This window comes from Psammomys obesus, unplaced genomic scaffold (genome assembly GCF_907164565.1).
Source record: "Psammomys obesus unplaced genomic scaffold, mPsaObe1.curated_primary_1811, whole genome shotgun sequence".
Lineage (NCBI taxonomy): Eukaryota > Metazoa > Chordata > Mammalia > Rodentia > Muridae > Psammomys > Psammomys obesus.
This window is the reverse complement of record NW_026591872.1, coordinates 12,997,649-13,065,929: the sequence shown is the minus strand read 5'-3', so window position 1 is coordinate 13,065,929 and position 68,281 is coordinate 12,997,649. Positions and strand designations below refer to the sequence as shown.

Genomic DNA, 68,281 nt, shown 5'->3' with positions numbered 1-68,281 from the left:
ACACACACACACACACACACACACACACACACACACACACACACACAGTGATAGATAATTAACCAGTAAGCCCCCACAGGGAACATGATGTCATTCTGACAGCAGGCAGCTTGGAAGGAACACTGAGCTCAGCCTCCTTGTACTTAGTAATGTAACACAGGAAGGTGTTTTCCCCAGTGATCAGCAGAGAGGGAGAACCCTGCAGTCTGGGCTATGCCTGCCTATAGACATGGCTGACCCACTGTGGGGTTGCTCAGCCTGTGGGAGTACCCAAACTAGACAGACGGTCTGCTTTCTTGAAATATTACCAAGAATAGTTCAACAATGCCTACCCATCCCCACTCTATTCATTTAGTTTCTGGTGTTTTTACCCAAGAAGTACACAATATGGTTAAGCTAAACCTGTAGGTGAAACATGCATAATGGTTAATAAGAGAAGTTCTACCCTTCCTTTGGGAGTTAGTCTCTATCTTTCCTAGATTGATCAAGAAAAGCTGTTAGCTTTCCTGTGAGGTGTCCCTCCATGTTGCTAGCACAGAGAACCTTTTGAGTTAAATGAACTTAGAACTTATGTACTCTTCTAAAGCCTGGCAGTTTGAAACCCAGAAAGAGCACCGGAAAAGGGACTAGTAGGTCCACATTGTTGGCTTGATCTTGTTTGATCTTAGGTTAGTCACTTTCTCTGAGCTCCAGTTCCCTACCTCTAAAATGATGACTTTGGATTAGAGTCCTCTCCCCTCAGGGTCTTTTCTATCTCTGGACACCTGTAATTTCATGCCCAAAGTGAGGTAGCCAAGGCATAAAAAGCAAGCTCCAAGTGTTCTGTTATTGTTCTGAGTATAAGCAAAACAGATATCTTATTTAAATTCTTTTTTATTTATTTAGTGGTATTGAGGATATAACCCAAGGCCTCACATATGCTAAACACATACTGTACCACTGAACTACACCCCCAAATCTGAAGGAGACAATTTGAAGGCCCCTGGATCCTTGGGCCATAGCCTTGAGTTCCTTGCCTTGACACAATAAGACTGGCTGCTTGCTAGTCTATCATTCCCAATCTAGGGGGCTAGATATAACCTTCTAAAGTAGAGCTCAATGTAAAGAACATGGACTCTGGATCTCAATTGAAGCCCTAAGAATCACAAAAGATCCGTGTGCCCATGGACAAGCTATCTGTCTCGAACTCAGTCTACTTGTCTATAAAAGGGGAATGATAAAAATTCTAATTGTACCCTGGCAAGGTGGTTCAGCACTTGGCACCCAGCCTAATGACATGACTTTGATTCCTGAAACTCAGAGGGTGGAAAGAGAGAATGAGTCCCAGAAGTTGTCCTCTGACCTTCACATGTATGCACGCACACATACACACACACACAAAGTAGATTGTTTTAAAAATTAAAAATAATCTGCAATATTAATTCCTAGTGTTTGCTGTATTAAGAAAGACATAAAATGTCTAGCTTGGGCTTTCTTTAGTCAACAAACAGGATTTTTGTTTAGTTTAGATTGATTGTTATTACTTTTAATCATATGTAGGTATGTGCACCTATATGAATGTATCTTCAGAGGCCAGAGGCATCAGATACAGCTAGAGCTGGAATTACAGAGACCTTTGAATAAGCAATATTAGGCACTACCCAGCAGAGGATGTCATGTGTGACACCCCTGGGACACAAGGGAGCAAGCCTAGGAGAGGTCATACACTATTCTAGAACCGAGAAAAGCTAGTTGAGGTGCTGGAGAGATGGCGCAGAGGTTAAGAGCACTGGCTGCTTTTCCAGAGGACCTGGGTTCAATTTCTAGCATCCACATGGCAGCTCACAACTGTCTCTAACTACAAGATCAGACACTCCCACAAAGATGTGCATACCTGCAAACACCCATGCACATAAAATAAAAATAAATTTTAAAAAAGAAAAAAGTCAGTTGAGGAATCTCTACCACTCACCTGCCAGGGCTTCTATTTTATAATCTGACAGCCTGAACTGCTGAACTGCTGAATCTGAATTGTTGCCTGAATCCTAAGGTACCTCAGCCTTTCACACTGTACCTTTCTCTCCCCCAAAGGCGACTAGCTTTGGCAGTCTTCTTCAAACCAGGTGTTGGCACTTGTTTGTTGCAAGCAAAGCATGGGGCACAATTTACTTCCTCCCTCATCTCCTGCCAGCTGCCTTGCTCTGCCATCTTCCCATGGACACTCTGGTCTATCACTGGCCAGCTTTGGGCAGGTTCATCATCTCCCAGATCCCACACTCCACTGAGGTTTCTTGTTGAGGTTGTCCTCAGAGGTTCTTCCTTGGACTGTTACAAAGCTTTGTCCTCTTGAAAATATCATCTTCCTCCAAAAGCCCATATTAAGCACTTATGTGCACGTGGTGTTGTGCTGATCTCTATTTCTAGTGAGTCACACTGTCACAGGCTCTGCCCTCTGGGAAGAAAGTCTGGGATATTTGGCAGAGACTTTGAGACCCAATTTAGTTAAATACAGGGGTGACAGGAGGGGGCAAATGGTTTAAAACCTTCCCCAAGGCCATTGAATGATGACTCCCACCCCTCATTTCTCCTCCTCCCTTTCTCCCCCTTAATCTCTCTTTCCTCCTAGATTCCCACACATTTTCCCCAGCAATCAAATTTCAGATGAATTTAACATCCTTCCCCACCCCCAGGAAAATCTTTAGCTCACTGTAACACTTGATTTTAAATAAATGATAACATTAAACATGAATGATGTTGAAGATGTCTCTGAATACAACCATTGATTTATTTATTTCTACTTTTTTCATGTCTTAGATTTTTCCACTATCTTATAGCAAGGTATTCAAGAAACTAGACACCACAGAGGGAGAAGTCCTGACTTGTGTAAACATTCAACATGAAGGTCCTTGAAAAAGATAAGGACAGAGACCCGCATTGACTTTAAAAGGGCATGAAGCAATTCCCCTCCCCTCAGGAGTGAAAGAAACTGAACAAGACCACAAAATCAAAAGAATGTACTATCTCCCCAGTGCAGAGAGGCTCATTATTATCTTCCTGAAGTGCAGTGTTTGGTTTGTTTTCTGAAGCCATTTTAAAATGCAATCATTTTAATCACCAAGAAATCTTACACAGTTTGAGGTGTTTCATCAATCACTCCAGTCCCCCAGTTCTCCTTTCCATTTCACTTAGAAGACAAGACAGCACATGTGGCCACCTTAGCTATTTGACCAGCAAGAAGTTTACCTTTACCTTTGGCCCTCCCTGGGGTCCAACTACAGGCTCAAGCAAAGCCCTGCTATGTATGAGTCTAGAGTACTTGGACTTTCATATCCCTGGTGTCTTCTCAGAAGCTTTCTATGACACACAAAGCTGTCCTTGCCATGCCCTGTTTCCTGCCACCCCATCCACACAGACGGACATAGTCCTGTCTTCCGGAGTTTCTACTTTCACTGCACTAAATGAACATACAAACATATTTGCACTTGGCCTATTTAGTAAACTATAGGGAGGGAGTCAAGGCACTTCCCCTGGCCCTCAGGTAGTTTGTTCTACATTTTCCCAATAGGCCTTCTGAAGACAATGCCAGTAGAATGAGTAATGGGCACTTCGTTCATTAGGTTCCCCAAGGCAAGTAAAGAAGCAAGCCTCTGGGAGGGACTGCCCCTAAAGAACAAGTTGTGGTAATTATGAACAGCCAGCAGTGACTGTCTCAATCTTTAAAGGGGCTCATGGCTTTGTGACATAACCATCCTCCACTCCACCTCCATCCCAACTCAGCTCTAATCTTAATCTTAAGTGTAAACTATAATTTAAAATAAAGCAGTGTTCATGCTCCATGAATTCTCAACCTTTCTAATGCCACAGGGCTTTGCCAGGATGATTTTTTTTTCTTTTTTGCAGCCTACTGGCACCCAATAAGTAAAAAAGGACCTCAAGATGTGTCCAAAAGTGCTTTGATATCCATCCCACAAGACTAGAACCAGAAATATCTTAAGCCTTCCTGTGTTCCGGGGGCAGGGGGTATCTCTCACACTTAGGGTCAAGGACAATTTCAAACCTGCTTATCCAGGCGGAAATTGTCTGGCAGGGGCAAAGGGTGATAGGGCAAGCCACTTTGGCTTGCCAGAAAAAAATTGGGTTAGATGGGGATGGGGCTCCTGAAAGAAGCTAAAAGGGTTGAGGATGTGCCCAGGGTCTTGAGCTCGGCAGGTGGCGACACAGCCAAAGCTAGACTTTTATTATCACTAGAGCTATTCCTCCGGTGAAACCCACACCCAGGTCCCTCCCTTCCCGGACCTGACCAGCTGGATCACCTTGATCTTCTCTCCCTCGATTTCCACGGTCTTCTCCCTGAAGTCCACACCGATGGTGGCCTCAGTCTTCTCTGGGAAAGTACCCCCACAGAAACGGAAGGTCAAGCAGGTCTTGCCCACGTTGGAATCCCCAATCACGATGATTTTGAAGATGCGAATCTGCACGTACTGGTCCATTGATGAGTCGAGCTCCAGAGATGGCAAGCCAGCAGTTGAGGAGGGCTGCAGGCTCCCATGGCCCAGAATGGGCTGCGCCATCTCCCTGGGACAGGACCGGGGTCCCAACCCCACTCGAGGGCTCCACACAAAGAAAGCGGCCACGTTAGTGCGCTCAAAGCGAGAAAGCTTTGTGCGTGCGCGCGCGTGCGCGTGAGCGCGCGTGTGTGTGTGCACACGCAAGCTTGAGAGTGCGAGTATGGAAGTATGTGTCCGCCTGTGAGTGCATGCGCTAGCAACGTGTGCGCGCGCTTGTGAAGGGGGTGCTTTCACCCCAGGCACCCTCCTTCTTCCCCAGTGCACCGTCCTTGCAGCTGCAAGGCAAAGACACAAAAGCTTAAGAGAGAAGAAATAGAGAACGGTCCAGAGTTGAGCAGTCTCCTGCCTGTGTGTGAGCCCCAGGACCCCAGGCTCAGGCTGTACCGCGCCTTTGCATAGACCCTTCTCTTCTGGACCCCAGGGACACACAAGGGGAGAAAGCATTCTTTCCTAAACAGGGAAGGGATGAGGAGAGTGGCGCACACCACGCCAGGATAGCTTTCCCTTCTTGTCCCTAGTTCTGTGATGGGATTCAGGCTTCACGCCCCCACTTAACTTAGAAGGCATAGGGTCAGTGGGCAGTAAGCACAGCTGGGGAGGACAAAGAGAGCTGTACCCTAAGGCATCATTGGAGAGCTTCTGGTCCTGTGCAGCACTAGCGGGTGGAGGATCTGAGATATCCCTTTCATCTTCACAGCAGCTGAGAGCTGTGCCTCTGTGGTTCCCTGCCTCCCAAGTCTTAGGTGTTCAGCCTTACTGAGTAAGCAGGTGCGCTCTCTGGGCCCCAAGAAATTGGGGAGGGGCACTGCCAGGACACCAGGACACTCCGTGGCTTGTGGAGGGCCCCTATGCAAATGAAAGGAGGCAGACACCCGGCACCAGTTTGAGTGTGTAGGGGTGTTACTGTTTCTGTCAAAGACTTGCCAGATGTAGGGGGGCGCGTACCAGGCGCCAACCTCCCCTCATCACACCACGAGCACCCACCCTCTGAATGTTCAGGAGGGCGGCTCCCATTGGCGGCTACAGTCGGTTGTGTTTGGCTGGCCAATGGGGAAGACCAGCCGCAGGAGAGGACCATACAGAGGATAGGAGAGGGGGGAAAACTTAGTGAAGGACAGTTACAGGGAAGGAGGACTTTGTTTCTGTAGCTAACCATTACAGGCTTAGGTGGGCGAATTTAGGGCATGGCATAAACCTCATAATTCCTAGCACTCTGAGTCCTCCATAGAGCCATAAATTGTTCCAGGACTGCGGAGTTTCAAGGGGAACTGGAATCCCATAAAAGGTTCACCCACCCTCTGCAAATGAATGTAGAACAAAGTGGTTGGGTCTAATTTGCCAGAAGCCTAGATTATGCTTGGAAGATGATAAATGAATACAACTTTATCACGATGTTAGAGGGCAGCTCCCCAAAGCTTACTAACCATCCCACAACTAATCATCCCAAAAGTGATTTTCATGTTCAGATTTTGTATAAAATCAACTTAGGCACAATTTACATACAATAAAGAGCATCTATTTTTGTTTGCTTTAAGACTTTTCTTCTCTCCCTTATATTTCATAGGCTAAGGAAGTACTAATATATGCCATTAGTATCAACATATGTAAATGTCATCAAAGTCAAGGGATCCAGCAGCACACATGAACTACCATTTTGCATGTGAGGCTGATCTATAGGAAGAAACAATGTGATGAAATGCATTTCCACTAAGGAAAAAAAGAACAATGCAGTATCTGAGGTATGTGTGTGTAAGCATTTTGGAATGTGAGTGCTCAGCCAAGTTCAAGTTATTTAAAATACAGCCTTTTACATAATCTTATTCTTGAGTTAGGAGATGTATTTATAGCCCTTTATCATACATGTGGGTCACTTATTTCTAAAACCCATGATTATACCAGTTAACATTAAAACCATCCATATATGGAATTAACTAATCCAATACCATCATTATGTATACCAGCAACCATCACGGTACAGTACTTCTGTTTTTCAATTGACTGTTTTCTATATAACAGAAATTGCTTGATCATTTCTTTTAAAAACAACAAAAAGAAAAACCTGATGCTTCTAGTGATCTATACCCACAGAAGAGTACTGTAATAATAAGCTAGGAGGGATATATATATATATATATATATATATATATATTTCAGTTGCCTCTGGCAAAAATAATTATCACTGGGTCTACCTTTCTAAGTTTGAAGTTTTCATTTCTAGAAATATATTTCACAGTGTTTTTTTTTTTAATCCTAATGAAATGCTTTTGGAATTAGTTTAATGAGTATATTACTAGAATAAAATACAAGTTTTTTTAGGGGGTGGGAATTTTGTTGTTGTGTTTGTTTTTTGGTTTTTTGAGACAGGGTTTCTCTGTGTAGCCTTGGCTGTCCTGGGCTTGCTTTGTTTACCATCTCAAACAGAGATACACCTGCCTCTGCCTTCCCAAGTGTTGGGATTACAATCATATGTTACCACACCCGGCTGCAAAATACAGTTTTTAATTAAAAGGACAAGAGAATTGTCTCAATGTACCTATCACAAAAAATTATATGCATTTTTGCACTGGCTTTTAAAATTATGCATTATTAAATTATTTTAGCATATTCAGTTGTTTCATAATTGCACCTGGCTATTATAATTTTGATAGCATTTTCCAAAGCTTTCTTTATTAACAGATATGACTGACTTTGTATTAAACCAATTCATGTTTGTTATTAACCTTTATTATTAACTTGCTGCCATTGTTAAAAGATTGGATCTCACCGTGTTACTCCAAGTTGACCCTAAACTGCTGGGCTCAAGTATTCTCAGTTCCTGAGTGCATTGTGGGTTTCTAGAAATAACAAAGAGCAATATCTAGAATGTCTTTAAAATTAAAAAAAAAAGTATTTATTTTATTCTGGAATTGATACTTTCAATATTTATCCCCCAAAGCAGATTTATATAATAATAAAAACGTCATTTAAAACTCGATGGTGGTGGCACAGGCCTTTAGTCCCAGTACTCAGAAGGCAAATGCAGATGTATTTCTGTGAGTTTGAGGCCAGCCTGGTCTACAGAGTGAATTGCAGGACAGCCAGGGCTGTACAGAGAAATCCTGTCTCAAATACAAACAAACAAACAGTCACTCATGAGGGCTGGAGAGGTGGCTCAGTGGTTAAGAGCACTTGTTCTTGCAGATGCCTAGGGTTCAAATAGCAGCACTTAAATAGCCAATTGTGCATAACTTCAGTTCAAAGGGATCTGATGTTATGTACCACAAGGTATGCATGTAGTGCAGGCACACTTGCAAGCAAAACAGTCATACATATAAAATATATCTTTAAAATGGTATTCATTGGGCTTTAGAGATGGCTCATAGGTAAGAGCATTGTTCTTCCAAAGGTTTGAGTTCAATTCCTAGCAATTACATGGCGGCTCATAACCATCTATAAATGAGATCTGATGCCCTCTTCTGGCATGTACGTATACATGCAGGCAGAATATGGTATAAATAAACAGATAGATAGATAGATAGATAGATAGATAGATAGATAGATAGATAGATACAGCTTTTAAATTTCTTTTAAATGTTACTCATTGACTCATGCCTTTATTCTGAGCAGTTCTAGGAGGCAGAGGCAGGTAGATTTCTGTGAGTTAAAGGCCAGCTTGAGTTCTAGGACAGCCAGGGCTCTACATAGAGAAAACTTGTTTTGAAAAAAACAAAACAAAACAAACAAACCCAAATGTTACTCATTAGTTGTATTTTGGGGCTTTGGGAGCAGCTATCTTTTTGCCATGTGTTTTTGAGACAGGGTCTTTCTATGTACTCCTGGCTGGCTTCCAACTCATAGAAATCCCACTGTATCTGTCCCCCTAGTGCTGGGATTAAAAGCATATGCCACCACACCCAGCGTGGGTGTTTTTGTTTATTTTGTTTTGGTTTTGGTTGACTTGTTGTTTTGTTTTGTTTTGTTTTGTTTTGAGGCAAAGTCTTTTGAAGCCCAGGCTTTTCCAAAATTCACTAAATAGCTGCGGATGACTTCGAACTCCTGATCTTTCTACCTCCCATGTGCTGTCATTCCAGGTATGTGACACCATTTGTCTTCATTTCTTGCTACTTTAAACAGTGATCCATGGGAGTGGATGAAAGAGGGGGCTACAGCTGGGATACAAAGTGAATAAACTGTAATTAATAAAAATAAAATTTAAATTTAAAAAACACTGATCTAAGCTGCTGAATAGCTAATAAAACTTTAGATTTTTCATGCAATAAGTCTTGCTTCCTAGGTTAAATTTTCCTAAAATATGTCTTTGTAATTGCATCCCTTATCCCCTTTCACCAAGAAAAAAAAGGGGGGAGGGAATTTCATCACTTTCAAAGATTAGGGCCAAATTCATTTGACCATTTAAATTTGGCCCCATCACACTTACTGTCCGTACCATTACTTCCTATTACAGTATGTCTTCTGTCATTGTCTCCTGAAAATGTACTGAACTTTATTTTTGGGTTTTTTTATTATTTAAAACTTTGGAGCGGTGTTGTGTGTGGTGCTTCAAAGTAAATGGAGGATGGTGTAGTGTTTGGCAAACATTCTGCCTCTGAGCTATACTCCCAGCCTTAGGGTGTTCAGTTTTGAAAGTCTTTGTTGCTCAGGTTGGTCTCTAATTCCTGATTAGGTTCCATGTGCTGAGAAATTATAAGTTTCCATCCTTAATCCAACAGTCTCCAGGCCAGCTGAAGGAATTGGGTGACATGTCCAAGTAGCAGAGACATGCTTCAACCTAGGTCCCCATGGAGTCCATGTCAACATGCTTAAACCCTAAAAACATTATTTTTGGTCTCACTGCATTCACCTTCTGAAATACTGTTCTTTCTTTTCCACTATTTAAAAACTACTGCTCATCTTTCAAGACAGATCAAGTAACCCTCTCATATTAAGTTCTCCTCTAGCGATTCCATCCCAAACTCCTCTCTTACAGTGGATCTGTGGTAGATACCATTTAAATTACCAATAGATCCCATTTCCTCAGCTAAACATTGATCATTTTTCCATACTTTTCATGTCCACAAAAGCCTCTTATACAGTACTGTTCAAAAGCAATGGTGTTGGTATAATGTTCAACTAAAAGATAAATTTATAATAAATATTGATAATTAGCAACAAATGGTACCCAACATGGAGCAGAATTTACAGTAATCTAGCAAAATTTACAGTCATCTAGCAAGAACTTACATAGAAAGTAATACTATAGAACAGTTTCTTAGTTCTGTGCTTAAAAACAGAACAACCTCAGTTTCTAAAGAAGGAGCTCACAGATTCCTGACCAGACAGACCCTCCCACCCCCGCCACAAAGCATCAAGGCCTGCAGCAAGCTGCAGAAAAACAAAATTTTATATATACAAACCCCGGAGAGGCAGTTTCTTTAAGTGGAGGGAAAAAAAGTGTCTCTTTAACAAGGAAGCTTCTGAAAGCCAGACTTTGCTAGCCAATGCAGGAAGCAAAATCCCTTTGATAAGGGGTTCTTTGAGGTCTGAGGATCAAACATTTGTGGACCTATCAACTTGCCAGAGTGAGAAAGGGGTCAGGATCCAGTAAGGGAGGCAGAAAAAAATACCTCTTCCCTGGAAGAAGGAACCAGAGATAGACTGAGAAGCCTCAAGCATCTGAACTGGTAAGGTCTACAAAAGAAGCTGGGCCTAAGAAAGTAAAGTCCTTTGGGAAGGGTTTTGAGATTAAAAAAGATATTTTTTCATGTTGAGAATGGAAGACACAATAACACAGTGCTTCTAGGTACCATTTGAGTTTGTTTCTCTTAGCATACAAATAATATTTTCACTACTGATTTCAGTTTTATATATCCTTGTTGGGATGAGAGACTAAAGAATTAAAAACTGGGTTTTGGGGTACTGAGCTAAAAAGTTTAAAACATATCAGGCCAGTTGACCTTGCTGCTTCTAGGCAGATCCAGCCAACTGCAGGGAAGAGCTGACCTTGCTGCTTATTAGAGATATCGTTGCCAGGAAACCAGCCTGGATGGCCCCCAACTCGTTCCAACTTTTACTTTTGCTCCTGAAAATAGCACAGACTATCCAAGGCAGTGTCCTACCCCAACCCCTCCAACAACTGAGAGAATAAAGAAAGCTGTAACTGTTCATGATTCTGGCACTTTTCCATTGCAAAAAGTTTTGAAATGTAGCATCCCCTTTTCTGTATTAACCAATAGAAGCTTGCCAGGCTGAATCTCCTGCTTTGGGTGCCCTGGGAGGGACTGCTACCTATAAATCACCCTCAATACCGAGCTGGGGAGGGGGTTGTCTCTCAGCTGGATAACAATGCCTCGGTATCTGTCCCAGCCAGGGCTGTGAATAAAGATTCTCCTGTGTTTTGAAAAGGACCCAACTCCTGGTGGTCTTTTGGGGATCTTGTGAATCGGGCACAACATCTTGGGGGCTTATCTGGGATCCCCAAGACACCCCACCCCAGGGACTACCAAGCCAGAGGAAGTGTTTTTGTCTTGGCCAAGTTTTGTGTCTTGGTTCTGCTACACTGTTTCTCTGTTCTGTTATTCTGTGTCTGAGATCTCAAGGCAGTAGGCAGTGAATGGCAAAGAGGCAGTTGTGTAGGTAAGCTGCAGTCACAGGGATCTGGGAGAGGTCCCAGATCCTGGCGAGGAAAGAGTGCCTCAAATCACTGCAAGGGACACTGGGTACCAGGTTTGTTTAACAGATGTGTCAAGGGACACTCTTTTTAACAGGTGAGGCCAGGGATGCTGGGTCCAAGGTCTCTTTAAAAGGTGAGGATAGAGGGCCTAACAGGGACACTGGGTCCCCCGTCTGTTTGCTAGGCCTCTTGCCTGGTGGAATCTGTTGTATGGCTCTGTGTTTGTCTGGCTGGCTGTCTATAGTGACTATTCTCATTTCTTTGGACTAGACTGGGACTGACTGATAACATGGGACAGACTGCTTCTAACTCCCTTGACTTAATTCTTGTCCACTTCCGGAGCTCTGCCACTGCTCTGGTCTCTAGTCTGGCAGAGCTTGGTCCCTGCCCTGGTTGCTGGTGGGAACATGCCTTGTGGAGAGATGGATGGAGAGCTAGCTGGCCCAGGCTGATGGGCTCATTTCCACCTGGATGGCTAGGGGAGGGACGATGTTCGGTGTCACCCATGGGGAGCCCATCCCAGGGTTGCTGCCCCTGGGCAGCAATGCTAATTGAAATCCTGGGGCAAAGGGAAAGAAGCACCATGCCTCCAAGGCCAGCTGCAACTGGGAGCACACAGGAGCTTGTGTAGCCTCACCCCCCACCCCCCGCAGGCCAGCTGAGGTGGGGGACTGGATGGGAGTTCTCACAACTGGTACCCAAGGGGCCAGTGGCAGCAGGGAAAAGATATAGGGCTGCTGGCCATGGCACCCAGGGGCCTTTGGACTCCGCCTTGAGTGTCCACAAGTTGTGCCCTCCCCCCATCCCCCAACCTGCCCAGTAGAGGGAAGTTTCTTAGAGCTTCTTTTCCTGCTGACAAGGTGATTGTGTGCTGGCGCATTGCTCTTAAAGGAGCAGCAGCAGTTTTTCAGCTCCTCTGGTAAGAAAGCACTCCTCTCTTGAAATTACAGCTAAAAGAACTAAGAAAAGTTTTCTCTGTCTTTTTCAAAAGTACAAGTTTACTCTGTGCTGTATGTCTTGGTTATAGATCATTGGTTATTAAGTACGTTACAAATCTATAACGTGTAACAAAAAGTTGACTTAAACTTATAACTTAGGGTCGGAGCCATTTTGAACAACAAATGGCATGAGCCCACTAAAAAAACAAGTCTCCAAAGGTAATATAATTTGGGATAAGATTTTACATAATTTCGATCCTGTCTTAAAAACCAGATTTATAAAAAATTAAGTTTGAAACTGTTTATATGAGATATTAGAGCTGCACCAACATATGTTTGTATACCAGAACTTTTATTGCTGCAGCCAAAGTTTATAACATCAAAATAATACACTTGGTATTGATTTTATAGACACCGAATTGTTTACACTGATAAAATTTGGTTTTGACTTCTAAAAGCTATGGTTATGCTCTGTGACTTCACTCTTAAAAAGGTACTTTATTTTAATATTGCAAAAACAGGTTTTAAAAATGTTTGAATGTTTAAGGCTATAAAACTTTTAAAAGTTTATCAGATATTTTAAACTAATGACCTTGGACAGTGTAACAAAGAACTTGGAACAGTTTTTTAACCCTTTGGGGGAGGTCAAAAGACCTTGGTATTTATTTTACCAAATGAAACCAAGCCATAGTGTTTGAGCCAATTGAGAAAATTGCAGTTTTCTTTTTCTTTTACAATATATCATGCCAGGATGGTAAAAACCCATAAAATAACTTAATAAAAAATAATAAAAAAGATTCTGATGGAAGTTTTTTTTTTTTGAGAAATAAGAGAGAAGATAGGAAACTAGGATAATAAAGAGAAGAAAAAGGAAAAAAGTAACTTGTCTAAAATGTCTGATTAAACCAGAGAAATGGAGCTAGGAAAAGCCTAACCTGAAGGTATATAGAATATTATGAAAAGTCAGAATATATACGAAATTATAAAAGGCCAAAATATATAAAAAGTTATAAAAAGCCAGAGGGCATATGAGCAAATACCTGCAAATAATGATTTACAAATGATTTTCTTTGTAAAATAAAAATTACTGGCTCATAAGGTCTATTGAGGCTAACAAAGACAGATTTAAAGATTATATATATATATATATATATATATATATATATATATATATATAAAAAACTTTCTTGTTTTTACTAACAGTATTAAGAGATAACTTTTTTTCTTTATAAACTGGGTCATACAGGGGACTATTATGTTCTATGGTGATGTGCCATATGGAAATCAAGGAAGTTCCCAGCCTCTATATTTAGAGATCTTAATGATCAAAAACTTCAGTTCAATGGTTATCATTTTGTTATGAACTGTTAAATATTATTCAAACATGCAGATTGTCAATTGCTTCATGGATGGTTGTATTAAATTATTACAGATTATTGAAGATAACTGGGAGATGCAAATTGATGGTCAGCAATATCAGGCAATCAGATGCCTAATGATTAATAAAGAGGATGGAGCTAAGGTTTTACCGACATCTTTATTGAAGGCTGCCAGCTATGTTCAATTTCCTGTTTAGCGCTAAGTGAAACTTTTGCCCTTTAAACTTTTGCTGTTCAGTCTTAATAATGTGATATGGTAGAATCAGCAAGATTTGCCAGCCCCTCTATGAACTGTATGATTAAAAGTTTTGCTTTGATTTTAGTTCAGAAATATATTTAAAGTTATGCTAATAACTGCAATTGTTACAAGATTAAGCTTTATCTAGTCTCTTGTTTACATTTTCAAGGTTAAGCCTAGGATGGGTAACTACAAAGTTTGCCTATATAAATCTATTTGAAATTGATATGGCTCTAAAACACTTATCTAAGGAATATGCCAGAATTAAGATTATAACATTCTGTTTTACAGGATGCAATTTAGAGCAGATAACTAAAGACAGACAAAGACTAACTCAGATATGCTGGCTCTCAAGCTTGTCAGAGATCTGGTGAATATGGCATCTAATATATGGAAGTTTTAGTATTACAGAGGATCCCCAAATCCTGGCAATAGCTCCCCAATGTCTCTGAGAAGATTTGGGCACAACGACAGATGACTTCAACTCTGGATTATGGTATGCTAACCACTGAGCAAGACTGCTCCAACTGGCCCACTACCAGGGCCCAGCCCTATGGACACCTGGAGACTCATTGTTTCACATTGCTTAAGGTGAGGTGAGGCCAATCTCTCATGTTCTGCTTTTCTACAGTAACAGTCTCTCATCTTCTGTTCCTGATGGCCAGACTGCCTCTGCTCATGATGCCATGAGACCACAGGAGCCAGGGATAACTGCCTAAATGATGGACTGACTAGTCATCTCTGTCATTTTGATTGATACATAGATTCATTTAGCTTATAATTTATCCTTCTCAGATCTCTGATCACATTGATGGCTAAGCTAAGCTAACGGTAACTTTGTAGCTAAAGAGCAGACAATTAGATCCACTGTTAGTTCACTGGTCAATTCATTAGTTAGTTAGAACTACTAGGTGCTACATCTCTTATTTAGAAAGGCAAGCAAGTTTGCCTTGCTCACAGGCTTCATGTTAATTGCCTATGTCTTAGGTAAATAACCAGATAAAAAGATATAAAATTTATATAAAATCTGAGGATATAAAAATTTAAGTTTTAAAGAACTAAAAAATTGGGGGACTAAGAATATATTTCAAAATTAATAAATACAAATTATAATGATACAAAAATTAATTTAAAACATATTAAAATGGGAGACACTTCAGATTTCCTCCCCATGATATTGTTATGCTTATGTTGTTATAAGATTTCAGAAGTTCAGAGTTACAACATTAATCGGTAAAGTGACTGCTTATTATCCAGTCACAAGCTCAAGATTTTAATTTCTTAGGTTGTCTTCTGGAGACAGATTTAAAGGTGCTTCTAATCAGGTGCTAAAAATATCTCTTCAAATATGTATAACTTTGACCCAAAAGCCATAACTTTTACTAGGTCTTAATGGCATGAGTCTACTCCTGCTGTCTTTTAGACAGCTGTTACCTGCTTTTTCTAAAGTATAGATCTCAATACAATGGTAATACTAATATACTTTCTTTTGTAAACTAAAATTTATATGAGTTTCAGGAAATTAAAAAAAAGTCAGAATCTGAATCTGGCATAGCTCAAACGGATATGTTTTTCCCTTGGTCTTGGGGTTCCTCACTTTCCCTATTTACTAGACAAATTTTAACTTCTGTCCCTAGTCTAAATTTGTCTCAACAGATTCTCACCTGGCTGACAGACTCCATTCAGGGATCAGCTATGGACTGCAAGCTGAAATCTGGACTTACTGAAAACTGAAGTAAACCAGTCCAGTTAATGTGATGGCTCCCTGTCTCTTCAACTGCATCACTAATTAGATGGTGTCCTGTTGCCTAGTGTTTTACTAGCCTTTCAGAATTCCTGGGTCCCCAATATGTCAGCTTGAAGAAGTTACATAAGAAGAGAAACTCATCAGCCTTTATCCTACCTAACAGGCTGAAATGCTAAGTCAAAAGGGGATCCCTGACATTAGCTATTATCTTGGGGATCTGCTTAGCTGGAGCAGAAACCGGTATTGTAGCACTGGCTATACAAAGCTAGAATTATAACAGCTTAAATTCAATGCCTTGAGAACTCAATAACCCAATTAGAAAAAATATTGATTACCTGGCAAAAATAGTATTACAAAACAGAAGGGGCTTGGATCTGATGTTTTTACAGCATGGCAGGCTATGTGCAGCCCCCAAAGAAGAATGTTCTTTTTACACTGACCACTCCAGAATAATCAGAGTCTATGTTTCAGGAAGCCCTATAATTGGGCCTTCAAGGAGCTTGTCAGAGAGAGGAATAAGAGACCAAAGAATTAAAAATTGGGTTTTGGGGTACTGAGCTAAAAAGTTTAAAACATATCAGGCCAGTTGACCTTGATGCTTCTAGGCAGATCCAGCCAACTGCAGGGAAGAGTTGACCCTGCTGCTCATTAGAGATAGCGTTGCCAGGAAACCAGTCTGGATGGCCCCCAACTCGTTCCAACTCTTTCCCCTTAAAAATAGCACAGACTACCCAAGGCCAGACGTTTCCCCCAACAAGCAAGAGAACAAAGAAATCCAGAACCGTTTCTGAAATGTAGCCTCCCCTTTTCTGTTTTTTTTTTTTTTAATATTAGTTACAGTTTATTAACTTTGTATCACAGCTGTATCCCGCTGCCTCATTCCCTCCCAATCCCATCCTCCCTCCCTTCCCCTTTCCAAGTCCACTGACAGGGAAGGACCTCCTTCCCTTTCATCTAACCCTGGTTTATCAGGTATCTTCAGGACTGGCTGCAAAGTCCTCCTCTGTGGCCTAGTAGGGCTGCTCCTCCCTCCTTGGGGAGGGGAGGTCAAAGAGCCCGGCCATTGAGCTCATGTCAGAAATAGTCCCTGTTTCCCTTACTAGGGTACACTTGAATACTGAGCTACCACAGACTACATCTGAGCAGAGGTTCTAGGTTTTATCCATACATGGTCCTTGTTTGGAGAAACAGTCTCATAAAAGACTCCTGTGCCCAGAGATATTTGGTCCTTGTGGAGCGCCTGTCCTCTCCAGGTCATATTAACTCCCCTTTCTTTCTTATGATTTCCTGCACTCTGCCGAAGGTTTGGTAAGATGCTCAAATACACAACAAGAACATTTGTTCAACCGTGTTTAAGCAGCTTTATTTGTAATAGCCAGAACCTGGAAACAACCCAGTGTCCCTCAGTTGAGGAATGGATACAGAAATTGTGGTACTTTTACACAATGGAATACTACTCAGCAATTAAAAAGAAGGAAATCATGAAATTTGCAGGCAAATGGTGGGACCTTGAAAAGATCATCCTGAGTGAGGTATCCCAAAAGCAGAAAGACACACATGGTATATATTCACTTATGTAGAACTATAAGATAGGATAAACATACTGAAATCTATACACCTAAAGAAGATTAACAAGAAAGAGGACCTGGGGTAAGATGATCAATCCTCACTTAGAAAGACAAGTGTGATGGACATTGGATGTAGGAGAAAACAAGCAATAGGACAGGAGCCTACCACAGAGGGCCTCTGAAATACTCTACCTAGCAGTGTATCAAAGCAGATACTAAGAGTCATAACCAAACCTCTTTTCTGTTTTAACCACTAGAAGCTTGCCAGGCTGGAATCCCCCTGCTTTGGGTGCTCTGGGAGGGACTGAGACCTATAAATAACCCACATTCCAGAGCTTGGAGCTCTCTGATGGATACAAGTGCCTTGGTGTCTGTGAGAGTCTGCTGCTTGAGCTGCTTGCAGTTCTATTTGCAAATAAAGATCTTCTTGTGTTTTGCAATGGACTTGACTCGGTGGTCTTTTGGGGGTCTCACGAATTGGGCATAACAATGACTGTAAAATATACTGAGCCAGAATGTTGAAGATGATGCTCCAACATTATAGAGAGTTTTGAGTGATTGTTCAGGCAGCAAAATGTCTCTGTCAATTTTTTTTTTTTTGGAAGCTGCTAACATGCACTTCCTACTTATTCCAGTAACTAATTTTATTCCTTCTCAAGTCTCTGGTGGGGTTGACGACCAAATGGTTATAGTTCAACAATTAAGCTTCAGTTGTTTAGAATTTAAGAAAATGTTTTTGTATAGGTAATATTAGTACAGATAAAAGTTAATTTAGGTATAGAACTCTAAACTTGTCAAAACAGGATCAATTACTTTCTCCTAAATTGCCAAATGCACATGGACTGGACATTGCATATGTAAATCTTACCTAATAGTTTTCATAACTGTTTTATAATTGTTATTGAAAGAAAAGGAACTTTTTATTGGACTTAAAGGGAGAAATGTCGGTATAATGTTCTTTTGGAATATATACAATTTACCCTTGTTTATTCAAATACTGATTCCTTACCACACTATCTGGTTTCACTCTGGATATTGCATTGTGATGTTTATTCTAAGCTTCACCTGTCTCAAGTTTGTGTAAACATGCTACCATTTGTTCTCTGCATTGCCAATAAAAACAACCGGCCAGTGCTGAGCAATGGAGAGAATAGGGTGGGACATCCTGGTTCAGAGGGGAGGAGAAAGAATCCAGTGGGAAGAGGGTTCAGCGAACAGAGATCTGAGAGAGGAGGACCTGAAAACATCAGGAGAGATGAACCAGACCTAAGATATGACTAAAAGCAAGGATAATGAGAGAAATCAGACTGGGAGGAAGCTATGCGGCAGGCTTGGAGGTTTAGGATGGAATAACTATTACCCAGCATTGTGTTCTAGGTTAATTAAATAAATCCTAGTCTCTGTGTGGTGATTTGGGTATACAGCTGGTTTAGGAATAACCAGTATTTAACTAAAAGATAAATCAATAATAAATATTAATAATCAGCAACACAATGGACAGGGTCTCCTCCCCACAAAGCCTTGACTGACTTGATGTAAGTCAGGCCAGCTTCAAATTTACTTGCTGTCCATCTGTCTCTGCCTCTGCCTCCCCAGAGCTGGGAGTACCACCACACACAGCTTCAGTAAATACTTAATACGCAATTCAAATCTTTGAAAAAGGTACATGTGTTCTGCCCAGTTTCTTTCAATTTTCACCCTGTATCTCCCACAACTTTCACAGCCCTGCTTAGGATTTCTTTTACAGAAAATCTGTCAGGCACAAATGTTTTTGTCAGTCTTCTCTCAAGCACGAAAGCCATAATAGCGCGAGACTATCCAACGCACTCGGTACAGCGTGTGAAACTGATATGGAACAAGAATACGGGAAGTACACGCCTCACTCGCTCCACCCCCTCCCCCCAAACTGAGCTACACAAGAAAGTGCCAGTTACTTGTAAAAAATGGAAGTTTATTCAGGATTCGGAATGTCAGGTGCGGTGACCCTGACTTAGGGGAAAGACTAGAATTGGATCACAAGAAGAGATTCTGAAAGGCTTAAATGCCGGATAACTAGTTGCCTAAAGCACACAAAAACAGAACGTAAGGTTCTGGAGTCAGGTTTTGTGATGTGCTATCAGTTCCCATTACCAACGCAGCGGTAGCACCACCCATAGCCGCCAGGCACAGTCTCTCCTAGGATAGATTGCCTAAGCAGCTCAACCTAATACAGCTCCACTAACTCGCGGAAACTTGCAAATTCGGAGGCGGGGCCCGAGTCTGTGCAGAACACGTGGGCAGCTGAACGCAAGCGGAAACCTCCTCTAAGTGGGACCAATTGAGGGGCTGTGCTGAGTATTGCGCCGGCGCAGTAGATATCCAGCTTCAATGCCTTTTTTTTCCAGGCTCTAGCAGGCCTGTTTCTTTATCCAACGTCCACTCAGGGCTAGGAGGAGGAGCCTGCGTAGTGTGCGTGTGACGGGAGGGGGAGCTGGCTCCAGCCAGTGGTGTTTGACCCTTTCGACGGTGTGTGAGAAGAAAAGAAGGACCCGGAGGTTCCCCTGAATAGCGGTTGCCGAAATGTTCCAGTGCGGAAGCCTGGCGGGTGCTTTTAAGCAGAAACTGGTGCCCTTGGTGCGAACAGTGTGCGTCCAGAGGCCAAAACAGAGGAACCGGCTTCCAGGTGACTAACTGACCAGTCCCGAGCTACCCCTTACCCTACTTCAAAGTCCAACGGCCTAGGTGCCATAGACTTACCGTCCCTCGCAGAGCTAGCTCCCTGTTCTTCAGAACAAAACAAAACAGGATAAAACTTCCCCTCACAGTTGCAAAAATTTCAAATTGGCGGGATAGGAAGCCAGAGTTTGCAAGAGGAAAAGAGAAAGCGGCACAGTTTCGCCAACCTGACCTTCAAGAGATTTGAACCCCAGAAATCAGCGTGGGGCCTTCTTTTGGGAGGCTTTGTGATTTGTAGATAACAGAATGCTTGGCCAAGCATATAGCTCATTGCTGCCACCTTGCCTTTTTAAAGCATTGAGGTCAGATGGACATTGTCATTTACTGGTTGTGACACAGTCCATTACCCAAGTTTCTCCTGTAAGTCAGATTATCTGCTCTACCTTCCAAAACTCCACGAGTGCGGTAGATTTGAATGCCCTGTGATATGGAATCAACTGTACACCAGACATCCAGAGAATTGGCTCAAAATATATTTGAGATGACCAGACAGTGCAGTTCCTGGTGGTCTTGAATGCTTCAATGAAACTTTGTAGAACACATTGTTTCTTCTCTGTGAAGTTCTTTCATCAAACTTTAGAGCTGGAAGGAATGTTGTAAACATTAACCCACTCATTTTATGGATAATAAACTGAGGAACAGAGAGGTGAAATTACTTGCAGAAGGTCACATAATTAGTAGGTAGAGCTAAAGCTACTCTGCCGGTCTCTAGGCTCCTCATCCTATTGCTATACCCCAACCCTGCTTTCTAAAGTTTGACCTGAAACACTTCAGAATAAGTTAGGTCTCTTAATGATACCCCATCCAAGGACAATTCATGGAGAGGACCTAAAACCCCAGCTCAGATGTAGCCTATAGACTCAGTCTCCAAGTGGGGTCCCTAGTAAGGGGAGCATGGACTTTCTGTGGCATGAACTCGGTGGCAGGCTCTCTGATCACCATCCCCCTGGAGAGTGCAGCCTTGCTAGTCCACAGAGGAAGACAATGCAACCTGTCCTGATGAGACCTGATAGACTAGGATCAGATTGAAGGGGAGGAGGACCTCCCCTATCAGTGGACTAGGGGAGGGGCATGGGGGGGAGAAAGGGGAGGGAGGGTGGGATTGGGAGGAAATGAGGGATGGGAACCCAGCTGGGATACAAATTGAATAAATTGTAATAAATAATGATAATAATAAATAAATTAGGTTCTCTTTCCACTAATCAGCCCATTGTGCATCCGATCTCCCTGGGTTGATCTGAGCATGGTTTGAATCAGATTATTTTCAACCTATACAGATTTGTGCAAATGAATAGCCCCCTTGCACAAGGTGTATTTTAAAAAATCAGTGTGGCAGCTCAATATCCAAGTGTGTTCCATAGTAAGGGGAACAGGAACTGTCTCTGACATGAACTCAGTGGCTGGCTCTTTGGCCTCCCCACCCCCCTTGGGAAGAACAGCCTAGCTAGGCCACAGAGGAGGGCATTGCAGCCAGTCCTGAAGATACCTGATAAGCTAGGGCCAGACAGAAGGGAAGAGGACCCCCCATCAGTGGACTTAGAGAGGGGCAGGGAGGAGATGAGGGAGCGAGGGTGGGGTAAGGAGGGAATAAAGAGGGGCCTACAGCTGGGATACAAAGTAAATAAACTGTAATTAAAGAAAACCAAAAATTTAATTAAAAATTTAGTGATTTTTTAAAAAAAAACATCATTCTAGAGTAATTAAATTTATAATGCTATCCTTGACGGTTTTGTGATGTACAGATGCCATCTTGGTAGTTTAGAAATAAGTGAAAAATACTTTTTGATTGTTAGGATCTTTGTGAATTCATTTTGAAAGTTTGTTTACTTGGTGCAGGACAAAAAAAAATGTTTAGTAGGTGTTATCTGCTGGGTGTGGTGACCTAAGACTTTAATTCCAGCACTCTGGAGGCGGAGGCAGAGGCAGGCAGATCTCTGAGTTCAAGGCCAGCCTGGTCTATCTAGCAAGTTCTAAGGCAATCATGGCTACACAACTGAGACCCTCTCCTAAAAAATAAGTGTTTTGAGTTATGTCCTATGAAGTACTTCTCTTGGAATTTAAGAACAAACAAAAGCCTGTTCCACCTCAGGCTTTCCTAAAAACCCAGTGAATATAATTTGTGTGAGTTCTGTTCATCGAAATGGTGGTGCTGTAGATAGACTGTGGAAAATATTTTTCAAATTTAGGTAACCTGAAGATACTAACTATAGTATTTTTTACCAGAATTCTGGTGGCTAACCAAATGTTTTCATCAATTAAATAGTCATTTGGTTATAGTATTAGAACTATGGAAAAATACAGACTTAAATGCTTTTTTCCACTGCAAGGCTGTGTTTGAAGGCAGTCTCCTGAAGAAAGTACTATGACTTCCTGACATACCCATCCATCATTTTGCACACATTTCGTTGTCCTTTGGCCATACACCAAAGTATGATATCACCTGCTTTAGAAATGAGGGGTGGGTGCCAGGGTTACAGTTTCAAATATAAATTATGGTACCTTTATTATAGGAATTATGCGTTAAAAATTTATTTATTTATTTATTACAACTTACTCACTTTGTATCCCACTGTATTACCTTCTCTCATCTCCTCCTAATCCTACTCACCCAGACTCTTCTCCTGCTATGCCCTTTCCCTAGTCCCTTGATAGTGGAAGACCTCCTCCTCTTCTATCTGAAGCTAGCCTATCAGGTCTCATTAAGGCTAGCAGAGACTGATACTCCAACTGAAGACCATTCATGGATATAACCTAGACCCCCTGTTCAGAGGAAGCCCATAGGCTGCTCATTTTCCAAGTGAGTTCTCTAGTTAGGGAAACTGTCTCTGGCATGAACTCAGTGGCCAGCTCTTTGACCGCCTCCCCCTGGGAGGAATTATCTGTTTTATGGCTCAATTGCCAATTGCCTTTAATTTGACTTCTTTTTAACATAGCAGCATCTGTCATATATTTTGAGAGGTGGGCAAGAGACAAGGTTTATATACTACTTCTCCCTTTTTATTTTAATTCTCCCTCCCCCAATACTTGGTCAGGTTTTTACCAAACTTTCTTCTTTGCTTTTTGTTATTTGTTTGTTTTAGTAAACCTTGAATCTGCCTTGAAACTATATCATCTACACCTGTCACCATTGTTAGGTTCATTTCCATTATACTTTGTTTTTTTTTTTTTTTTTTGTCTTGAAACCCCAGTAGCTACTAATGTTCTGCTTTATTTGGATTTTCTGCCTTTTTCCAGAATGATTAAAGGTAAGTAAGTCACAAATCTGTCTTCATCTGTTACTGAGCAGCAGAAGGTGTTGGTAATAGATATTTTGTGTTCTGTGATAGTTTATTTATTAACCAAGCATTATGCTGCCCATTGTGATAAAACTGATCACTTAACTCCCTGACCTAAGGTTCAAATATTTGACTATTTTTCTTTATTTGGAATCATAGCATCTTTCTTTTTTTTTTTTTTTTTTTTTGAGAGGGTCTAGTATGCAGCTCTCGTTGTGCTGGAACTCAGTGTTTAGACCAGGCTGGCCTCATAGAAGTCTGCCTGAATCTGCCTCCTGAGTGCTAAGATTCAAGGTGTTCACCACTAGCGTGTCTTGCATCTTTGTATCTTTAAAGAAGAAACTGAACTCCTTGTGTCTAGAACTTAGATTGTGGATATCCACTGCCAAATGACACACTGATTTTTGATATTTTGAGACATGATCTTGGTATATATTTCAGTTATCACATCCCACCCCAACTCACTATGTGGCTAATTCTGGTCTAGATCGCATGGTCCTTCTGTCTTAGACTCTAGAGTTCTTAAATTATAGCTCTGTACCACTGTGCTTGGTGCCATCTTTTTAAAGCCTTGATGAATCTTCTCTACTCATCCTACCTATTCAAGGCTTTCTAGAAGAAAATCTTTGACAGGACAGCCTTTTCTCTATGCACTTAATAAGTTAGATTGTTCTTTAATGTTTTGAGGGAGTTGCTGCATGTGTTAACATTCTTTTTTTAGTCTTCATTAATTAATTTATTTAATCACATTATAGCCTGATCTCAGCCCCTTCCTTCTCTCCATCCAGTTCCACATTTATACCCCTTTCCCTCACTCCCCCTCCTCTCCTCAGAGAAGGGTACCAACCTGCCCCAGTACATCAAGTCACAGCAGGACTAAGTGCATCCTCTCCCACTGAGGCCAGATATAGAAAAAGGATCCAAAAGCAGGCAACAGAATAAAAGACAGCCTCCTTCCCCCTGACCCCAGCTCCAATCATTAAGGAACCCACATGAAGACGAAGCTGCACATCTGCTACATATGTTTAGGGGACCTAGGTCCAGCCCATATATGCTCTTTGGTTATTGGTTCAGTCTCTGCACACCCCTATTAACATTCTTCTAGATCATGCTTCCCAAAGTTGCCTAGTTATATGAATTGAGTAAAGAATAAAACCCAGATATACTCCAGGATATACAAACTCTTATATAGAATTCATATGATCAGGTAAACTGTTTCAGATACATAGTGACTCTTTCTCTTTCACTTAAGAATTAAGAAAAGCAAACTCAAAAATCTTGGTTCTCTCGTGATTTGCATATTTTCTCATTTTCCAAATAACAATAGTTACTCCCACCTCCTAAATCCAAGGACTGGGAGTTTGTGCTATCTGTTCTTGTGTTCCAAGCATCCTGTATAGTTTCTGCCACATACTGAGTTCTTAGTGAAGGGTTTCTTCTTTTGTTATCTAAAGCATTTTTTCTTTTGTGCCTTTTGTAAGAAGGGTTCTTACTGTACTGTAGTTATCATTCTTCTTAAATTCCAGCAAGGATTGATAATTTTTTTAAAGGCTGATAAAGCAACATAATTGTCACATTCTTTATAAAAACGCATCTAGCTACAGCAGGTACCTTAAATAGGCTGTGTATGAATATGTTTCTGGAAAGGGTGGGAAGGATGGAAAATAGTAAAATTTGAGGCTTTCAAAAATGAGCTCGCTGGCTAAAGTATTACACTAGTAATTCTCTCTGGTACTTAAAGTTACCATTTTTTTAATTAAGCAACATGAAATTAATGGGATCTGGTTAGAAATCATTTCCAAGAATTCTTTAATGTTCAGTCAATGCCAGAGCTGTGGTGCATACCTGTAATCTCAACAGGAGGATTGCCAAGATTTTGAAGCCTGCCTAGACTACATAGTAGGTACTAACCCTGCTCAGTCTTCAGTGTGAAGCCATGTCTCAAACAAATAAAACAAATAGCAATAAATGTCCAATGTACTGGAGAGGCTGAGGTAGGTGTATCATGAGTTCAAAGCAAGTCAGGACTATATAGCAAATTGTTGTTCCAGAAAGAAAGCAACCAGGCATGGTGGTGAATGCCTTTAATCACACACACACACACACACATGCATTTATAAACGCACACAGTAAATAAGATAATTTAAAAAACACAACCTGGTAATAGCATAAAAAATGCAAATTGTCAGGCCTTATCCAGAACGACCAAGTCAGAAATCCTTGGGGTAGGGCCTTATCAGTGACCACCTAACAAATTCAACAAGGCATTCTGACATTTTGGAGTTTTAGGAACCACCACTGTAGATCAGCAAAACATGATCAGCTAGCTCCTGCTTTTGTGTACTACACAAGCAAAGTAGCTTTTATTTTTTGTTGTTGATGTTTTGTTTTTTTTAAATAGAGTCTCAAAAAAAGAAAAAGCTTGAGTTGGCCTAGAACCATTGTGTAGTCTGGCCTGTCTTTCACTTTAAGATCATGCAGCCTCACCCTCTCAAGTACTAGAATTAAAATTACAGGCATGATCCCACATACACACAAGGCTTTATTTATTCATTTATTTTTACAGTTTTTAGGTATTTTGAGACATTCTGACGGTATAACCTAGGGTGGCCTCAAATTTGCAGCAATCCTCCTACATCAGCTTCCCTAGTTCTAAGATTATAGGTGTGAACACCATACTCAGCAGTGTTTATTTATTTCAAATGGCCAAGAAGACCTTATAAAAGACAATATTATAATACTTAAGAATTATATTCAACTTAGATTTTAGTGGCTATAAATAAAATTTTTTATTTTATATACATACACTTGTGTATTTGAGGGGCTGCTTTCATACCCTAGCAGAATTGATTGTTACAGAGATCACACTGCCCATAAGGCTGAAAATATTCACTATTCTAAATCAGTATTGAACACCCATGAGGAATAATCTGAGGCACTGAGGCTGAGCCTCATCTGAAAATGTCAGCATCCATTGGGAAAAAAGATAACTGAATGTCTCACATTTTCATGTTCATTGGATGTTGTGATCATATGATTATTATAAAGCGTTAAGTAATTGTATATAAAAAATACTATTATCTTGAAAGAGAAACCATAAGACATTGGCTGACACTTTAAATTTGGTTGTTCTGGAATATGCCTGAATAAATTCTTCAGTTATTTGTGAGAGGTTAAGTTCATTATGAAATTTTTGTTCTGGCTTCCTTCTGATATTTAATGTTTCTTTCTTCTGGGACACATTATTTTTCACACAAGAAAGAATTGTGTGTTCCAGGGTTGTAATTAAGCAAGGTTTGAGCCATGTATATTATTCCTGAAATGGGTATCCTAATGTCCCAGGTAGCCTGTGGTCAATTTTGTATATATTTAGCCTTTTGTATCTTTTGGTTCCATATCCATGGATTCAGCCAACTACTAATCAAAAATATTTTTAAGCCAGCACTTGGGAGGCAGATACAGGCTACTTAGCAAGCTCCAGGCTAGCCAGGCTACACCGTGAGGCCCTGCTTCAAAAAATCTAAACTAGCAAACAAACAAATTTAAAATCATATCTGTAGTAAACATGGACACACTTTCCCTTTTTTAGTTATTTCCTCCAAGCAATATAGTAGAGCAACTATTTGCATTATATTAATCATAAATAATTTAGACATGGTTTGAAATATATGTGATGATAAGCATAGGTTGTATGCAAATTCCACACCATAGTCTATAAGGGACTTGAGCATATATGAATTTTAGTTCCTTCTGGGGATCTGGAATCAAATCATCACAGATATTAAGGGATGGCTATCTTCTAAATAGTTTATCTTGGTGTTTACTTCATTTGGGGTGAAGTTGTAAAGATAATTTGATAAACTGTTCATATTTTTTTAACCAACTTTATGGAAGCTGTGACTGTCCTCGTTGGATAACATTTAAATTGTACTATTGAGAACTACAACAGCCAAGCTGGGTATAATGGTGTAGGCTTAGAATGATCACAAGTTTGATACCAGCTTGGGCTATGAAGTACAACCCTGTCTCAAAATACAAGTCTTATAGCCAAAGGTTGTACACTAAATATTAAGTATTTATGTGTACAGTTTTGATTATATTTTTCTTGGTCATAGAACTGTAAACATCATGCAGCCCAAAGTAAATTTCTTTATTTCTACATTACATTGTTTTTTTAATCATAAACATGTTAACTATTCTGTTTGTGTGTTAATACATTGTTTTCCTTTAGGCAACTTGTTCCAGCGATGGTGTGTTCCTCCAGAACTCCAGATGGCAAGACAAATGGCTAGCTCTGGTTCATCAGGGGGCAAAATCGATAATTCTGTGTTAGTCCTTATTGTGGGCTTATCAACAATAGGAGCTGGTGCATATGTAAGTAAAAAAGCAGCTTGTATAGAGAAGCTGCCATACAGCTCCCATCGACAGACACGGTGCTACTCTGCTTTTAAACTTTTGCAACTAATCCTGCTTTCTCCTATAGGAAAAGTTCCAAAAGGCCTTCTTTAAGGTGTCTATGGGAGCCCATTTGGGAATGACTGATATTTACTCTCATGTTGATTGGTTTCTGTTCATTTTACTTTGTCGTTTTATTCTTTGCTTGAAAACTGCTGTGTTTTCTTAGGCTTGACTAACCCACAAAATTATGCTTGTTCTCTTGATTGTGATGAAGTAACCTGTAGACAAAGTCAAAGTTCATTGTAGCTCCTAAGCACAATATTTGATTTCAATGTATTTTTCAATTTTTTAAAGATTTTTTTTTTCTTAGCTTGAGGTTGACAGTTTCAAAAAAATCAGCTTTCCATTAAAAAAAAATGAAGTATCCCTAAAAGGTAAACTAAATCCCTATCTCTCAGTCAAAGACTAAATTATATAAATGGGCCTAGTATCTCCACTTGTAGAATGGAGTTTTGGGGAGTTAAGAACTAGTACATAGTCGTTTTGTACTGTTAGCACAATTATATCTCCATAAATTGAACTGATCATCTAAGCAGGTCACAGAGTATTTATTCTGTGGGTGTTTTTGTTTTTTTTCTTTTAACTTGGCAGAGTGTACTGTAAGGCTGAGTAAACTGACTTTGATGACACCTACCAACATCTTGATCAAAGAAGGCTGTTTGCTTTACATACTAAGAGCAAGTGGCTGGATACCATTACAATCTTAGTTCTTTTTCTGCTGATAGTTTTATAAAACTATTTTTGTTCCTCTGTCAGTAGGGTGAGGGGGCATGAAAATTATTTGAAGTGAACCATATCCTAATACCTTAAGCTGACTACAAAGTGCACAAGAAGAGTATCCAGCTCCTGAAGCTGTTAAATCAGAGCAAGAAGTTGAAAAATCTGCCTGATACCATACTTTGACAAAAGAAGCATTCTCTGATCCTGGAGCAGCTTTAAATTTTTTTCTTTTTCATTTTTTTAGCAAAATAACTGAATTTCTTCTCTGCATTTGCATTAGTTGTTTATTCATTAATACTTAGTGCCTTTTCTATTTCCTTTTGTCTCCTTCTTGGCCTTAGTTGTGCAGTGTCATCTCCTAGGATCCCCTTCTAGATCACTAGCGTCTACAGGTGCTTCTGGGAAAGATGGCAGCAGACTAGTATACTTCTTAATTGTAGGAGCAACAGTGACTGGGGCAGGAGTTTATTATGTAAGATGCTTATACTAAAATATGTTTTAGTATGGCACTAATAACTTAGTTCATAGAATAAAGTAAAATATTCACAGCATGTGCTTTTCTATAGACATTTGTTAAAGGGGTATTGTCTATCACTAGAGAGTCCTCAAATCTTATTTTTCAAACCATTAAATTGTACTAGATCAATCTAAACCCCAAAATTTAGAGCCAAATCCTTATAGTGACTTTTTTGAAACTTATGTCAAATTTGTGCTTATTTTTATGCTGCTGAATTGTATTGTGCTTGAATGCTGCATGTCTAACCAGACAGTCTCAAGTAAATGTTGAATAAGCAAATAAAGGCAACTTGAGCACTACTTTGAATCATTTTAGGTAAAATGTAATTTTTCTGTTTTGTGGGAAGCAATCAACTCAGCTTTTACTGTGAAAAGGCATTTTATTGAATGCTTATAAGGAGGCCTCCAAAGCTGTAGAGACTGGAGTCTTTTTCCCAAACCACCCACAGTCTACATCAAACTAAATTCATTTGGCAAGTGTCCCTTTTGTTATCTCTAATTTGGTCAAATGAGTGGCTGAAGCATTCATGTATGGTGCTTTCTTGAACACCTCTCATTGATGATTCAGTTATTACCCCCTGAGCCTTTTCCATTTCATGTTTTTCAGTTTTTCTCATCACTTCTATCCCATTTATTTAAAAATAACTTTAAAAGTGTTTGCATTAGATATGTTAATAATGATTGAAATCTGTTGAACCTCTGGTTTGTGTTGCTGACCAGAGTTGGATGGCCCTGCATAGTTAGGCATGCAGATACTCTTGACGCCAGGCCACAGGATGGGCTGGCCACTGTTGCTTTCTCCCCGTGTTAGACATAACTACGAAGCTCAAATTTCTCCCAAGTCTTTCAGTTAAATGCTTTGTCTCTGTGTTTATCCAACACTGGTTGCAATAAACCTATTATAAAGGTTCCAGGTTAAATGATAAGCTTTTGTCTACATTTATCAAGCTAATCTCTATACTTGTGTTTCATGTTTTTAAATATTGGAAACTTGCTATCAAGTTATATATTTTTTTTTCTCTGAAATTGATATTAGTCATAAGAGAAACTTAAAGTCAGTGTCTAGATTTGGTGAGATTTCTATTACTGAAGGTTCAGGGCTGATGACATAGCTCAGTGGATAAGGGTGTTTATTACCAAACCTGACACCTGAGTTCGATCCCCAGAGTCTACACAATGGGCAGTAAGTTGTCCTCTGGCCTCCAAGTATACACTGTAGCACTCACATGTGAGCACACACATGTAAACACACAAGCAAATGCAATAAAATACTCTAGTGCTTGTATTTGTTTCTCAGACTGTTGTAACCAAATACGACGAAATGGTGTTAACTATAGACATTAATTTTCTCAGTTCTGAATCCTGGAAAGTTAAGAGAAGCTCAAGTTTCTGGTGAAGGTTTTCTTCATGGCATGCATATGGCTAACAGTCCACATGACTATGTCCTCACATGGGAGTAGAGCAGTGTTGAAAGTAAATTAAGTAGTGCTAGTACCCCCCCCCCCCTTTTTTTTTTTTTCTAAAAACTATCCAACTTGTCACGAATCGTGTCTCTGGATATGGTCATTTTGTCAGTTAGGGCTTCAACATAAGAATTAAGGAATTCAGTCTTTAACAGTATCCCTTCCACAACTTCTTTCATATGTTTCTAATTTGACTGCAGTCACTCCTTCAGTAATTCCTATATTAATGGTTCTTTGTCTACCTAGCCCTCTTTGCCCCATTGGCTTTAAAAAAAACACTTTTTCAAATTGTACAGTAAGAAATGCAGGTTAGGGGGCTAAAGAGCTCACTCAATGGTTAAGATCACTAGCTGCTCTTTTAGAGGACCTGGGTTCAATTCTCAGCACCCATATGGCAGCTCAAAATTATCTTTATCTCACACCCTTATGCAGGCAAAACACTAATGCACATGAAATAAAAACAAATTATTTTTAAAAAATGCAGCCAGGCGCAGTGGCACACACCTGTAATCCCAGCACTCAGAGAGACAGAGGCAAGTGGATCTCTGTGAGTTCAAGGCCAGAATGGTCTACAAAGTGAATCCAGCACAGCCAAGGCTACACAGAGAAACCCTGTCTCAAAAAACAAAACAAAACAAAAATGCAATTTACCTTGCAACCTATAAGGCTACAGATACATAAAATGTAGTAAGTTTTAACCAGTGATGATAGTCTTACTTGGTAGGACATAAGCTATTGATCTCCCATGTTTTCCCTGTACTAATTACTAATGATGATCCTAACCTACAGTTAGATCTCATAGCCTACTAATGGGTTACAACTAGTTTAATAAACATTGACCTTAATAGTAGCATCTGTTGCTTGATATAAACATGAACTTCTGATTAGCACCCCGATGAGGTTTTTTTTGCCAGTGACTTCCTCTACTACCTCAGGTAGGTCCTTTATTCTCGTCTTTAACTAGTTTTCAGTGAACCAGCTCAAAGTAGTCTTTAGAGTAATTAATGATGGAGGCTGGAGAGATGGCTCAGAGATTAAGAGTACTGCTCTTCCAGAGGTCCTGAGTTCAATTCCCAGCAACCACATGGTGGCTCACAATCATCTATAATGAGATCTGGTGCCCTCTTCTGGCGTTCAGGTGTACATGCAGGCAGAACATTGTATACATAATAGAATAAATACATCTTAAAAAGAATAATTAATGATGTTGAATATTTGGGCCCTTCACCACTATTCAAGAGATAGAATCATTTGCCTCAGAAAATGACCTGTTTTCAAATTCTTTTTAAGTTGAAGAAACACTACCATATTTGTTTAGAAAGGTTGTCTCCACTAATATTTTTCATAAATTTGTAGTATTTTTTAACCTAACATGTATTTGCCCCCCCAATTGGAAATCTGTGTAAACTACGAATACAGAAACTCTGAGGAATATAATTTGTTACTTAGTGTGTATATAAATTAATTTCATTTTAGAACACTGAACTTAAAAGCTCATCTGGATCCACATTTAACCTTAATTTATCTCTTTCCCCATTAAACCTTTTCTGCTGCACTCTTTCCATGTGTGAAAACATCAGGGTATATAGGACATCTTAGATCATTTCTGGATGACCCTTTCAATATGAGCATAGCTCCAGTTTATTTCTTGTTCACTCCTATTAATGAGATTAAACATCTGAAGCCAGGCAGGGTGGTGCACGCCTTTAATCTTAGCACTTGGGAGGCAGAGCCAGGAGGGTCTCTGAGTTCTAGGCCAGCCTGGTATACAAAGCAAGTCCAGTACAGCCAAAGCTTGATACACAGAGAAACCCTGTATCAAAAAAAAAAAAATTAAACTTCTGTGTTGTTCACCTCTCAGGGTTTAGGTATTTGTAGCATGTCACCTAATGGGCTTCTCTGCAAAGTGGTCATAGAAAGCCTTTTTCCTTTATTTTTTGTGTTATATGAGGGATCAAAACCAGGGTCTTGGGCCAAACATTCTACTACTGAGCCACATCCCCAATCTAATAGGAATATTCTTAGAATATATTTTACGATACCTATTCTAATTGTGTTTATTTCTACACTTACTCTGATATTTCATTTGAGATATGATCACTTGAATTGTTATTTTGTTGACCACTTGAGATACAAAAGAACAAAAAGTTGTGATTAGAAGACATCCTTGGGCTCAGTAGAGTGCTTGCCTATCACATAGGAAGTCCTAGGTTTGGTTTCCAAAAGTACATCAGTCAGACAGACATAGTGATGCATGCCTGTATCCCAGGATGTGAGGGGTGTAGACAGGTGAATCAGAAGTTCATGAGAGGCTAAAAAAACTATCTAAAAGAAGAAAAAATAGTTATTCTTGCCTACCACTTCTTATTTTTAATCAATTATTTAATCTTGCTTGGCTGTGGTGGCACACACCTTTATTGGGAGGTAGAGGCAGAAGAATCTCTGAGTCCCAGGACAGTCGGGACTGCATAGAGAAACCCTGTCTCAAAAAAAAAAAAAAGTCATCATCATCTCTGGCTGGCCTCAAACTCATAGAGACCAGCCTGTCTTTCCTTGCCAAATGTTGGGGTTTAAAGGGCATGTGCTGCCACGTACAACCCATTACCTGTCTGTCTGTCTGTCTATCTATTGGTGTTTTGCAAAGGGGTTTGTATAGCCTTGGCTGTCCTGGAACTCGCTATGTAGACCAGGCTACCCTCAAAACTCAGATCTGCTTGCCTCTGCTTCCCAAGTTGGGATTATAAGTGTGTGCTACCACCACCTGGCCCTATTTTAAAATTAATTATTATTTTTTTTTTTGAGATCAAGATATCACTATATAGCCTCACTGGCCTAGAACTCATTATATAGACCAGGGTGACCTCAACCTCACAAAATTCTGCATGCCTCTGCCACCCATGAGCTGGGATTAAATATGGTACCACAACTGTTAACTTTTATGAAAGTTATTAATTAGGACTAGGAAATATAGCTCAGTGGCTTGATATGCATAAAACCATAGGTCATCTCCAACATCTCAATTAAAATCTACAGACCTAAAGAAGCTAAATGCTAAGGAGGACCCTAGGGAGAATGCTTAAATCTCATTCAGAATAGCAAAAAGGATAGACACCAGAAATGGTGGAAGAGAGGAAACAGAATGGGAGTCTACTATAGAGGGTCCGCTGAAAGTCCACCCAACAAGGGATGGAAGCAGATGCTGAGACTTATGTCAAACTTTGGGCAGAGCTCAGGGAGTCTTATGGAAGAAGAGGGGTTTGGGGATAGAAGGACATGGAGGAGACAGGAGCCCCACAAGGAGACCAACAAAGCTAAAAAATCTGAGCCCAGGAGGTCCTGCAGAGATGGATGCACCAACCAAGGACCGTGAAGTCTAAGCAAGACTTAGAACCTCTTGCTCAGATGTGGCTGATTGGCAGCTCAGTCTCCATGTGGGTCTCCAAGTAAGAGGAGCAGGTGCTGCCTCTGTCATCAACTCTATTGCCTGCTTTTTGATCACTTGCCCCTGGCAATGCAGTCTTGCCAGGCCACTGAGGAAGAGGATCCAGGCAGTCCTGATGAGCCTTGATAAGCTGTGGGCAGATGGCAGAGGAAGAGATCTCCCCCTTTCAGCAGACAAGGGGATGCGGGGGGTGGGGGGAGAGAAAGAGGATGGGACTGGGAGTTGAGGGAGAGGGCTTTAGTCAGGATATATAATGAATAAATTATGAAATAAAAATAAAAAATTGAATAAAAAAGAAACTAAAATAAGTTTAATAAAAAAGAAACTAAAATAAGTTACAAGCCACTTTTATAAAGATAAACAACAGAAACTAGTCATTGTACTAAGATATCGATATCTTCCTCGATTTGAAAATGTAGAGGAAAGAGTATATTTGAAATAAAACAGCTGTTTAGTGAACATGGCATTTGACTCTTAATTATTTGTAGTGTTTCTAAGTGAGAATCCTACTCCCTTAGTTTAGGAAAAGTAAAAACTGTTACTGAAAAAAGATGAGTTACATTTTTAATAGGACACATCTAAACATATATCTCAATATCTGGAAAACTCTGAAACATCTACCAGGAAGATGTGTTTCCCAGTTTCTACCTAGGCTCATGTAGATTGATTTTACAATTAACACCCAGCATAGTCCAAAACCTCTTTCTGTACTTAAGCCATTTCTATACTTACTAGAATTGTTTCCTTGTCTTTACTTCTACTTTCTGAGTTCAATATCAAGAGAGTTTCTTATTGAGAGTCTCAGAAAATCTACTTCAAGTAGATTTTGATCTACTTCAAGTATTCTTTCCTCACCATATGTGCATGCTGAATAGTTTTATTTCATGAGAAAAGACATTTGGGCTGGGGATACAGCTCAGTGGTAGAGTGCTTGATTAGCATGTATGAAGCTCTGGGTTCCATCCCTAGTACTGGCAAAGTAAAATTTACCCTAAATAGTTTTGGCATAGAGAAACTAACCTCAATGTAGACAAAATCTTTTCATTTAATTGAAATACTAACTTATGAAATACTAACTTATGGTATGAAATACTAAACTCCATGTTTGGGCCTACAGGCCTACAAGACTATAAAAGAAGACCAAAAAAGATATAATGAAAGAATGTTGAGCTTAGGACTGACAGCAGAAGAGAAACAGAGAAGGACTATTGCCTCTGGTAAGCATTCCCCTATGTCTCATCTGTATTATTTGATATTAAATAAGGAAAAGTGATTAAGGTTGAGGTGCTATGATTTGCTACTATCCTGTTCAAATGTAACAGTGTGAGATTTTAAGCTTCAAGACTGGATGGTTTTACCCCACAAAAGGAGCAATTTGCTAAAGTATTTGGTTGGCCTTTTAGGCTTGAGAGTAAAAATAATTATTGTGGATGCCTGCCTTTCTTTATATAGGATTTTTAAAAGGTAAGCTTGGTGAGAAAAACTACTATAAAAGATAGGAAAGCCATTTTTCCAATGACTGACTAAACCTTTTCAGCCACATTCATCCCCTTGACTCTGGAGTTTTGCATTGTTATAGATATGTTTGTTTTCCTGTAGCACAAAGCTCTAACCTTTACTCCCATTTGATTCACTTGGATTTTCAAAAAGAAAAAATTTAATCTTTTAATAAGCCCTGTAACTTTAGGTAGGCAGTCTGTATCACTTTTCTCATTAATGCCTCCTTCATGAACATTGTATAATAATCCCCAGTTGTCCTCCTAAGTGTTCCCCCTTTATTGCTAACAAAAGGTGCAACAGAACTTCATATTTTCCTGGTAGTCAGTAAAAAAATAATAATAATGGCAGAGGCCTTTAAATATATGTTTTCTAATATATTTTAGAAATAACTAGCCAGGTGTGGTGTTGTAATCTGTAATCCCAACATATGGGAAGCTGAGGCCAGCCTGGGCTACAGAATCAGACCCTATCTTAAAAAAGGGCGGGGGGGGAATACAGAAAATACTAATATTTAAGGTAGGCCCTATGAAAAACATTGATCAGCTCATTCATCTCCTTAAATTTTTTCCCACTGATAAAATGAAAGGAATACTTGCTTTTTGCCTTCCCACCAGAATGTGATGAAGATTGTGTTTGTTTGTTTTTTCCTCCTCCCTTCTGTCTTTTTGTTGTTTTTGTTCTGGCTATCAAACCCACGAATCTTGGACATGATAGGCAAACTTCCTACCAGTAAGTTATATCTTAATCTCAGTAAGTTTTAGATTAGTGTAAGTGTGCTAGTCTTATTTTATGTAAAGGATTGAAACAAATGCAAGGTAACTTTTTGAAATAGTGACCAGGAGTAATCCCAAGCCGTTAAGAAGACTTACCCTGTCTTTTCTGTTGCTTGCAGCTACAGAGGGAGAGTCAGCTCCTCAAATCAGGGTACCAAGTCATGTCCCTTTCCTGCTGATTGGTGGAGGTACTGCTGCTTTTGCTGCAGCCAGATCCATCCGGGCTCGAGATCCTGGGGCCAGGGTAAGGTGCATGTTATTTTGTTTGATGTAGAGGGTATAGTGTGCAAGCACTTATCCAGAGTGAATACTTTGACATTTGCCACTTTAATTACTCTCTGATAAGTATCATTTATGTGTCTAAAGGTCCTGATTGTATCCGAAGACCCTGAGCTGCCCTACATGCGGCCTCCTCTTTCAAAAGAATTGTGGTTTTCAGATGATCCAAATGTCACAAAGACACTGCAATTCAGACAGTGGAATGGAAAAGAGAGAAGGTGTGTTCACTTATTTAAAATGGGCCTGACTGGCATTTTCAGCTGAGCATGGGGAGCTGGCTATGATTTTGTTACTGACCATGGATGATGAATAGGAAGGCTGTATGTGAGAGTCTGCTATTGTGCATTCTTGGTCTGGCAACAGACTACAAAGGGCATTCTAGCTTCTGTTCTCCAAATTACCAATAGTCAGCAGTTTAATGCTAGACTGTGAAGTATTAGGGCTCCTATTTCAAGGTTTAATTTCTCTGCTAGAGATTAGCTTATTCGGTGTTGTCATTTCTCTGTAAATACCTCAGCATGTCACATAAAAGCAAGGGAAGCTGATTTTGGCCACATTTACTTATTTTGGGGTGTGTATGTGTTCACATGCATACATGATCTCTCCTGCTCTTTCTCTCTTTCTCTATGTCTCTCTCTCTCTCTGTGTGTAAGCCAGAAGTCACCCTTTAGCATCATTCATCAGCTGCCACCTACCCTTTTATTTATTTTGAGATAGGGTCTCTCACTGGTCTGGGACTCAACTAAATACTCTATGCTGGCTAGCAAGTGAGCCCCAAGGATTTTCCTGTCCTTGCTTCTGCACTCTTAGGATTACAGGTGTGCCACCATGCCTGGCTTTTTTATGTGGGTTCTGGGGCAAAAACTTCATGCTTATGCCTCTATAGCCAGGACTTAACTGAGCTGTCTCCCTAGGTCATTAATGGCATTTTGTTTGACATGCTAACCAGCAGTCACAATTGTAGAGGTAGACTGGGAAGATTATAATGAAGAGCCTCATTATCAGAAAGTTTGCACAAAAGACACTTGGAGCTAGCTGGGCATGATGGTGCATGCCTGAACCCTAGCATTTGAGAGGATGAGGCAAGACAATCAGGAGTTCAAAACTAGCCTGACTAAGTAAAAAACAAGCAAGCAAAAAAGTGAACTATAGGTCCAGGAGCTTTTTTTCTTCTGAAGGACTTTAGGTCTCTCAATTCCAGTGCTGTTTGGGGGGTTCCAATGTTTTTATCATTAATGATTCTTTGATTTGAACTACATTTTACAAACCTAGGCCAGAGAGATGGCTCAGAATTTTAGAGCACTTTTTCCGTTTGCAGAAGACCCATGGTCAGTTTTCAGCAGTCTGCCATTGGTTTTGCAACCATCTGTAACTCCATTTCTAGAGGATTGGACACATTTTTCTGATCTTTGTAAGCACAGTCTTAGATGTAGGCAAAATATCACACACATAAAATAAATCTTAAAAAAAAATTAAATGCCAAAATGTGCTTGCCTCCCTCATCTTTACTATCATGTTCCATTTTCAAGCAGAATACTTACTTTCAATTAATTTATCTCTGTATAATGTATTGTAATTATTTATTTAGTTTTTCTTTTTTTGTTTTCTTTTTTTTTTCACTTTGAGTTCTCACTTGGTTGCCCTGGCTGGCGCCAAACTGGTGGGTTCAAGCAATATTCCTGGTTCTTTTTTTTCTGAGTAGTTGAGACTCTAGCTACATGCCAACACACCAGCTTAATGTTTCAGGCAGAAGCATCTAGGAGCAAGATATTGCTCCATTGACCAGCAGCACCATTCTGAAAAATTAATGTGGATTGCTATGTGAATACCAACTCCTTGAAATGTCTTTGTTCTTATTTTGAAATGGTTCTATATCTGAAGTTTAGTTTCTGTCTTCTACAGCACTAATTGATATCCGAGGCAACATAATTCTTGTTGGAAGTAAGAGCTGTCCTGTATTGCATACATCCTTTCTAGCTACCAGATACAATAATATCTTCTTTTAAGTAGTCCTAACTCAAAAATTGCAGTTCCAGATACTTATGATATTCTTCTCTTTCCCATGCAGCATATATTTCCAGCCACCTTCTTTCTATGTCTCTGCTCAGGACCTGCCTCATGTTGAGAATGGTGGTGTAGCTGTTCTCACTGGTAAAAAGGTGAGCTCTCATATATAGAGGAATTTAAATTCAGTACATGGTTGCTCTGGCAAGAGATCACATCCAAAGACCTTCTAAATCTTTGTGATCAGGCTGGTATATGCCTTTAATCCAGGAGAAAGAGGCAAGAAGGTATCTGAGTTCAAGGCCAGCCTGGTATAGATCAAGTTTCAGGTAAAGAAATGCTTAGGTTCAAGGTGTGGTGGTACATATCTTTAATCCCAAACAATGAAGGTAAAGTTAGTTTGTAGAAGGAAGCACATATGTTTGAATGTGATGTCTAGCTGGGTGAGGTGGAGCACACCTGTGATTCCAGCTCTCAGGGAGGCAGAGGCAGGCAGATTGCTGTGAGTTCAAGGCCAGCCTGGTCTAGAAAGTGAGTCCAGGAAAGCCAAGGCTACACAGAGAAACCCTGTCTCAAGAAAAAATTAAGAAAGAAAAAAGAAAGTGATGTCTAATTGAGTGGCAGAAAAGAATAGGATATGCCCAACTCTCACAAGAACAGAGAGGAAAGCTAATTAAGGGAGCAACAAAGAGAATGAGAGAGAGGGAGGAGGCAGTCTTACTGGGACAGTAATAGAGAGACAGGTTGCAGAGAGATAGAAAGAACTCAGGTGAAAAGAGGAGTCAAAGAATGAGAAGGAGCCAGGAGTTAGAGCAGATTACTGGAGTTGGTTTGAGGCCAAGCAGAGCAATTCAGAGAAAAAAGCCAGATTGAACAAGTCAGCTGGGAGAGGCGTTTGAGCCAGAATAGCTGCATTGAACCAGCCAGCAAGAGTTCAGAAAGAACAAGAAAGTTTATTAAGTTTATTAAGCAGTAAGTTTCAGGCTGAAAACATTATAGGCCTAGGTTTGATTGTGTGGAGGCTAGAAGCTTCCAGGACTAGGCCTAGCTTAGAAGGAGGCAATAAGCCTCCCAGACAACAATTGAACCAGGCAAATAAAAGTTACTTTTATACTCATAGGCTGCTTTCTTTTTTGGGCTCTATGTAGTTACCAACCAGCAAGTATAGTGCTGTGCTTTTTCCATTACAATCCATGTTTCCTCTCCCATCAAAGAGTTCATCAAAGAGCCAAAGCATTTTAAGATTCATATGTTTTAGTGTGTCTGCCTAGGGAAAGCCCACAGCAAAGCCTAGAGTATGAAGCCAGCTAAGGTTTGCCAGGGAAGTCCCATTGTCAGATACTAGAATCCTAAAAGCTATTACCACTTTTGTTTATGCTTCTACATTTTTCCTCTTTCCTATTGTTTTGTTTTACCTTTCTCTGCAATTTCTTACTTTTGTTTTTGTTTTTGTTGTTTTTTTTTTTCAACACAGGGTTTCTTTGTGTAGCCTTGGCTGTCCTAGACTTGCTTTGTCTTTCTCTGCAATGATTAATGAAAAGAGATTAGGCCAATTTTTGAGCATAATACAACACTTCAGTCATGGCACAGTATGGAAATACTGTCAAACTTTATCAAGGTGGTTGCCTGAGTAAGGAGAACAGTTATTGGAGTATGCATGTGGGGTCTTAGGAGGGTTTGTGGTGTTGTGCTTTATTTTTATTAATGAGAAAGAGTAGACTATATTTGTAAACTAATGGCAGTGTATCAATAGAGGGCATGGTGTTCTCTGAAGAAGTAAGGCTGAAAATAAAGAGGATGAAGAGCACAAATGGAAGGATTGGCTTTTGAGCCATAGAATTTGGCTAAGCTGATAGTTAGGCATTATTATGTTAAATGTCCCCAATGTGGAGCACAGGAGCCCTAAGGGAAAACAAAACCAAACAGGAGCACAAACAGATAATCATAGCTTAGAAATGTTGGAAGTTACTAGGGGAAAGAGTGTGCAGTGTACTAATTAATGTAAGGAAAGCTTCCTGGAGGAAGAAGAAATCTTACAGACCTAAAATCTTATTAAAATATTCTTTTTAGATTTATTTGTTTTTCTTTTATGTCTATGAGTGTTCACATGTATATATGTTTGTGCACCATGTATGTGCCTGATGCCCTCAAAAGTCAGAAAAGGGATGTTGGATCCCTTGGAACTAGACTTACAAATGGTTATGGGCCATCATATGGATTCTGGGAACTGAACCCAGGATCTTTGCAAGAGCAAAATTGTTTATTGCTTGGTCTGAGTATGGTATATGTGGATGTAGTGTAAGGAGGGTGTCAGGTGTCACGCTGTAGTGTTCTACCTAATATATTCCTTTTGAACAAGGTCTCTTACTGAACCTGAAAGCTAGGCTGGTAGCCAGTAAGCTATAGTTATTCTTCTTTCATTGCCTAACCTCAGTATACTGGGTTTACAGATAGACATGCTGCTATGTCTGGCTTTTTTTTTTTTTAACGTGAATGCAAGGATTGTAGCTCATATCCTCATGTTCATGCAGCAAGTGCTCTTACCTGCTGAGACATCTCCCTAACTCTACTGCATAAAATATTAAAGAATGAAGACGTGTAGACTACATAAGAGCAGAGAACATTCAGGAGAATGACATGTGAGGGAGAACTAACAGCATAAACAAGTGCCCAGCCGTACAGAAAAGCACAGTTAGTACGAGGAAAACAAGCAGTTCTTTTGTCCTTATAGTAATCTTATGAAGTTGTATAAATTCCATTTCATAGATGAATTTTTAATAAAGAAATTAAAAAAAAACTTTCCTAAACTTATGCAACTAATAAATGAGAGACAGATTACGAACCCTAGCTTATCTGACTACAGAGTTGGAACTCAAAAATTCTGACCAGAGCCCAAGTTCCTAATAATGGATTATTTGTTGTGTAGTACTTGCTTGAGGAATGCTTAGGAGGCAAACATCCCTAAAGCTTAAAGATTGTTTAAGGATGGTAGCTAAAGGAGAGAGTGAAGAGAAATTTCTGGATTGTGTGTCAAAGTAGATACGAGTAACCCCTGCCTTGAGAAAAACATTTTAAGAGAAAGATCTGGTTTAAAGGGAAAGATAAAAATCTGTTTTGGACACCAGGCATGATGGTGCATGCTTTTAATTGCAGCACCTAGGAGGCAGATGTCTGCAAGTTTAAGACCAGCCTGGTTTGCCTGGAGAGTTCCAGGCCAGCTAAGGCTATGTAATAAGACCCTGTCTCAAACAACAACAAAAACACCAGAAAAGAACTTACAGAGAAGTACAAGGAAATCTAGGAAAGGAGCAAGAAGCAGAACAAGACCCACAGTTTTACTATTGCCAAGAAACTTGGTAAGGAAAGAACATTTCAATGTTAAATGCCCTTTTTTTCCCATGTGGATATACATGTTCACATTGTGTGTGCACATGCATGTAGAGGCTATAGATTGATGTAGGGAACCTCTCTCTACCCTATTTACTGAGCTAGGATCTCTTGTTGAACATAGGACTTACTGGTCCTACCAATCTGCCCGTTGGCTCACTTGGAGATCCTGTCTCCACCTTGCCAGCACTGGGATTACAAGTAGGTGGCTACAGTGACATAGTTTTTATGTGGATATTGGGGCTCTAAACTCTGTTCCTCATGTTGGCATGCCAAGTGCTTTATTCACTGGTCCATCTCCCTAGCCCCTACACTATTCCTTCAGTAAATTTAATTGGGATAGAGAAGAAGCTCAGTCAGTAAAGTGCTTGAGGACCTGAATTTAATACACAGAACCCATGTAAAACAAATCCAGGTGTGGTGAAGCACATTTGTAATTCCAGTGCCAGGAAGGGAGAGACAGGTGGATCCAGATCCCTAGGGCTTGTTGGCCAGCCACCCTAGCCTCTTTGGTGAGTTGTAGACCTCCTATATGAGACCTTGTCTCATAAAAGGTGGGTAGGGACAGTACTTGAAGAACAATACCCAAGGTTGTCCTTTGTCCTTTACATACATGAGCACATGTACCTATATAGACATGAAAAAACATACACAACACACACATCGAAGTTTAAGTGAAATTTGGGCATGGTAGGTCACACTTTATTTCTACTATTTTGGAAACTGAGTCAGGAATACTGCCACAATTTTGAAGCCAAACTGGGATACAGTATAGTCAGTTGCAGACCAATTTGGGCAAGAGTGTGACCCCCATCTCCAAAAAAACTTAAGTGCTAGAGGTGTAGCTTAGTGGTAGAGAGCTTACATGGCTTGCACAAGAATCTGGGTTTAATCATGAGTGCAGTAAAAGTAAAAAAAAAATTGAAATGAATGGTTTGTATGTGGGTGTTTTGGTTTTTAAAATCATAAATTAAAAGTTTAAATGAGCAGAGATGGCAACTGGATTAAAGTGTGAAGAGGATGCAGAATCAAAGATTGATATTACTGGACATAATGAACTAGGCTCTAAGATCTCAGGAGAGGACAGAGGAATGAACAGACAGTTGTCAGGTAAAGATTTTGAAGGAGAAAAGAATGACTAGACACACAAGAATAGAAAGGCCCCCTTATTTCACAGCTGGAAAAAAGGAAGTGAGCAAAGGTCTGATCAGTTTGTAAGCATACATATGTGTGTGCACACGCATGGTCATATGCAGGTAACATTTCATGTGTGTGCACATGTGGAGTCCAGGTACTGACACTGAGTGTCTTTATAACCCACCTTATTTTTTGAGATGGGGTCTCTCACTGAATTTGGAACTCACTAATTCAGTTATATTGGCTAGCAAACCTCTGGGGTCTGCCTGTCTTTGTCTCCTACCACTGCAATCATGCTGTGTTACAGACGAATCTAATGTCCTCACTTTTTTTCACAATAAGACAGGATCTAAGTTGGTTATGGGGGGGGGGGTGCTTATCTGAAAGAACAATCTAGATGTTGAGTGGTCAGGTTATGTTGAAGAGATTGCTGACTAAGGACAAATCAAAGGAGGCTAAAGAAGCTACTTATTTATCTATGCTGTTGCCCTAGTAAGCTTTATCCAACTCACCCTGACTCATGTCCCTACCCCATGTTTCTAGTGCCACCTGCACTGCCCTATGTCTATCATATTTGTCATTCCTTATTATTATTAGTGTTTGTTAAGTTTTTGTCTACTATACTCTGAAGGCAGAGAAGATATTTCTTTCTCATCAGTGTGTCTCCTGCACTTAGAACTGCCCCCTAAAGCAAATCATAGTTTTGGGTTTTTTGTTTTGTTTTGTTTTGTTTTGAGACACTGTTTCTCTATTGTAGCCTTGGCAGTCCTGGACTCACTTTCTAGACCAGGCTGGCCCCGAACTCAAAGCAATCTGCCTGCCTTTTTATCCCTGAATGCTAGGATTACAGACATGTGTCACCACGCTCTCGGCTGTATCATAGATGTTTAACAGGTATTTCTTGATCGGATGTTCTCACAGCTAGTAAGGAATGGAGCAGATACTAGAAACTAATCTTTCAGATGCCAAAGCTCAAGCTCTTAACCCTAGTAAAGAGAAGAGTATTGACAGGAGAGCCATTTGGATGATCTGCCATTGGCCCAAATTATTTGGATTAGAACTTCCAACCAAATAATCAGAAAATTAGAGAAAGTACAGAAGACAGCGTGGCTGGGCCAAAGGATGTGGCTTCATAGTACGGTGCTTGCCTAGCATAAACAGAGCCCTAGGCACATTCTCCATACTGCAGCAAACAAACAGAACAAAAAATGAGTTAATAAGAATGGGAATTAAGAAGGCAGTGAAGCTAAGCTATGTATGTGCATAGTGGTTTGTGCTTTAATCCCAGTGCTAAAGAGGCAGAAGCAGGTGGATCTCTGAGTTTGAGGCAAGCCTGGTCTACATAGGAAGTTCTAGAGCAGACAGCCAGGCTACATAGTGAGACCCTATCACAAACAAATGAAAAACAATGAGCCTGGGAGAAAATTATAGTAAGATATTTGAAGTGCAAGTAACAGTTTAGTAGATAAAAAGTGTCTGGATGTGGCACAGAGGGAAATAGGAGCCAAATTCCAAGTTTCTTAGAGATAAGGTGTAACAGCAGAAAGTAGTTTACTAACAGTGGTTTAAAGGAATGTAGATAGGAGGATGAAGGCATAAGACTCTAGAAACATCAGCAACAACTACTCAGGAACTGTGGAAGAGGCGAACACCTACCTCTTCCTGGCCTTTTGATATGGGGTATGGACAAATGAACTGTCTCTGAGTGCAACATCACATAGGGGTAACTGAGTTTCAGTGAAGACTAGAAGTCGTAGAAAGATTCTACAGAGATGTTGGGAGTGTAGCAGAGTTGTTAGCAAAGAAATAAGGATTATAAATGGCAAGACAGAAAAGACTTTCTCCATTGTCCATTTCTATAAATCAGAATGGAAGTTTCCCCAAACTGAAGTTTCCAACTGATGCTAATGTTTGTTGCTTGAAGAAACTGGGTCCCCAAAACTGTGGTCCCAATAAGTATTTAGAAACAATTTCTTAAGGATAATTTTTGGTAAAAAATTAATTCTTCCCATTAATGTGACATCATAGGTTCAAAGGCTTTTTGTGGTCATGAAATGTTCTAGAATTAGTGGTGAATAGACTAAAAAATTGTACACTTTAAAATGGTGACTATTGTATCATGATAGTTTTTCATAACTTACTCATCTCTACCTTTTGTGTGTGTACATGTGACTATACCAGGTAGTACAGCTGGATGTAAGAGACAACATGGTGAAACTTAATGATGGTTCTCAGATAACCTTTGAAAAATGCTTGATTGCAACGGGTGAGTATTTCTGGAGGTGGTTATCTTCTCTACTGTGGTAGCTCATTCAAGCTTTAGAGTCCACCCTTCTCTTGAAAAGATTGCAACTTATCCTTAGGAAAACTGATACCCAGAATCTCTGATGTAGGTGTCTGGTTAATTTAAGTATGTAATCTTTTGATTTATTTGCAATTGTTATAATAAAATTTATTAGAAGAAGAAGTGGCTATCACCTAAGTGAGTTTCAGGCGAGCCTGATCTGAGCCTGTCTGACAGAGAGAGACAAACTGACAGAGAGAGACAAACACACATCATGGAAAAAGGAAGTAAATCTTTCTGGCATGACTAATCATTGAAGCAAGGTTCCCTAAAATGAGACTCAGATCTACTTCTTAAAGGAAATTGACAAGAAGCCTGCTATAAAGCAAGCCATCTTATCTGCTAGTCACTCCATGGTAGTCTTAGCAGCGGCAGCAGCCACAGCCACTATTACCACCACCACCACTATTGTGACACCAAACATACTTAGCCACAGTCAAAGTAGAGAGAGCTCCTACCTCTAAGGGTTATTTGGTCTAGATCCTGCTTGTTGGGCTAAAGGACTTTCCTTTTATTTCCAGGAGGCACTCCAAGAAGTCTGTCTGCCATCGATAGGGCTGGAGCAGAGGTGAAGAGTAGAACAACACTTTTCAGAAAAGTAATTACTTCCATGTTTTCTTTGTGCTGTTTTGAAGAGGTAACACATTTTTGTGGCCCCCAAGTACTCCTTCCAATTGGGAGATCCAAGTTCCATTTATAGCTCTTCTCCAGACTTGTTATCTAGTTTTGAGCAACTCACTTCTCCCTGCGCCTCCAATACTTCACTCAAGGGTTCTATGATGCTAGCAGAAAGCTATGTTGGTTTTTATTGCTTTCTATAGTTCTGACTGCCCTTCTACAGTTGTTTTCTCTCGATGTATTTAATCCACCAGAACTCCTTGTGGTCTCTTGGCATTTTCATTACAAGTGCTTTGTGAAGACTTTGGTGCAAAAGATTGAGTTTACAAGGACAAAGGAAAAGAGATTGCTTCTTCACATTCTACCTTGCTGATATTTTCTAGCCACAATTAGGGATAGTGGATGAAGTTTATTCTGTTTTTTAAATCATTGATTTTTGTGCTGAATAGTTCTTTGTGTTGGAGGCTGTCTTTTGCTTTGTAGGATGTTGTCAGCATCACTGACTTCTCCACTAGAGGCCAGGAACATCTTGTCCTGACAGCCATAATGTCTCTCAATACTGCCACATATTCACCTTGAACTGGGGAGAAAAAACTGATATATCAGTTGATAACCACTGTTGTTAGAATGAATGTTAAAATGTAAAAATATATTCACATTAATAATATAGAGGCTATAATTGAGCCACTTTGCACAAGGTGTTTTGTGCAAATGTCTGTTACCGAAGATTTAGAGGAAAATATTTTCTTGGTTTATTATCTTGTGCCTCTTTGGGAAATCAGTGGGCTAAACTGGTATATTCCTGTAGATTGGAGATTTTAGAGCCTTGGAGAAGATCTCCCGGGAAGTCAAGTCAATTACAATTATTGGTGGAGGTTTCCTTGGGAGTGAACTGGCCTGTGCTCTTGGCAGAAAGTGTGAGTACTGAGAACTGTCCTCGGTTTTCTTTCTCTACTCATATTTCACACATCTTGGTGAACTGTCAGAAATTCTAGAAACATATTTTCCAGGAGGAGTTCAAGGAGTTTGATCAGTGTTTATAGAAAGAGTCCAGGCATGTTGGCACATGCTTATAATTCCAGCACTCAGGAGACAGAAGCAGGAAGATTTTGAGTTAGATTTTAGAGTGGCATGCATAATGAGTTTAAGGCTAGCCTGGGGCTGCAAAGTAAAACTACCTCCCACCTCACTCCCCCACAAAAAAGAAGTTAATAGAATAAAAAGCTAAGTACTAGCCGGGAGGTGGTGACACACACCTTTTTAATCCCAGCATTTAGGAAGTAGAGGCAGGGGGATCTCTTGTGAGTTTGAGGCCAATGTGGCTAAGGCTACATAGAGAAACCCTGTCTCAAAGAACCAAAAAAGGGCTAGAGAGATGGCTCAGAGGTTAAGAACACTGGCTGTTCCCCCAAAGGTCCTGAGTTCAATTCCCAGCAACCACACGGTGGCTCATAACCATCTAGGGAGATCTGCTGCCCTCTTCTGGTACACAGGTGTACATGCAGACAGACTGCTGTATAAATAATAAATAAATCTTAAAACAGAATTAAATTGTTTATTTAAAAAAACTAATCAAAAAAAAAAAAAAGAAAGAAACAAGCTAAGTTCTAAGATCCTAAGATCAGGACTAAACCGACTTGGGGAGGAAAGGATTCACTTGGCTTACACTTCCACATCAGTTTATCACTGAGGGAAGTCAAGCAGGAACTCCATCAGGGCAGGAACCTAGAGGCAAGAGCTGATACAGAGGCCATGGAGGGGTGCTGCTTACTTGCTTGCTCCTCATGGCTTGTTCTGCCTGCTTTCTTACAGAACTCAGGACCACCTCTCCAAAGTTGGTACAATCCACAGTGTGCCGGTCCCACTCACATCAATCATTAATTTAAAAAATGCCTTACCCACAATTTGATGAAGGCGTTTTCTCAATTGATGTTCTTCTTCCCAGTTAACTCCTGCTTTCGTCAAGTTGACAAAAAAACAAATACAGTAAGGACAGTCCCTCAGTGACCAGAAATTTGTGACCTAAATAATTTAACAGCAGGGATTTTTTTTTCCTTTCTTGTACCTTCCCTTCCAAGATTCTTTAGAAGTCAAATATTTAAAGAAATGGGTTAGTAAGGTGAAAAGGGCCATGAAAACTAGAGAACTGAATTGTTGCAATTGTAATAAAACCAAATGCTTCCTTCAGAAATATGATGTTTCCCAGCTAAACAAGTCTGTGGGTTCTGGTTTGAATGTTTCATGGCCACTGTGTTTTTGTCTTAAATTATATTTATTTGTTTGTTTGGTGGGGGTGTGATTATGTGAATGCATATGCTTTGGTGCACATGCTAAACAAAGGATATCTTTTTTTTGGGAGGGTGCTTCCTATTCAGAGCTTGAAAAGCACTAATGTAAGCCTCTGGTGACCACGGGGTGGATGTGAACTAAATTCACAGGTGGTAGCTTAATGCAGGAACAGAAGTTCTGACACCTGCTAACTTTGCCTTTGAATAAACTCAGCAATCAACATCCTCTTCCCAAGTTCCCCACAGGCAAGAGCTGTGGCCTGTTTGGCAGCTTTGCTCAGCATTTAGTCAGGATTGACTAATTCTTCTTTACCTCCCCTCCTGTCTTCCTGGGATTGACTTTTGCCTTCTTCTATAACTAGTTCCCCTTCTTTTTCCCAGCTCAAGCCTCAGGCGTAGAAGTGATTCAGCTGTTCCCTGAGAGCGGAAATATGGGGAAGATCCTTCCTGAATACCTCAGCAACTGGACCATGGAAAAAGTCAAGCAAGGTAGAGACACTATGTCCATAACTAATTTTTCTTTTGATAGTAACTAAAGACAAAGATAGCTTTTCCAGGAACTCGCTTGAAATAATTTCTGAGACCTGGCAGAGAAAATGTTTCAATATTCCTCAGTCAGACAAGGTCACAAGCATTGAGAATCTGAGGCACCACACTCCCAGGCATGATAAAAATGGATTGTGTGTATAGGTTCTTGTAGTTCCTCAAGGCTGCCTGCATCTGACAATGACTGATTTTACTACACAGGAGGATTCCAGCCAGCTTCTTTATTCTTCACAGAGGTCCCACACTTGTGGGTTCAGCCTTGGCTCTCATTTTTTCTTTACAGAGGGAGTGAAAGTGATGCCCAATGCAATTGTGCAATCAGTTGGAGTCAGTGGTGGCAAGTTACTCATTAAGCTGAAAGATGGAAGGAAGGTAAGGAGGAGGAGACAATGCCGGAAGGCCTTCTAGCCCTTTCTTCCTGTTTCCTTATTCTCATTCCTTTACTTGACATCACTCATTTCTTTTCTTAGCAGCACCATTAACATCTCCCAATTCTCTGAATTAACCATCCCTCCATCAAAATAGAATGATGAGAACTAGAGTGGACACCTGTAAACTGCTTTCCCTTAGCCTCTTCCTGACTGTGTTAGTCTTTAGTCCTTGCTAGGGTAACCAATTTCTGTTCAGGTGATATGGAATATGGATGGAGCTTGGAATGGGGTGGTTCTTATAAAAGTAGAACTTAAAATGTTTACTGGGGTTAAGTTAACTCATGACTATTTTTAAAGCTCTAATACTGTTTTCTTTATTTTTCATATTTCTTTGTTTTGGAGATTGTTGAGAATTGAACCCAGGTCCTCATGCACGCTGCACAAGCATTCTACCACTGAGCTACACCCCATCCCCTTGATAGAAAAAGCCTGAGTTATTGCACTCCTGAGGACATTGACTTTTTGAAAGTCTAATTCTTAATGATGTGATTATAAAGTTGTGATGTGAATAAGCATCAGTGAAAACTGGTAATCAAATGAATTATTATTTTTTTTTCCTTTCAGGTGGAAACTGATCATATAGTGGCAGCTGTGGGCCTGGAGCCCAATGTTGAGTTGGCCAAGACTGGTGGATTAGAAATAGATTCAGATTTTGGTGGCTTCCGGGTAAATGCAGAGCTACAAGCACGTTCTAACGTCTGGGTGGTAAGTGTGCTACAGCATAACCTAGTATGGCTCATGGCTCCCAGCCAGTAGACATGGTGACTCACTCCTGTAAACTCAGCACTTTGGAGGCATAGGCAGGAGGACCACCATAAGTTCAAGGCCAGCCTGGGCTTCAGAATAAGATACAATCTCAAAAGGAAGGAAGAAAGGTAAGCAAGCAAGCAAACCGAGTTCATTACTAGTGTAACTAAATAGAGTCAAAGTGTCTGATGGCCAAGAAGAAACACTAGAAACTTGTGAAGTGCTTGTATTTGAAGAACACATGGCCCCACCTGCAAGCTATGGCATAGGGAGAAGAATGATGTATATGGCTATAGGGACAAAAGTCTTACAGTTTTGTAGTTGGTGGGAATGAGCACAGCTCTCCGACATATCTCCTGTTCCCATAGCTCAAAGTCCAGAGAATGGAGGGTGAAGCAGTTTCCTGGAAAGGAAAGTCATCCTTTTTTCATTTTCCTTGAGTACTATTTTCAGCTATTTTTAAAACCTGTTATGACAAAACCAAGACTTTCATATTTTGGAAATATGAAGTAACTTCCCCATTGCTAGATTGCAATGTATTGTTTGGTCATGGATTCAATAACTAAGGCCATGTGAAAGGATATTTTCTTCCTCTAAAGTCTGGGATTTTTTGTTCTTTTTTGCCTACTGTACTATGTATTCAATGTAGAAAACACAGACAAGAAGGAGAAAAGGGGTCAGTCACCTGTAGCAACCAGAAATGTTTTAGTTTATTTCCTTCCCTTTGTTTTCTTGAACATAAGGGTTTTTCCCCCCTTCGTTTTATGTGGTTGTGGTGAGCTTACTATATATAAACATTTGTAGTTTGCTATTTTCCATTTAACATTATAAAAATAAATATTTTTCTTGTTGCTTTAAACTCTGTAAACAGTTTAATGATTACATAGTATCCCATTAAATAGATTTCATAGTTTACTTTGCTGTTTTTCAGTTATTGGATTTTTAGGTTGCTTTTGGGTATTCTGAATAGCTACAAAAAAAATTAACAAGAGTTGGAGAGCTCAAATACCACATCCTGCATGAAGCTGGCCCTGTTAACCCCTAGCTGAGGGTTCTCTGAAATACTTAGCTTGTTGAATCTATACTTCTTCTAGGGCACAGTACTTGTTTACAGTGCCTTATAGTTAAGAACAAGGCTGTATCTTTCTTGTACTGGGTTCTACACTCCCCATGAAAGGCTCATGCCGCTTTTATCTCACCAACCTATATACAATAAACAAGCTTTTGTACATAATAAATAATCCGTATCCACTTATTGACTGACTACTGAATGTGAAAAAACCCAAACCCTTATCTTAGAAAAGATTTCCAGATAACAGGCAGTCACATCTGAAAACTGGTTTCCACACAGAGAAATGAGTATAGTGGTGAAGGCTTAAGATCCTGGCACTAGGGAGGTTGAGAAAGGAGAATCATTAGTTTGAGGCTTGTCTGGGCTATATAGAGAGACCCTGTCTCTGAAATAACGAAAAGAATATTTCTCAGTACTCCATTGTTAAGTAGCCTGTCTGCTGGAACAAAATGGGTAGAAAGAGGCATACATGAAAGAAAGATTTAGGATAGTTTGTGAAAGTACAGAGCAATTTCTTTAAAAACTGAATCTCACTTGTTTAGGAATGATTCTAGCTTATAGATGGAACATTTCAGGGTCCCTTCGGACCCAAAGTTTATATTCTGCCTCAACATGGTTTTTAAAAATACATTGTTTCCATAATATATTTGTTTCTAAAGGCAGGAGATGCTGCATGCTTCTATGATATAAAGTTGGGTCGAAGGCGAGTAGAACATCATGATCACGCTGTTGTGAGTGGAAGACTGGCTGGAGAAAATATGACTGGAGCTGCTAAGCCATACTGGCATCAGTCAATGTTCTGGTAATAGTTCTGTATTTTAGTGACACAACTGGTTAGAGCTCTGTATTAATGAGCTCAAAATAGAAAGATTTTTATTTGGTTTCTTTGTAGTCCATTTACCTTTCTACATAAGGAAACAAGTTTTACCTCGTGTCCATACCTTCTGCTTCTAAGAGCCATTGAATAAAAATATCCTGTTTGACATGCATTAAATGGCCAGAAATTGTACCAGTGTTTCTGGGAAAGAGTTTGAACTGTAGTAGTTTGGTACAAACCACTGCCTTAAGAATAGGCAGAAGTGTATTTTAATTATTCTTTTGCTAGTAACCCTAATGGTCCCAACATACTTGGAAAAACAGAGCCCACTCTTATGTAACCTTTAAGATCAGCAAATTGCTGGGGATGGTGGCATATGCCTTTAATCTCTACATTTGGGAAACAGGCAGATTTCTGTGAGTTCAAAGCCACCCTGATCTAAATAGCAAGTGTCAGACTATCTGGGCCTATATAATAAGACCCTATTTCAGTAATTTAAAAAATCAGCCATTGACAGGCACATAGCACAGTTGTTTGAATTTGAAAAAGTTAGAGTGGCCTGGGATCCAACACCCTCTTTTGACTTCCATGGGCAATAGGTATGCATGTGATACACAATGACGTACAGGCAAAACACCCATACACATAAGAAAACAAAAGCAAAAAAAAAAAAAAAAGCAAATAAACAAAAAACATCCTGTCCCAAAAGTAAAAAGGGAAAGAGGAAAGGTAATTTATTGATTAATTGATTAGTAGTAATTAATAGTGAACATTCTCAAGTACTTAGGGCTGACCATGTTTACTCCATTTGAATCTTGATTGATTTGAATTGAAAGGTAAAGTTAGCTGCTACTATGCCTAATTATAATCCCACCTACTAGATGAGGAGCTAAGTCAGAAGGACCTGAAGTTTGAGGCTAGGCTGGAACAATCTAGCAGGATTCTGTCTCAGATTTTAAAGCAACAGGAACAGAGTTTAGTGGTAGAGTTGATTTGCATGGACAGGGTCCTGGGTCCAATGTCCAGTCCTCTGAAAAATGGCAATGTGGGGTATGGAAATCAAAGCTTCAAGGTTTCAGAAGACTGACTTGTTGTTAGAGATATTTAGAGCTAACAAAATTAGTTTTTAGGACAGTCACACACAGTTGTATGTGTGAACAGCCAAAAAGTAACACATTTCTAGGTCAACACATACGACATAGGAAAAATGAGTTTTTAACTATTCAGTTATCAGTTTTATCAGTTAGAGCCTAGGTACTGATTCTAAGGGTTTGTCATTTAATTCTTCCCTGAAGATATGAATTTAATAATCTATTGTAGCAAAGAAAATAAAATATGTACCAGCAGAAGCAGTATCTTAGATTATGACCCAAACCATAATGATGTGTCTATCCCTTGAATGGTCTGTGAAGTGCCTGACATAGTAAGAAAGATATATGTAATAAAGGGCATCATAGTGAGGTAGCTCAGCAAGTAAAAATAACTGTTTGTTGCCAAGCTGGATGACCTTGATTTAATTTCTGGGATCCACATGGTAAAGAGAACTTACTCCCACAAATTGTCTTCTGACCTCCATGTGTACCATAGCACATGCATGTATCTATGCATGGAAACACAAGAAAAGGAAGGAAGGAAGGAAGGAAGGAAGGAAGGAAGGAAGGGAGGGAGGGAGGGAGGGAGGGAGGGAGGGAGGGAGGAAGGAAGGAAGGAAGGAAGGAAGGAAGGAAGGAAGGAAGGAAGGAAGGAAGGAAGGAAGGAAGGAAGAAGGAATTACTACGGGTGAATACTAAGTGGTAGTACTGTAAGTTAATAAAACCGTAATCATTAAATTTCAAATTTCATCAACTAGGACACATTTTAAAGCTACAAAAAGGCAGTTTTAATGTGAGTTAAAGAAAAGCAGAGAGTATGAAAAGTAGGTATGGGCCCAGTGTGGAGGCTCACGCCTTTGATCCCTGCACTCAGAAGGCAGAAGGTGTATCTCTGTGAGTTCAAGGCCAGGCTGATCTACAGAGCTAGTTCCAGGACAGACTGGGCTACAGAGTGAGATCTTGTCTTGAAAACAAACAAACAAAAAGGTGGGAACCTATCCCACCCCATATGTGGTGTGAGATTTAAAAAAAAAAAAAAAACAACAGTAAATTTCAGGAAGTTTAAATCATTTTTTATATGGATATGATGTGTGTAGTAGCTTCTTCAGGGAAAAAATTGCTGTTTGAGATAATCCTGCCTTTTCATGCCTGTCTTCAGATGTTCTGGTGACAATAAATCTGCTTGGCATTTCTCTTACTATAAATCCAAAGTTATTTGATTGCTATAAAAGTACAGTGTCATGAAGTGAAAGTGCTACCATGTCATTCCTTATGGTCCTTTGACAAATGTCCTCTTGTCTTTGCTTTCATAGGAGTGATTTGGGTCCTGATATTGGCTATGAAGCTATTGGTCTTGTGGATAGTAGTTTGCCCACTGTCGGTGTTTTTGCAAAAGCAACTGCACAAGACAACCCAAAATCTGCCACAGAGCAGTCAGGTAAGGAAACCCAACCACTTCTCTAGGAAGAATGCTGAGAATCAGTGGGTCTGAGTTCTTCTGAACAAGTTAGTTCTTTATGGGCCACGGGGAGCTGCCATTCAAAGCCTCTATATTGGCTTTAAAAGCAACCAAACCCAAAATGACCCTAAGATTTTACCTTACACTCATCAGAATGGCTAAGATCAAAAACTCAAGTGACAACACATGCTGGAGAGGATGTGGAGAAAGAGGAACTGTACTCCATTGCTGGTGGGAATGTATACTTGTACAACCACTTTAGAAATCAATCAGGCGCATTCTCAGACAAATAGGAATAGTGCTACCTCAAGACTAATCTATACCACTCCTAGGCATATACCCAAAATATGCTCAAGTATATAACAAGGACATTTTCTCAGTCATGTTCATAGCAGCTTTATTCATAATAGCCAGAAGCTGGAAACAACCCAGATGTCCCTCAACTAAGGAATGGATACAGAATTTGTGGTATATATATACAATGGAATACTACTCAGCAATTAAAAATAAAGAAATCATGAAAATTTTAGGCAAATGGTGGGAACTAGAAAAGATCATCCTGAGTGAGGTATCCCAGAAGCAGAAAGACACACATGGTATATACTCACTTATAAGTGGATATTAGACATATAATATAGGATAATCATACTAAAATCTGTACACCTAAAGAAGCTAAGCAAGAAGGAGGACCCGGAGTAAGATGCTCAGTCTTCATTCAGAAAGGCAAATGAAATGGACATCGGAAGAGGGAGAAAACAGGGAACAGGACAGGAGCCTACCACAGAGGGCCTCTGAAAGACTCCATCCAACAGGGTATCAAAACATATGCTGAGATGCATACCCAAACTTTTGGGCAGAATGCAGGGAATCTTATAAAAGTAGGGGGAGATAGAAAGACCTGGAGGGAACAGGAGCTCCACAAAGGGAGCAACAGAACCAAGAAATCTGGGCACAGGGGTCTTTTCTGAGACTGATAATCCAAATAAGGACCACACATGGAGATAACTTAGAACCCCTTCTCAGATGTAGCCCATGGCAGCTCAGTATCCAAGTGAGTTCCCTAGTAAGGGGAACAAGGACTACCTCTGACATGATTTTAGTGGCTAGCTCTTGGATCACCTCCACCTGAGCGGAGAGCAGCTTTACCAGTCCACACAGAAAGACAAAAAAGCCAGTCCTGATGAGACCTGATAGACTATGGTCAGATGGAAGGGGAGGAGACCCTCCCCTATCATTGTACCTGGGGAGGGGCATAGGAGAAGAAGAAGGAGGGAGGGTAGGATTGGGATGGGATAGGGTTGAGGGCTACAGCTGGGATACAAAGTGAATAAACTAATTTAATAAAATAAATAAATTCATCTAAAACAAAACAAAAAGAAGTAATCAAACCCAAACTTCTTAGTCTTTGGTGCTGAGATCCTGGTCAAAGCATAGATTCAGACACTGTAGTTATCCATCCTGAGCAACATTCTGCTTAATGACTCTAGTTTATTTCTTGGAAAAATCTGAGTGAGAGAGAAAACCTGAATTTTTGGTTTTCTTTATATGGCCTGTTTCATAATAATATTAAGAACCAGATGTGGGGGCTGGAGAGATGGTTCAGTGGCTAAGAGCACTATCTGCTTTTCCAAAGGACCCAGGTTCAATTCCCAGTACCCCCATGACAACTCACAACTGTCTGTAATACCAATTCCAAGGGATCTGACACATTTACACTAATGTACATAAAATAAAATTAATTATTTTTTAAAAGGAACCAAGTGTGAGATCCTCAGCTTGGGGTTGCTGCCTTCCCTGGACCCTGTTAAGTAATGAATCAAGTAGATCTGGATGCCAGGTCTGCTTCAGGTAGGCGGCACCACTCTTGGAATGTCCTGTAGGCATCTCATTCATTAGCTCCTTGGCCTTATTCTATAAACTTGGCTTATGTTATTTAACCGTCATTTATTATTATTATTATTTTGCTGGATATTTTTCATTGGCAAGTTACTTTTTAAGAAGGAGAAAGCAGGGCACTATCTATAATTTTCAAGGTCAGCATAATCTACATGAGACCCTATCTCAGAAAAGAAAGAACAACCCTGAATTCTATGATTTAACTGCAAATAATTTTCATTATTTAAATAGCTGTATGTGGCTACTGTCTACTGTTCTGAATCTCTGTCCTAGTTTGCTTTCTACTTTTGTGATAAAGACCATGAGTAAATGCCATTTGGGGAGGGACAGGTTTATTCAGCTTAAATGTCCTAATCATAGTCCATCACCAAACACAGGAACTCAAGCAGGGCAGAAACTAAAGCAGAGACCATAGATGAATGATGCTTATGGGCTTGTTCTTCATGGCTCAGTTAGCCACTTGTACAAGGAGGAACCACCAGCCTGGGGTGGTACCCCCAACACTTGCTATGGGCTGGTCCCACCCACATCAATCATTAATCAGGAAAATGCCCCACCACAGACTTGCCTGCAAACCAGTCTGATGGAGGCAGATCTTCCCAGATGACTAGCTTTTACCAAATTGGCAAAAAAAAAAAAAAAAAAACACAAAAAACAACAACAACAAAAAAAACCTAACCAGTACAATCATGAATGCTTCTGAGAGGAGAGGTTCAAACTCTTTATAGTTTGGAAATGTCTATAAGCATAAAATATAAATGAAGTAGTAAAGTATAAAAGTGTCAGGTCAGGTTCAGCAGTGCCCAGGACATAGCAAGAAAGACCTTCCCTTGGTTCTGTTAATCATAAGTGGCTAGAGAATATGCTGAGGAAATTAAAACAAATAAACAAATAGAAGTAGCTTGAAGCCAGTTTCAAAAAACAAACTTCCCAGTCTGGGGAAATAGCTCAGTTGGTAAAAATGCTTGCCTTGCAAATATGAGGAGCTGGGTTCAGTCCCCAGAAACATTTTAAAAGGTAGCCATAGTGGCACATGATTGTAATTCCAGCACTGGGGATGCAGAAACAGGTTTTCTGGGGCTTGTTGGCTGGCAGGCCTACCCTATTTGGTGAGTTCCAGGCCATTCAGAAAAGTCTGTCTTTAAAAAGAAAAACAATTCTGAGGAATGATACCCAAGGTTGTCACATGCACGTACGCATGTGTATCTACACATAAACACATTTGCTTTCTAGAATTTTCCAAACTCAAAATGACTGAACTTTGGTTTTGTATTTGTCTATGGGATTGACCATAGGAACCAGTATCCGCTCTGAAAGTGAGACAGAGTCAGAAGCCTCTGAAATTACAATTCCCTCCAGCACTCCTGCGGTCCTACAGGCCCCTGTTGAAGGGGAGGATTACGGCAAAGGTGTCATCTTCTACCTCAGGGACAAAGTCGTGGTGGGAATTGTGCTATGGAACGTCTTTAACCGAATGCCAATCGCAAGGAAGGTGGGTGCCTGTCAGAGCCCTTAGAGGAAGATGGGGGGTTTGGAAACCATTCCTGTGATTTCATCAGGTGCCCTGAGATGCATTGTCCCACAAGGTCAGATTGTACTTAAGCAAAACAAAGGCATAACCTTGGCTCAGAAACATTTCTTTTTTACTTGAGACTTGGCTGGGTGGCCTGAGAGTTGTCCATCTGCTTATTTGGGGTTAGTAGAAAGCTGTTCCCACAATCACCTCCTAGTGTGTAACTGGAGACTAGCTGGGGCAGCCCCATTGTGTGGGTCAGGGCTGGGTGCACATGGAATGAGTTAAGAACCTATTGTTACTCTATCCCTCAGATCATTAAGGACGGTGAACAGCATGAAGATCTCAATGAAGTAGCCAAACTCTTTAATATTCACGAAGATTGAAGCCCCATCATGGAATACAAGCACTTTTCTATCCCTGACAGGGGGTTGAGTGGATAAAAGAATGTTTTTTTTTTTTAAATTCAGTATACTTTCTCTCTAGTAGGAGCAAGAATTGAACAAGCCTCTGTGAATATTTTCATCTGTATAGATGCATACCACAAATTAAAATCTGATTCTTTCATAATCAGTTGTTTTATTTTAAAGGGGGTAGGTAAATGAAGGGGGAAATTTGGCCATACTAACAAGCTGATTGCAGCTACTAGCACATGTATGATTTTTCTTAGCCATGCATGAGACAATCCAAACTAAACTCATGTCAGCTCTCTGTAATCTTGTCTTGCCGTACCTCTCAGCCCATAGCAGCGTTCTTATTTTATGTGTATGGGTGTTTTGCCTGTACATATACATGTGTAGCACTTGAGTGCCTGGTGCCTGTGGAGGCCAGAAATGGGCAGTAGATCCCCTCAGAATGGAGTTACATTCTGTTGTGAGCCACCATATGGGTTCTGGGAATTGAACACTGATCTCCTACAAGAACAACTTGTGTTTTCAACACTGAGCTTTCTCTCTAGCTCCATAAGGAAAGTATTTTTCTTGAGGTAGGGTCTCACTGTAGCTCTTCTGGCCTGGAATTTTCTGGGTGGACCATGTTGGCTCCATTATCTGCTTACCTCTGTTTCCCACGTGCTGGTATTAAAGGTGTGAACTACCATGTCCAGCTTGATCCTCTACTTCTGTAAGCAAGTTCACTATTTCTATGAAGATTTTCCTGACCTTTCCAAATCTATCCCTATTAATGTCTCACTACTGACCCATGGCTTCCTGGAAGCAGGCACCATGACATTAAGGTTTGCTCTTGGTCATATCTGCAAAACCAAAAGAGCTCTGGTTTGTAATAGGTACTTAATAAATTGTCACTGAATGAGTGAGCAAATAAACATAGTAAAAACTCAACATTACATTGAACAACTAACTGCTCCAGAATTGAATTGGTTCTATAGTGGACAGAAAGTGCGTATGTACACAAACATACACACATACACATAAAATGAGACTGACATGTTTAGAAGATAGTTATATGATGGCACATGCCTATAATCCTAGCTCAGGAGGCTGAGGCAAGAGGACTGCCACAGTTTGAGGCCCATGTAGTGAGATCTTTTATTATTATTATTATTTTAAATTTTTTCACTTTACATCCCTATTGAAAACCCCTCCCTCCTCTCCTTCCAGTCCCCCCTCCCACCCTCTTCCCCTTTTTTCCCTCCCCTTCTCTTCAGAAAAGGAAAGGCCCCCACACCAACCCACCCTGGCACATCAAGTTGCATCAGGACAGAGTCCTCTTCCACTGAGACCCAACAAGGCAGCCCAGCCGGGAGGAAGGGATCCAAAAGCAGGCAAAACAGTTCATGTCAGAGACAGCCCCTGTTCTACTTGCTAGCGACCCAATGAGATCTTGTTTCCAAGAAAAAAGAAAGGTCAGGCGGTGGTGGCAAATACCTTCAATCCTGGTACTTGGGAGGCAGAGGCAGGCAGATCTCTGTGAGTTCAAGGCCAACCTGGCCTACAAATTGAGTCCAGGACAGCTAGGACACAAAGAAACCCTATCTTAACAGAAAAAAAAGTAAAAATTTAAAATCTATTTCCATCAAGAGAAAAAGTTTTTACTACTTTTTAATAGTCCTTTCTCAGCTCAATGGTGGAGCACTTGTGTAGCATGTGTATGGCCGCAGGTTCTATCATCAACACCATGGAATTGACAATGCAGATAAGAATATTTCTGTAAACAGAAAAGTACTATTTTCCTGATTTTTTAAAAATGAAAGACGTTTACAACTGTGTCCCTTCTGAATACCAAAATTGACCATGTTTTGACTGCAAGAATATCTGCGCTAGGACAGGTTCCTATTATGTGGAAACGGGTTTAGTGAACTATGATCCAATGCATGACATACCTAACTCATGGAGAAACTCTTCAGTTTCCTATGAAACAGGAATCATTATGCAGTAATATCTGCTACTTCAATAGATGGGGTAGGACATTTCAAAAATCATTTTTTATTCTCTCATATATTACATCCCAACTGCAGTTTCCCCTTCCTCCTCTCCTCCTAGTCCCTCCCTACCACCTCCCTCTCCCCAGCTCTACTCCTCCTCCCTTTCCCTTCAGAAAAGGGTAGGCCTCACAGGAATATCAACCAGCCATGGCATATCAAGCTGCAGTAGGACCAGGCACCTCCCTTCATTGCTTCCCCTCATATTAAGGCTGAACAGGCAATTCAGTAGGAGGAAAGGGGTCCCAAGAACAAGCAAAAGAATCAGAGACAGCCCCTACTCCCTTTATTAGTAGTTGCGCAAGAAAGCCAAGATACACAGCTATAACATATATGCAGATGGCCTAGGTCAATCCCATGTAGGCTTCCTGATTGTTGGTTCAGTCTTTGTGACCCCTATGGGCCTAAGTTAGTTGATTCTGTGGGTTTTCTTTTGATCTCCTTGACCCTTCTGGCTCCTACAATCCTTTCTTCCCTTCTGCAGGATTCACCGAGTTCCATTTTAAAACATCACACTATCTCAGAAGGCAGAGGCAAGCAGGTCTCAGTGATTAAGGTCATTATCTCAGAAGGCAGAGGCAAGCAGATCACAGTGATTAAGGTCAGTCTGGTCTAAATAGGAAGATGCATGCTAGCCAGGACTATGTAATGAGACCTGTCTTTTTATTTTTTTTCTTTATTACAATTTATTTACATTGTATCCCACCTGTAGCCCCCTTCCTCATCTCCTCCCAATCCTGTCCTCCCTCCCTCTTCTCCTCCCATACCCTTCCCTCAAGTCCACTGATTGGGGTGGGAGGTGTCCTCCTCCCTTTCCATCTGATCCTAGCCTATAGGTCTCAACGGGACTGGCTTTATTGTCTTCCTCTGTGGCCTGATAAGACTGGGCCCCCCTCAGGGGCAGGTGATCAAAGACCCAGCCACTGAGTTTATGTCAGAAACAGACCCTGCTCTCCTTACTAGGAAACCCACTTGGAGAGTGAGCTGCCATGGACTACATCTGAGAAGGGGTTCTAAGTTATCTCCATGCATGGTCCTTGTTTGGAGTGTAAGTCTCAGAAAAGACCCCTGTGCCCAGATATTTGGGTTCTGTTGCTCTCCTTTTGGAGCTACTGTCCTCTCCAGTTCTCACAATCTCCCCCTCCTTTCATTAGATTCCCTGAACTCTGCCCAAAGTTTGGCTATGAGTCTCAGCATCTGCTTTGCTACCCTGTTGGGTGGAGTCTTTCAGAGGCCTTCTGTGGTAGGCTCCTGTTCTATTCCTTGTTTTCTCCCTCTTCCGACGTCTATCTCATTTGCCTTTGTGAATGAGGACTGAGCATCTTACACAGAGTCCTCTTTCTTGCTTAGTTTCTTTAGGACTATAGGTTTTAGTATGTTTATCCTATATTATATGACTAATATCCACTTATAAGTGAGTATATACAGTTTGTGTCTTTCTGCTTCTGGGATACCTCACTCAGGATGATCTTGTCTAGTTCCCATCATTTGCCTGAAATTTTCACGATGTCCTTGTTTTTAATTACTGAGTAGTATTCCATTGTGTAAATGTACCACAATTTCTGTATCCATTCCTTAGTTGAGGGACATCTGGGTTGTTTCCTGCTTCTGGCTATTATGAATAAAGCTGCTATGAACATGGTTGAGCAAATGTTCTTGTATACTTGAGCATATTTTGGATATATGCCTAGGAGTGGTATAGCTGGATCTTGAGGAAGCACTATTCCTAATTCTCTGAGAAAGCACCAGATTGTTTTCCAAAGTGGTTGTAAAAGTTTACATTCCCACCAGCAATGGATGAGGGTTCCCTTTTCTCCATATCCTCTCTAGCATGTGTTGACAACTGAATTTTTTATCTTAGCCAGTCTGATGGTTATAAGGTGAAATCTCAGGGTCGTTTTGAATTGCATTTCCCTGATGACTGAGGACCTTGAGCATTTCTTTGTTTCTCTACCATTCAATATTCTTCATTGAGAATTCTCTGTTTAGCTCTGTATCCCATTTTTTATTGGATTACTTGGTTTATTGGTGTTTAACTTAAGTTTTTTTTATATATTTTTGATATTATCCCTGTGTCAGCTATAGGGTCGGTGAAGATAGTTTCCCAGTCTGTAGGCTGTTGTTTTGTTCTTATGACAGTGTCTTTTGCTTTACAGAAGAGTTTGAGTTTCATGAGGTCCCATTTATTGATTCTTGATCTTAGAGCCTGTGCTGTTGGTGTTCTGTTCAGGAAGTTGTCTCCTGTGCCAATGAGTTCTAGTTCTAGGCTCTTCCCCACTTTTTCTTCTAGCAGGTTTAGTGTACCTGGTTTTATGTTAAGGTCTTTCATCCACTTGCACTTCAGTTTTGTACAGGATAGTGAGATCTATTTGCATTTTTCTACATATAGATATCCGTTTAGACCAGCACCATTTGTTGAAGATGCTATCTTTTTTTCCATTGCATGGTTTTGGCATCTTTGTAAAAAATCAGGTGTCCATAGGTGTGTGGGTTTATTTCTGGCCCTTCTATTTGATTATATTTATCCACCAGTCTGTTTCTATGCCAGTGCCATGCAATTTTTATTACTGTTGCTCTATAATACAGCTTGAGATCAGAGATGGAGATACCTCCAGAAGATCTTTTATTGGAGAGAATTGTTTTAGCTATTTTGGATTTCTTGTTATTTCATATGAGGTTGAAAATTGTTCTTTCAAGATCTGTGTTGATATTTTGATGGGAATTATATTGAATCTGTAGATTGCTTTTGGTAAGATGGCCATTTTTACTATGTTAATTCTGCCAATCCATGAGCATGGGAGACCTTTCCATCTTCTGTTATCTTCTTCTATTTCTTTCTTCAGAGACTGGAAGTTTTTTTTTCATAAAAGTATTTGACTTGCTCGGTTAGAATCACACCAAAGTACTTTATGTCCTTTGTGGATATTGTGAAAGGTGTTGTTTCTCTAATTTCTTTCTCAACCCATTTGTCTTCTGTATCCAGGAAGGCTATTGATTTTTTTGAGTTAATTTTGTATCCAGCCACTTTGCTGAAGGTGTTTTTCAGCTGTAGGAGTTCCCTGGTAAAATTTTGGGGGTCACTCATGTATACTATCATATCATCTATAAATCATGATACTTTGACTTCTTCCTTTCCTAACTGAATCCCCTTGATCTCCTTTAATTGTCTTGTTGCTCTAGCAAGGACTTCAAGAACTATATTGAAGAGATATGGAGAGAGTGGGCAGCCTTGCCTTGTCCCTGATTTCAGTAGGAATGATTTAAGTTTCTCTCCATTTAGTTTGATGTTGGCTATAGGCTTGCTGTATATTGCCTTTACTATGTTTAGGTAAGTGCCTTGTATCCCTGATCTCTCCAGGACTTTAAACATGAATGAGTGTTGAATTATCAAATGCTTTTTCAGCATCTTAGGAGATGATCATGTGGATTTTTCTCCTTCAGTTTGTTTATATGGTGGATTACATTGATGGATTTCTATATATTGAAGCATCCCTACATATCTAGGATGAAGTCGACTTTGTCATAGTGTATGATATCTTTGATGTGTTCTTGTATTCAGTCTGCAAGCATTTTGTTGAGGATTTTTGCACCAATGTTCATAAGAGAGATTGGCCTGAAATTTTCTTTATTTGTTGGGTATTTGTGAGGTTTAGGTATCAAGGTGACTATGGCTTCATAGAATGACTTTGGTAATGTGTCTTCTGTTTATATTTTGTGGAATAGTTTGGAGAGTATTGGTGTAAATCTTTGAAGGTCCGGTAGAATTCTGCACTGAAACCATTTGACCCTGGGCTTTTTTTGGATGGGAGACTTTTGATGACAGTTTCTATTTCCTTAGGGGATATAAGACTATTTAATTTACTTACCTGGTCTTGATGCAGCTTTGGTAAATGGAGTAGATCAAGAAAACTGTCCATTTCATTTAGATTTTCAAATTTTGTGAGACCTCTCTTAATTGGATTTTTATTTGTTCTTATGAAATTTATGGTTCAATTTAATTCTCTGGCAGCTGTTGTCTTTGTGTCACTGTAATATAGTGAACTAAAAATTAAGTGACCTAGTCCATCTAATCAATGTTCATTGCCTTCTATGAGCTAAGCAGATGACATCATTGGAAAATGCATAAAATATGACCGTGGGTAGGCATGGTGGTACATGGTTTTAATGCCAGTACTCAGAGGCAGAGGCTGGTGAGTTTGAGGCTAGTTTTTCTATATATCATGTTCTAGACAAGCCAGCTGCAAAATGTACAGCTGGAGTGATTCATTAAAGTGCTTGTCACATAAGCAGTAAACCTGAGGATCTGGACCTCTAGAACCAATGTAAATTTCAGGTACCTATTTGACAATCCTATAATTTCAGTGTTCTTGAGGTGGTGGCAGAATTTCTGGAGCAAATTAGCTAGCTGATTAACTGTATCAGTGAGCTCTAGGTTTAACTGAGAGACTGTGCCCCAATGAATGAGATGGAGCTAGATTGAGGAAGACCCCTGACTTTAGTTCTGGCTCTTCATTTGCATGCTTATATACAGGTACATGCACCCACATGTGTATACTCAGGGATATGCAAATATGGATATGTACAAATACCACATATACCTAAAAATATAAAGGAGCTGTGTATAATGCTCACAACTTTACTCCCAACACTCGGGAGACAGAAGCAGTCAGTTGTCTGAGTTTGAAAACAGCCTAGTCTAAATAGAGAGTTTCAGGCCAGGGAAGGCTGCATAGTGAGGTACTGTTTCAAAAAGAAAAAAAAAAAAAAAGAATTGCCTTTTTGTCACCAACACGTCAATTCAAAAGTATCTTATAACACTCCATGGTCTCAGCTCACCCTTTTGGTCTACATCTGGTCTCATGACATCATCATCATCATCATCATCATCATCATCATCATCATCATCATGGAGACAAGACCTGGCTGGCCTGGGACTTCATGTAGATCAGGATGGCTTCAAACTGAGAGATTTGCTTCCCTTGTCTCCCAAGTTTTGGGAGTAGAGTCATGTACCCATCTCTGGCCTTTCCTATAACTTTTAATATGCACACATGTGCATACACACACATACACACATATGATTTATTATGCTGTCTAAACTTTGCTTCATTCCTTTCACATATGAAATTACATTGTTTCTTCCCTTTCACCTATCCAAATCCTGTTCATCTTTCAACCCAAATTAAACTGTGCCTTGGACTAGTATCCATGTATGACTTCCCTTATCTCTGAGTTACAATTGCAATTATTACCTTAATCTTTATTGTTCTTTTAATATTTCAAAAATTCTTCCTATACTTATTTATTGTGTGTGTATCATGTAACACCTTGTGTGTGAGGTCAGAAAACAACTTTCAGAAGTCAGTTCTCTACCGTGTGAGTCCTGGGAATCAAACTCGGTTGTCAGGCTTGACAACAAGCACTTTTGTTTCCTGAACCATCTTACCAGGTTTGTTCTTTGAATTTTTATTAGTTCTTGGTTAACTTTTTATGCATATTAAAATGGTTCAATGTAGCGTCCCCATATATGCAATGGCATACGCTGATCATATCAAAACCCCGTTCTCCACTCCCATATTTCCCAGCTTTCAGTAATCATTATTCCACTTTCAGCCAATTTTTTTCTAGCATCCTTCCATATATTAGATAGAACATAGCTAGGCATGGTGACACACACTCTTAATCCCAAAACTCAGGAAGCAGAGGCAGGTGGATCTCTGTGAGCTAGAGGCCAGCCTAGTCTACAGAGTGAGTTCCAGGATAGGCAGGGCTATACAGTGAGACCCTTTCTCAAAGAAGACAGAAACAAAAACAACAACAAAAGAACAAATTAAATTAATTGCTCTTTGAAATTTTCTTAAATTTAAAATAATTTTACAGCTGATACGTCAAACACAAAACCTGTGATGTTTTGAATTTGGATTGTGTATACATTGCATGATTTTCAAATCAGGGTAAAGATATTCTTCTCCTCAACCCCCTTGGCTAGACATGGAGCCTGTAGCTTCAGCTGCCATTGATCCATGCCCTCTACCCATAGCTACTGGTCTTTATGTCATTCTAAATGAATTGCAAGCTATACTAGAGCACAGTGTCCCCCTCCACCCCAAGATGTTGAACTCATTCCTTAACCCTGAAAACCCAAGCAGAGTGCTCAAAGAGTCCTTCCTTGGCTGATTGAATGATACTAGGTAACAGGTTTGGTTGTAAAATGAGCCTCTTATAGACTCTATGATCTCTGTAATTCAGATTGTGTAGGAAAGGATATTCAAACCCCAATCATGTCACCCACTGCCATAGGTTACCACTTACTCAGGATACATTTAAATCAGCCCAGGCCATTCTGACTTCACAGGAAAAAAAAAAGTAGTGCCAGTTGAGGTTTAGCCTCAAGCAGCAGCTCTGTCAATATCAGGGCCATACCACAATGGGGACAGGGCAGGACACACCCTAGGATGGAAAGTCAGAGCTTTGCCAGAACACCAAGCATTTGGAGCCCACCCTCTTGATTCCAACCCTGTTCTTTTTGCCATTTTTTCAAATGTTATCAGATAGTAACTTGGCACATCTTAATGCTTAGGGGTAGTTTTGCTTGGCTACCCATAAGGCATGGCACAAGATGTCCTAATATTTTACTGTCATTGTTCAAGACAGAGTTTCTCTGTGTATCCTTGGCTGTCCTGGACTTGCTCTGTAGACCAGGCTGGCCTCAGACTCACAGAGATCCGTCTGCCTCTGCTTCCCTCAGTGTTGGGATTACAGGCGTGTGCCACTGTGCCTGGCTAAGATGTCCTAGTATTTTAACACTGGCAATATGGAACTAATAGGACGTTCACTTGATTGGAAAATGGTCAGATTAAGTCTGTGTGAAGAATGAGGTTAACACATGTGGTTCATTTTCTTCTTCTTCTTATTTTGCTGTTTTTGTTCTAATCAACAAGACCTCTTTTTGGAAACAGGAGACTTACAATAGTAAAGATGTCAATGGGAACACCCAGTGATCTATTGTAGGCTCCTTCCTTGAAGGAAAACCAGAAGCTTCTCTAAAGACCCATTTATAAAAAGGAACTCTCCCCTCCCTTCCACAGCTACCTCTTCCCTTTCCCACTCCTCTCAAATTTGTTTGCTGCAGTATCCCTTCTTTTCCTCCTTCCCTGTCTCCACCCAAAACAGAGTACTGTTGCTATCCAGGAGTTTGTTGGCATTCCATCCCAACACCTCACTCTCTAAGCAGAGGGAAAGCCCTGCCTGCACCAGAGTAAGGTAGGTCTACCTTTGTCTTGGTTACTATCTTATCAGAGAATTTTTAATTAGCAATCAATCAATTAATTAATTAATTCACTTTACATCCCAATCATAGCCCCCTTCCCTCTTCTCCTCCTGGTACCTCCCTCCCTCTTCTCCCATCCCCCCTTCCCCTATTCATCAGATTAGGGGAGCTCCCACCCCCAACCCCCACTCTCCTCATCCACCCACCCCAGATCATTAAGTCTTATCAGGACTGAGGGCATCCTCTTCCCCTATGGCAGAGAATTTCTGGTGGGCATAGACACATATACAGAACACCACACAGAGATACACACAGCTCAAGCCAATAATGACGTCTTCCTTCCTGGCTGGTTCTACATAAGGGTGTGACTGGGTCATAGTACAGGGAGGGTCTAAATACTTAGATACTGGACTGCCAAACTCTGGTTGTAAACCAGAGATCATCTCAAAACAGTTTGAGAAGGTAAAGTACCCATGTCACCCGGAAGCTGGCTTGGTACTGTCGAGAAAGCCTTGTTATGGCTAGCAACTGAGCTGGCACTCATAGGTATAAGTATTATTTTTCAACATAAAGTCACAGGACATTGGCATCACACAAGGCTCTGTCTGACCATGATGAATCTAGACAAAAATGAGACTTCTGTATTGTGTGTCTGCATGCAAAAACGTCATGGAAACCACAAGAAATGGCCAAATACCCCTGAGCCAGGGTAATCTGAGTGACTGCTACTTCATTACGAATTATAGCCTTAGCTTTGCTCTAGTATACCCTCTTATTGAATAAGATGTTTTAAGATAGCTATCCCAGGCTGGGTTGGTGTTGTACACCGTCAACCTCAGCACTTGGAAGGCAAAGGCAGGTGTATCTCTGAGTTTGAGGCCAGCCTGGTCTACTACTAGTAGTAGTGAGTTCCATGACACCCAGGGCTACTAATGAGACCCTGTCTCAGATAGATAGATAGATAGATAGATAGATAGATAGATAGATAGATAGATAGATAGATAGATAGATAGA

General features: G+C 40.2%; 2 protein-coding genes across 3 annotated transcripts in view; one reads left to right on the top strand and one right to left on the bottom strand.

The window, feature by feature from the left end:
• The window catches only part of Rab33a (RAB33A, member RAS oncogene family), an 11,964-nt gene extending 7,235 nt beyond the window's left edge, over positions 1–4,729 (bottom strand). The window contains exon 1 of the mRNA XM_055612177.1: positions 4,293–4,729. Coding sequence (XP_055468152.1) covers positions 4,293–4,550 — 258 coding nt within the window. The 5' untranslated portion in view covers positions 4,551–4,729. The remainder of the gene's footprint in view (positions 1–4,292) is intronic.
• A 14,787-nt stretch (positions 4,730–19,516) lies between these two features.
• On the top strand, positions 19,517–58,127 carry Aifm1 (apoptosis inducing factor mitochondria associated 1). Of its 2 annotated transcripts, none has more exons than XM_055612180.1 (16): positions 19,517–19,728; positions 28,576–28,706; positions 34,773–34,872; positions 36,048–36,172; positions 36,295–36,425; positions 38,276–38,366; positions 44,917–45,001; positions 45,601–45,677; positions 46,506–46,614; positions 48,367–48,474; positions 48,815–48,903; positions 49,527–49,667; positions 51,441–51,583; positions 54,003–54,127; positions 57,340–57,536; positions 57,872–58,127. In XM_055612180.1, exons 1-16 carry the CDS (start codon positions 19,626–19,628, stop codon positions 57,941–57,943), a joined length of 1,827 nt encoding a protein of 608 aa, XP_055468155.1. In that variant the 5' UTR covers positions 19,517–19,625; the 3' UTR covers positions 57,944–58,127. The 2 variants fall into 2 exon arrangements, with proteins under 2 accessions (XP_055468155.1, XP_055468153.1); XM_055612178.1 differs by lacking the exon at positions 28,576–28,706 and adding an exon at positions 27,288–27,430 and having other exon boundaries at positions 19,518–19,728.
• Positions 58,128–68,281: the final 10,154 nt, after the last annotated feature.

What these genes read in the sequence shown, in the direction of transcription:
- Aifm1 (XM_055612178.1), top strand. Translation starts at nt 19,626, where the DNA reads ATGTTCCAGTGCGGAAGCCTGGCGGGTGCTTTTAAGCAGAAACTGGTG. An exon ending in CTCGAGATCCTGGGGCCAGG is followed by an intron (nt 36,173 to 36,294) that starts GTAAGGTGCATG and finishes ATGTGTCTAAAG; the next exon opens with GTCCTGATTGTATCCGAAGA. An exon ending in AGCTGAAAGATGGAAGGAAG is followed by an intron (nt 48,904 to 49,526) that starts GTAAGGAGGAGG and finishes TTTTCCTTTCAG; the next exon opens with GTGGAAACTGATCATATAGT.